This window comes from Thamnophis sirtalis, unplaced genomic scaffold, assembly GCF_051295495.1.
Source record: "Thamnophis sirtalis isolate CommonGarterSnake01/CBP01778 unplaced genomic scaffold, rThaSir2_p1.2 scaffold_13, whole genome shotgun sequence".
Lineage (NCBI taxonomy): Eukaryota > Metazoa > Chordata > Lepidosauria > Squamata > Natricidae > Thamnophis > Thamnophis sirtalis.
The window spans coordinates 31,746,291-31,818,379 of record NW_028261393.1 but is presented as its reverse complement, the minus strand read 5'-3'; the positions used below and the strand labels follow the sequence as shown (position 1 = coordinate 31,818,379).

The following is a 72,089-nucleotide window of genomic DNA, read 5'->3' as shown; positions in this document are numbered from 1 at the left end:
GCAACAGCTCTTTAGCCCCAGGCCTGCCACATCAGGGTCATGTTTGACCTGGGGGGGAAGAGTGGGTGTGGCCAGGGTTAGCATAGCCAACTCAGCGTCACTCAACACGGGAGAGCCTATGATGGCCCGAGCACGCTGCCAGCAAAAACGGGCTCCCAAGCGCCATTTTTGGCTCTGATGGCCTGCAGTCCTCTGCCAGTGAAAATGCATGTGGCCTTCCCTAGTTCTGTTTTTGCTTGCAAAGGAACCACGGGCCAGTCCTTCACTGTTTCCAAGGCGGCCCCCTGGGCCAGATCTAAGCACCCTGTGGGCCGGATGTGGCCCACAGGTCTTGAGTTTGACACCCCTGTTCTAGAGATTATATAACCTTTTTATTTATTAATCACTTTTTAAAAGAAAAATGAAGAGTGAACAAACAAGCAAAGAATGAAAAAAATTGGTATAATTCATCACAACCCAGGTTCCCTCTGTGCAGGATATGGGCAGATATCCCACCGATATATATTTGACTCACCAAGGGGCTGCTTTCATTGGGCACCTTTGATATCTCTGCCCCCTCTTTTTCTTCTTCTCCTGGAGTTGTTTAATTTTTTAGGTATCTGCAAGAGAAGATTAGGATACATTAATGAAGATTAAATGTCTAGCAGGTCTTGGGCTCTTATGACAGCAAAAGGGCTAAATACTGATCTAATTGGGATTAGACCAGAAAGTTTTCTACCTAACCAGGAAATCCTAATGATGGAAAATGGATTAGCCTGGAAGGGGTCCAAACTGTACATCCCCACAGGGTTGAGGCTGGAAGTTCTACAGAGAAGCTATGAGGCGGAACTAGGAGGCCACTTTGGATTCCTGAAAATGCTCCACCTCCCCAGGCATCAATTTTGGTGGCCAAAGATGGAATCAGAGGTGGAAGATTACGTAAAAAGCTGTGATACTTGCGCAACGATGAAACCACTGCCAGAGAAGTTCCCTGGACTCCTACAACCAGTGGGCAGCCCTAACCGACCATAGGAAGAGGTTGCAATGGACTTCATTGTCGAACTCCCAGACAGCAGTGGAAATAGAGTAATCTGGACAGTTATTGATTTGGTTTCCAAGCAGGCACACTTCATCGCTTGCTCAGAGTTGCCATCCACAAAAAAATTAGCAAAACTGTTCATGAAACATATTTATCACCTGCACGGAATGCCCAAGAGGATCATTTCAGACCACGGGGTCCAGTTCACAGCCAAGTTCTAGAGAGAGGTCCTGAGATCCATTGGGTCACACAAGAACTGAGCTCAGAGGTTCATCCCAGCATGAACTGCGCGTACTCCTTTCCAGATTACCAGTGGCATGGAATTTGTTCCCATGCCTGAGCTGCCTAGAGAACTCCCTCCTCCATGAATGGATGGATGGGACTTCCTGGGGGCGTGGCCTGTTGCCGAGGAGGGCTCCACCGAGCTCCTCAGAGATCTGGTTTGTATATCTAAATAAGATCATAGATAGCACCCCTTTTTGGCTAAGAAAGGGGCAGGGAGGATAGCTCCGTAGGCTAGGGTCTATTCGTAAGCCACAGCCTTTTTTCTTTTTTTTGGCTGTGGAAAGAGATTAGATCCAGCCGAAGCGGAGCTTCTATCTCCAGCCATTTCTTCTCAGCTGCCTTTTTTTTCTGGCAGCCCCAGACAGGCTAGCCCCCCCCAGGACAAAACAAAGTTTTTTCAAGCTAGAATTGATACGGGCGGGTCCCACCCCTGTGAGATTTATGCTTTCATTACTATCGTAAATACCAGCACCATTCGTCTTAGAGACTTCTTTGTCTAAATAGACCTCAAAATGGCGATTTCTCTCCGTGGATGATTGATGTACTTAGCCAGTTTTATCTTCCTGCAGACCGCTCCTTAACAAAATAAACTCTTCTTCTTTGGAAATAGAGGGGAGCGAAGCTCTGCTTACTTGTTTATTTATTATGGCACCCAAGTCAAAGAAGCGTCTTGCTACAAATGTGTCTAAAGAATTTAAAGAATCTTTACTGGAAACACAGCCTTTGCCTCCTATGCCCTCTGCTGGAGAACTTTTAACACAGGAATATCTCTTTAAAATGCTTAATGCTTTTAAGAAAGAAATTAGGGAATTTGTATTGGAATTATATGATGATTTAAAATCTAAAGTTAATCAAATGAAGGCGAATACGTTTGCAGCTGTGTCTGCCCTGTCAGATTACTCTGCTGAAATAGAGAACAAATTGGAAAGTCTGGAGAAGGCTACTTTTAATTTGACTACCAATATTCAAATTTTACAACAAAAAATTAGAGATAACGAAAAACAGCTTATGATGATAAATTTTAATAGGAAGGCATCTGCAATAAGAGTCAGAGGATTCCGTGAAAAGGAGCAAGAGAATTTGAAACAGACCTTTGCTGAAGCCTTCAGCCATGCGCTGGGAAGCCCGGGACTTAACTTTGATTGGCAGATTCGGAAAATCTATCACCAGAACTCATTGATAGCGGAACAGCGACAGCTCCCGAGGGACATAATTATACATTTCTCTACAAAAGAATCTAGAAACGCGATTGTGCAAAAGCTTCATAATAACAGTCTCCGAGTTGATGACCAGGACCTGATTGTCTTCAAAGATATACCTTTCCAGATGTTGAAAGCAAGAAGGGACTACACCTTTTTAACTAAGGAGCTTAGGAGTCAACAGATTCGATACAGATGGGAGGCCCCTGCCGGTATCACGGTTACATTTGAGAATCAAAGATTTCGTCTTAACTCTGTTTCGGAGGCTCAAGATTTCTATTGTAGGTTTCTGAAGGCGGGACTTCCTGACGCGCTTGGAAGAGAGGAGAGACAAGCGGAAGGAGAAGGCAAGCGGCTGGCCATGTGGCTGCAAGATGGAGGGGGTAGCCCCTCCTCCCTCGGAGAAGCAGAAAAACGGAGATCGAGAATCTAGACATTTCAAAATGCTTGCTAAAGTTGAGGACTGAATGGGGGCTTGAGACCTCTCTCCGGTAGAAAAAGCGGACTAATTTTTATCAGAAGGGAAAGCTGGGTGAAACTACTTTGAGCTAGATTTTAAATTACCGTTAGCATAAATTTGATAGTGGTAAACATCAGACAAGCAAGGGATGAGGGTAAAATTTACGTTGTTTAAAGATTATTAGAACAGAAAGCCGGTTGGGATTATCTTAAGATAAGTGTAAAAAGAATGCGGAATGATTTATGTTGTTTAAACTCTGTTAGAAGGGACTACTTTAAAATAGAAGGTTAACTGATTCTTGCTGAAAGTATTATTTGAACATGTGGAATGATCCATGCTATTTAACTTTTATATGAAGGGAAAGTTGGTTGAAAATACTCTGAGTTACATTTTAAACAAATGCTAGTATAAATTTGATAGTGGTAAATATCAGACAAGTAAGGGATGAGGGTAAAATGCATGTGGAATGAACTATGTTATTTGTGGTAAACATCAGACAAGCAAGGGATGAGGGTAAAATTTACGTTGTTTAAAGATTATTAGAACAGAAAGCCGGTTGGGATTATCTTAAGATAAGTGTAAAAAGAATGCGGAATGATTTATGTTGTTTAAACTCTGTTAGAAGGGACTACTTTAAAATAGAAGGTTAACTGATTCTTGCTGAAAGTATTATTTGAACATGTGGAATGATCCATGCTATTTAACTTTTATATGAAGGGAAAGTTGGTTGAAAATACTCTGAGTTACATTTTAAACAAATGCTAGTATAAATTTGATAGTGGTAAATATCAGACAAGTAAGGGATGAGGGTAAAATGCATGTGGAATGAACTATGTTATTTGTGGTAAACATCAGACAAGCAAGGGATGAGGGTAAAACTTATGTTGTTTAAAGTTTATTAGAACAGAAAGTCGGTTGGGATTATTTTAAGATAATGTGTAAAAAGAATGCTGAATGATTTATGTTGTTTAAACTTTGTTAGAAGGGACTACTTTAAAATAGAAGGTTAACTGACTCTTGCTGAAAGTATTATTTGAATATGTGGAATGACCCATGCTATTTAACTTTTACTTGAAGGGAAAAATATCAGACAAGTAAGGGATGAGGGTAAAATGCATGTGGAATGAATTACGTTATTTAAATCCTATTAGAAGAGGAAGTTGGTTGGAATTATCTTAAGATAGAAATTGATTTCTGTGTAAAGTAATATTTGATTTACGCTGCTTAATTTTACTAAGAAGGGGAAGCTTGGCTAGATTATTTCGAATTACTGTTTGAAAAGGGGGTAAAGAAAGATCATTCACGCTGTTTAAATTTTACTAGAAGGGAAAGTTTGATTACTTGTCTGTAAAGTTATATTTGAATATATGGCATGAACCACGTTGCTTAAATTTTATCGGAAGGGATCATGAGGTTTAGGAAGAGGAACGGGAGAACCTACAGAAGGTTGGGGTAAATAGCAAAGAAGTAAGAGACGAGAATAAAATATAGATAGAATGATTTATACTATTTAAACATAGATAAAGATGGGGGGCTGAGATCAACACAAAGAGTGGTTTCCCTTTTTTTTCTTTTCTTTTTTCTTTTTTCCCTTTTTTTTTTCTTTCTCTGTTTTTTCTTTGTTTTTTTTTTCTTTTGATATATTACTTTTATTTTTTAATCCATATGTACACAAGATATTTTAGACAGAAGGTAGCGCCAGGTGTGGGCCCTGGGAAGTCGGGAGGATTAGGGATGGGGATTTGTGGGGGGTGGGGTGGGGGGGTGTTAACATAGCCTTAATAAGAACAAGAATGTATTTATATACGGTGGTTCTTTTTTTTTTTTCTTTTTTTTTCTTTTTTTTTCCTTGGTTCATTTTACCTTTATCAGATCAAACAACACTCGAATAAAGGCATACACCAAGGAGGGAGGTAGAGGGAAGGAAGAGGGAGGAGTAAGGAAGGAGTAAGGGGAATGTAAGGAGTAAGGGGAATGTAAGGAGGGTGTCTGGGGAGTAAGGGGAGAAGGAAGGTTTGAGGGGAAAGGGAAGTAGGAGGGGAGTGTTAGAGGGAGAAAGGAAAGTTGGAGGGGGTAGATGGGGTGTATGGAGGATGGAAGGGTTAGGTGGGGTTGTGAATGATGAGTTGTGTTTCCTTTTTATTTGTTCGTTTTATTCCCTTTTTCTTTTTTTTTCTTTTCTTATAGTGAATACCCTGTATATAAATGATTGCAAATGGAATGTGAAAATTGAATAAAATATATTTAAAAAAAAAAAAAAAAGAATCATGAATGGATGGATGGACACACTAAAGAAAGGATGGGAAAATACAAAGAAGGCTCTAGCAGATGTGACAGAAGCCTACAAGAAGCAAGTTGTCAGCCTCTGCTTCGCTACTTGCTTTCGGCTGCCATTGAAACGGGGAGGGGGAGGCATCGTATTTGGGAGGGGAAGTTTTCAGTACAGGAGTGATTGTAAAGAGGGAGTTGTTCTCATCACCTACTGCGCATGCTGCAGATAGTGGATTTGCCGCCAAGGCGAACTGTCCGGCATACCAACCTGATGATGCTTTTTGAAGATGACACCCACATGACACCTGAGGGATGGGGTTACCAGGGGGAGGGAGTTGGGTCACATATTGATAAGTATGATTATGCGCGCTTTTGCCTCAGACCTTACTTTGCTTAGCTGCTATCTACTCATGACTAGTAAAAGTACTCTTAATTCTGCAAAATGGAGTTGAGTGGTTTTTTTCTTGGTTACTGAGGGAGGCTGCCTTGACATTAAGCAAGGTCACAGTTTTGCGCTCATCCCGGAGCTAACACCTTCCGAGGGGAGTGCAACAAAATCCCAAACCTCAGAACAATGTCCCACCCAGGCAGTGACCAGGAGGACGACATGGGAGCGGCTGCATCCTCGTGCCCTTTGGAAATTGAGCGAATGGTTGGACTACACTTGGAAGAACGATCCGTTCGCCCCAGATGGACATTGGGAGTGAGACAGAAGTATGACCCCGAGGAAACTCCGGCTGGAGTTACCACAAGGAGACAGAGGCGACCAGCAACTGCTTGGCAGGAGGTAGATGAGGAGAACCTTATGATGTCCCAGACTATGAAACTCTTTGAAGAGGCTTGGGAAAGGCGACGCTTATGTGGGAGCAGTCCTGAAAGAGAAGCTGATCTCCCAGAAATAGAGGAGAGAACTGCAGAGGGTCTGTTCTGCCCAGAAGAGCTGGGGGGGACAGATGGTGGAGCTGATCAGGATGAACCAGCCCCGACCCCAGCAGCAGCAACCACCAGAGTCATCCCAAGAGGGGGAGCCCCCCGCCGCAGATACCAGATGGCTAAAGTTCCTCCACTTGGTGTGAAATTTGGTGGGGAATCTAAAGATTTGGGTTTTTTTTGGTTCAAACATGAAATTACATGCAACAGTTCGGAGAGGACCTCCCAACTGAAGAGGCGAAGGTAAGAGTGGTTACCATGGCATTAGACAATGAAGCAGCTGCTTGGATGGTTGCCCTGCACAATGCTGACTCCCCCCTACTGAGAGACTATAATAGATTTATGGCCGCCCTGAGGAAACGCTTTGATGATCCGCTCACAGAGTGAAAAGCTAGAACTAGATTTAAAACCCTTACCCAGGGGAACAGGCCAGTTGCTGAATATATACAAGAATTTCCTGAATTGTCTGTTTTCATGCGGGACTGGTCCGAAGAGGCTTTGATGGACCATTTTATGGATGGTTTAAACAAAGATATATACCAGAACTGTGTAAACAGTTCCCCCCCCCCATAGATTGCAGCTCTGGTATGAATTGGCAGCGGATGTGGAAATTGATTTAGCCCGAGACAAGTACCAGCTCAACATTGTATACATTACTATCATTATCAATTTTTATTTAACTATACCTATTACCAATGGATTTAACTAAGTTTAGCTAATTTTGAATTATACTCTTCCATCTATCAACCTGTATCTCTCCAATAACAGAACAGTGTTATATCTGCTGCCATTTGTGGATCCAATTCTCCAAACATCTTTTTGAACGAGTCCATACGAAGTAGTCTTTGCACCTTCTTGTTTGTGGTATATCTCAAATAATTTGACGCCCTCCTTTTGTTTCCTTTATCAGCTTGTCTTTAATTCTCAGCAGTGGTATCAAATGTTTTGCAAATAGTATTTCATAGTCCATAAATTCTTTAGTATTTTCTTCTCCTTCTATGTCCTGTCCTTTGAAGTAAATTTTCTCTCCATTTAACTCCTCTTCAAATATTCCATTCTTTCCTCCCTCAGAAATAAACCAATTGTCACGAATATCAACAAGCTCAAATTCTTTATCTCCGTTTTCCATTTCAATTTTTTGAATTTCCATCTTCTTATTTTGTATTTGATAAACATCCTCAGTTTTTTCCTCACAATTTGTTGCCAAAAACACCAAATAATCCAATTTTCTCTGAATTCTTTCCTCTGTATCAAACACACTCTTCAAAGCTGCAACAAGAGCCGAGGTGGTGCAGTGGTTAAATGCAGCACTGCAGGCTACTTCAGCTGACTGCAGATCTGCAGTTCGGCTATTCAAATCTCACCGGCACAGGGTTAACTCAGCCTTCCATCCTTCCGAGGTGGGTAAAATGAGGACCCGGATTGTTGTTGGGGGCAATGTGCTGACTCTGTAAACCACTTAGAGAGGGCTGAAAGCCCTATGAAGCGGTATATAAGTCTAACTGCTATAGCTATTGCTATTGCTAACTATCGCTTGGAGAGACGCTTGAAGAGACGCCATGTTTATACGCAGTTGTATTTTTTCTTAAAAGCTCAGCAAGACTAAAACATTCACAAGCGAAAACAGACTACAAAGGGAACGGCTGTACAATCTTATCAGATCTTAAACCAGAACAGCCAAGCAATAAAAGTGTCAAGATGTAAACAGTCAATTTGTAGTCAATTAGCTTACAGAGAGTCAGAAGAAATGTTGGAGTAATCCATCCGTTTGAAAAGGTTTACTTAGAATCAATCCATGTAAATAACATTTAAAAAGTAAGATAACCACTGTCCAAAACCATTAGAAAGAAGGAAGACTTGCCTACAATCCAAGAATGGACATTGAAAGTCACAAACTTAGCCGAGATGGCTAAAATATCGGCATATCTTAAAGATCACTCAAATGAGAGATATAAACGAGACTGGAAAAAATGGATTGACTATATACAAAATAAATACGGGACCAAGAAATTCCAGTTAGCCTATGCTTAAGATCAGAAATGATTTAAACTGTTTAAAGTTAGTTCAGTAAGAAGAAGCTAAGGTCAATGTAGAATGTCATTAATTTCTTTATTTCTTTTTTCTAAATAGATTTTAGACTGTGTTAGTTAAAAATCCATACCATGTACGGGTTCTGAGAAGTCGGGGGGGAAGGAGGAGGGGGGTTGGGGGGTGGAGGGAGGGAGGAGCATACAAAAAATATTGTACTTCAATGTTTTAATGATTGATGAATGATGAAATGTTTGTGTTTTTTAAAAGAAATAAAATCTTTGGAACCAAGAGACAAAACCATTAGAAAGATCAAAATCGCCGCTAAGTTCTTCTATTCTTTGATTTAAATTAGTTTTAAAAAATTTTAGGCAGTCCGTTTTTCTTTAAACAATAAAAGCTTCTTACCGGCTAAAAATCTTCTCCTCCAAATTAGACCTCTCGGAAACTGACAGAGATGGAGAGAAGATGGGCTATATGGGAACAGGAAGCTTTTGCAGTCAGGTGGGCTTTGATGACCTGGCGACACTTCCTAGAAGTGGCTAAACACCCTTTTGAAGTATGGACTGATCATAAAAATTTGGAGGCATTGAAGACCCCTCGAAGGCTATCTCCTAAACAAATGCGGTAGGCGCAACATTTCAACCGGTTCAATTTCACCCTGAAGTACATCCCGGGAGGGAAGAACTTTATGGCTGATGCTTTATCCAGACTCCCACAATACAACAGCTCAAAGCTAAGCGTGGTTCACCCAGTCATTCCAGCGAAGAGTCTTGCTGCCCCGGTGGTTACCAGAAGCCAAAGCAACTCTAATTTTGAGGTCACAACAGACCTCATCTGCAAACTCAAGGAAGGCCTTGAGTCTGATGACTGGTTTAAAGAACATTCAAATGAATGCACCATGAAAGATGGACTAGCTTGGATAGGGGTAAATTGTACATTCCTGCGAGCATGAAAACTTTTGTTCTACAGCGGGCCCATGATTCGTGAATGGCAGGCCATTTTGGTTTTGTAAAGACTCTACATCTCATTAAAAGACAATTTTGGTGACCTTCGATGAAAAAAGACATTGAGTCCACATGGCCAGTTGCCCCATATGTGCTGACACAAAGCACCCACCAGGAAAACCCCAGGGCCTGCTCCAAGGTGTGGCTCATCCTGAAGCCCTGTGGAAGGAGATATCAATGGATTTCATTCTTGAATTACCAGAAAGTCAAGGAAATACCGTGATTTGGGTCATCACAGACCTGTTTTCTAAACAAGTTCATTTTGTGCCTTGTTCCAAGGTCCCGTCAGCTAAATCGTTGGCTAAATTATTTATTACATATGTAATAAATGGCATACTGGAATGCATAATTTCGGATAGGGGTTTCAGTTCACCTCCCTCTTCTGGAAGGAGTTTTTGAAGTTGATTGACTCCACCCAGGGGCTAGGCTCCGCCCACCATCCTCACCCTAATGGTGCTTGTGAATGGACTAATTCTGTTTTGGAACAGTACCTCCGGTGTTTCACTAATTATCAGCAGGATAATTGGGCTGGGTTGTTACCACATGCTGAAGTGGCCTACAACAACTCTGTGCACAGCAGCACCGGTTTCACCCCTTTTAGAATTGTGTACCTATTCCAGAATTACCCCGAGAAAAACCACAAGTTTTGTCCCTCTCCAAGTGGAGTGACCAGCTCCGACAAATCTGGCCCATGACCTGCAAAGCAATGGAAGCTGCTCATAGGGCACACAAGAAACAGGCCAACAAAAAGAGGGTGAAGCAAAGGGAGTACAAAATTGGAGATCGAGTGTTTTTGTCTACCAAGTTTCTCCAAACCAACCAAAAGTCAAAGAAATTAGGACCTAAATACGTGGGTCCGTTTCCTATTATGAAGATCATTAATCCTGTTTCTGTGCGATTGGAACTACCAAAGCATCTTAACCATATTTACCCGATGTTTCATGTAAGCCTTTTGAAGCCGGAACACACTTCCTCTTTCTGGGCACCCCTATCTACACCACCTGCCCCTTTTCTCATTGAAGGAGAGCAATATTTTGAGATTAAAGAGATTTTGGACACCAGGATACGTAGAAATCAGATTCAATATCTAGTCTCCTGGAAACATTTCCCCCCACCTCCCAACCTGAATGGGTTGACAAGTCCCATGTTAGGGCTCCTGGACTTTTGCATAAATTCTACTCTGCCTACCCCAATAAACCCTGACCCAAGTTGACTTATACATTTCTAAATTGTCTTGTTCCTGGTTTTTGTGTGTGTTTGTGTCAGGCCTGCAGCGGTTCCTTTAAGAATCTTTGGCCTGCCACACTCTTATTAAGGGGGGGATTTAGCAAAGGGTAGAATGTGTTGTTTTCAAAATAAGAAATTCTTTCCTAGAAGCTCAAGGTCATCTTTTGTCTTCCAAACCTGAACACCTGGACGGAAGCAGTTAGGCGTGGATGCCAGCATGGAAGAAATAGATTGGACCATGTGATGGACTGTGGGTATGGGGGCAAGATCATGAACTTTTAACTGGGTGGGATTCTGATGTAACTTCCAGAGTCAGAATCGCAAAGCTCTATGCCAACATGCCTGCTTTATTAAATTGGAACTTTCTTTAAGCATAGTTTTGGCTTCGACTCTGATTTAATTTTACATGGTATTTGGAAAGCTTACATTTTGTTTTGTTCCTGTTTTCTTTTTGTGTGTGTGTTTGTTTTTCTTGCAGGGATGACTTCCTTTCCTGACGGAGGGCCGGATGTCAGCCTCTGCTTCGCTACTTGCTTTCAGCTGCCATTGAAATGGGGAGGGGGAGGCATCGTATTTGGGAGGGTAAGTTTTCAGTACATGAGTGATTGTAAAGAGGGAGTTGTTCTCATCATCTACTGCGCATGCTGCAGATAGTGGATTTGCCGCCAAGGCCAACTGTCCGGCATACCAACCTGATGATGCTTTTTGAAGATGACACCCACATGACACCTGAGGGATGTGAGGATTGAACTATGGGATGGGGTTACCAGGGGGAGGGAGTTGGGTTACAAGAGGCAGTTTGCTTGGACTAGGTTTCCCCAAGGATTTAAAAATTCACCTACCTTTTTGGTGAAGATGGAGATGTGCTACTCCAATATGTAGATAATATCTCAGTAACCAGACAGACGAAGGAGATTTGTTGAAAAAAATACCAATCAATTGCTACATTTGTTAATGGTCAGGGGACCCCGTGCCCCAAGGTAAAAAGCTCAGCTGGAAAAGCCCCAAGTAAATACTTAAGGTACACCATAAGTCGGGGATAGAAGGCAATAGGATATGAGCAAAAAGAAGCTATGTGCCAAATTGCGGAACCAGGCTAGGAAAAAGTTACGGTGACTTTTGGGCATGGCAGGATATTTCAGGGTGAGGATTTCATATTTCACACTTCCAGCCAAACCTCCTTACGCATCTATGAAGGGGGGTGAAAAAGAACTTTTATTGCCCTATTTTGCTGTATTTTTATGTGGTTTTAACTATTACGTGGGGACTGTTTGAGTGAACGAATGAGTGTGTTTGATTCGGAGGGCCTGCCGGGGAATGCGGGAGCTATAGGTGTGGTTGGGGGGACCATGGACACGGGAGTGGGCCGGAGCATTATGGTCATAACGGGGAGGGGCAGATATGGCGGGGACTTTAGGGCTGGCCATTACCGGGGAAGGAGGGCTCGCTACGTCACAGAGATCCCTCCTTCAGGCCCTATGAGTCCCACTCCGAGGCCAGATGGCGCGAGTAATCAGGACCCTGGTCTCAGGCTGCTGTCGCTAAATGCCAGGTCTATAGTTCACAAGGCTCCCCTCGTCCGGGACTTAATTTTAGACGAGGGGGCAGACCTGGCATGTATTACTGAAACCTGGCTGGGCCCGGAGGGAGGAGTCCCCCTCGTAGAGATGTGCCCAGAAGGATTTCAGGTGCTTCATCAGCCGAGAGCTCAGAGAAAGGGGTGGGGGTGTGGCTATTGTTATCCGGGAGTCTTTAGCACCTCGTAGGATCCCTGCTCCGGAGCTTGTCGGGTGTGAGTCCCTGCTGGTGAAGTTGGACCTCAAGGGTCAAGTGGGTTTGCTGTTAACGTACCTGCCTCCCAACAGCGTTGCAGCAGCCCTCCCCTCGCTCCTCGAGTCAGTAGCCGAGCTGGCAATTGAGTTCCCCAGGCTTATGGTCCTGGGGGATTTCAATTTGCCTTCGCTCAGTGAACACTCTGATGGGGCGCAGGAGTTCATGGCTTCCATGACAGCCATGGGCTTGACCCAGGTAATTCGGGGCCCAACCCACTCTGCGGGTCACATGCTCGACCTCGTATTCCTCTCAGAGCAGTGGACTTGTGATCTTGGTCTGAGGGGTAACGAGATCATACCCCTGTCGTGGTCAGACCACTGCCTACTGAGGCTTGACTTCCGGAGACCAAACCCCCACTGTAGGGAGGAGGAACCGACCAGGTGGTTCCACCCCAGGCGACTTATGGACCCTTTGAGGTTCCAGACGGAGCTTGGGGTTATTCCTGATACTCTCGCCCACAGTCCGGTGGAGACTCTGGTTGCTGCCTGGCACTTGGCAGCATCGGAGTCCCTTGACCGGATTGCGCCACTACGGCCACTCTGAGGTGGCGGATCCCGGAGGCCTCCTTGGTTCACCGAGGAGCTCCGGGAGAGGAAGCGCCAGAGGAGACGCCTAGAGCACCTATGGAGGTCCGATAAATCCGAATCGAACCGAGCACTCTTAACAACTTGCACCAAGGAGTACATCAGGGCACTTAGGGCAGCAAAAAGATCGTATATTGCCACCTTGGTTGCGTCCACTGAGTCTCGTCGAGCCGCCCTGTTTAGGATAACCCGTTCCCTCCTAAATAGGAGGGATACGGGGGACCCCTTGCAGGGTAGGGCTGAAGATTATGTCCAGTTCTTAGCAGACAAAGTTGCTCGGTTTCGGTCGGATTTGGACTCCACCTTTGCAGATCCAGCCGAGGCACAGGCGGATAATTTGGCAGACCATCGCTGGGTTGAGTTTCAGGATGTTGCCCCCGGGGACGTGGACAAGGCCATGAGAGCTGTGAGTGCCTCCACTTGTGTACTGGACCTGTGTCCCTCCTGGCTGGTTGCCAACAGTGGAGAGGTGACACGGGGCTGGATCCAGGCGGTTATTACCGCCTCCCTTTGGGAGGGGCACTTCCCCGCCGCACTTAAAGCGGCGGTGGTGAGACCCCTCCTGAAGAAACCATCTTTGGATCCAGCCATCCTTAACAATTAGCGTCCAGTCTCCAACCTCCCCTTTGTTGGGAAGGTTGTTGAGAAGGTGGTAGCCTCCCAGCTTCAGCGGTCCTTGGAGGAAGCCAGTTACCTTGACCCATTCCAGTCCGGCTTCAGACCTGGTTACAGCACAGAAACCGCTTTGGTCGCATTGACCGATGATCTCTGGAGAGCCAGGGATGGAGGCCATGCCTCCATCTTGGTTCTCCTTGACCTCTCGGCGGCTTTCGATACCATCGACCATGGTATCCTTCTGCGACGACTGCGGGAGGTGGGAGTGGGAGGCACTGTTTTGCAGTGGTTATCCTCCTACCTCTCGGACAGGTCGCAGTTGGTGTTGGTTGGGGGGCAGAGATTGACCCCTAGGCCCCTAACATATGGGGTGCCGCAGGGGTCGGTCCTGTCCCCCCTACTATTTAACATCTACATGAAACCGCTGGGCGAGATCATTCGGAGGCATGGTATAAGATACCACCAATACGCGGACAATACGCAGTTGTATCTGTCCGCCCCATGCCAACTCAATGAAGCGGTGGATGTGATGAACCGGGGTCTCGAAGCCGTTAGGGACTGGATGAGGGCTAACAAGCTTGTACTCAACCCAGAAAAGACCGAGTGGCTGTTGTGTTTTCCTCCCAATAATTTGACCAGTGTTCCATCACTCAGGCTGGGGGGCCAAATATTATACCCCTCAGACAGGGTGCGCAACTTGGGAGTCCTTCTGGATCCACAGCTGACCTTTGATCACCATCTGTCGGCTGTGACCAGGGGGGCATTTGCCCAGGTTCGCCTGGTGCGCCAGTTGCGACCCTACCTGAACCGGGAGGCTCTCACAACAGTCACTCGTGCCCTTGTGACCTCTAGGCTGGAATACTGCAATGTGCTCTACATGGGGCTGCCCTTGAAGAGCATCCGGCGACTTCAGCTAGTCCAGAATGTGGCCGCGCGAGTGATTGTGGGTGCACCTCGGTTCGCCCACATAACACCTATCCTCCGCGAGCTGCGCTGGCTACCTGTTGATCTCCGGGTGCGCTTCAAGGTGCTACTTACCACCCATAAAGCCCTTCATGGTAGTGGATCTGGGTACTTGAGAGACCGCCTCCTGCCAATTACCTCCTCGCGACCTATCGGATCCCACCAATTGGGCTTCCTCCGAGTTCCATCTGCCAGTCAGTGTCGACTGACAACTACGCGGAGGAGAGCCTTTTCAGTAGTAGCTCCGACCCTTTGGAACGATCTCCCCGTGGAGATTCGTACCCTCACCACCCTCCAGACCTTCCGCACAGCCCTTAAGACCTGGCTAGCCCGTCAGGCCTGGGGTTAAAGATTGTAATCTGTCCCCACCCGAATGATGAATGTTGCTCTATTCTTTTAATTATGTATTGTGCTATATGTCATTGTATGTATCCCCCTCCTATATAAGTTGTAAGCCGCCCTGAGTCCCCTCAGGGAAAAGGGCGGCCTATAAATAAACTTATACTATACTATACTACTACTTTGTTTGGGGTTTAAAGCAGAAACAAGTGTACAAAGTCCTAAAGTCAGAATTATCTCAGGCTCTGATAAGAAAAGGGAAGTTGGCAATAACTTGTGGCTTATCTATACAAACAATTGATGCAAAAGGCTGGAGGAAGCTAACAAATTACACCAGCCACGCAATTCAAAGAATTTTAGAAACGAAGGGACATTTATGGTTAACAAACCCTAGAATTTATAAATATCAGACACTCCTGACTCAAAAGGCACTAGTGCCCAAGTAGCAGAATTATGGGCTTTAATCCGTGCATTAAAAGAGGACAAAGAATGAAAGGGTGAACTTCTGAACTGACTCTATATGCCTTCCTTACTTTGCATATCAATACTGCTGATTATGGGGAAAGAGGTCTTTTAACGGCCTCAGGAAAGAAATTAAGCAAATGTGTGAATCACACTGTTAAGGAAAAGATAAGATGTGTTTGAAACCCACCTTAAATGAGTAGATGCCTTACCCTTAGTTCTCTGGTCTGTAAGATGTACCCCACATAAAGGACTCTAAATAGCTCCTTAATCTCTCCAAACTGGATGCTCGGATCCAGCAGAAAAGGGAAAAGCAGCTGACAGAGAAGCAAGGCTGTCAGCAACCCGAGATGATCAGAGCCACCCTGACATGACAGCTTATGCAGCATTGGAAATGCGAAGGGGACTGAGCCCCAGATATTCCAAAGCAGAAGAACTCCTACTTACATTGACCGCTTACACACACTGTGTGCCCATGCAAGTGAAAGGTGTAGAATGTGTGCTCAAGTAAACCCCAAGACTTAGACTCCCTCCTGGAAGTCAACCCAAAGGATATTATCCCATGGATTCATTAGTTATTGATTTCACAGACATGCCCAAATGTGGGCTATATAAGGCAATGCTAATCATAAATGGGTGAATGCATTGCCACTGGCACTTTGGTCTGTGTGATGCACTACATAAAAGGAAATTGGGTTATCTCCTTTTGAAATGATGTTTAGGAGACCCCCAGTTATAGTTATAAGTGCTAACTTGAAAAATCATATAGGGCACCTAGGTCAAATACCAAATGGTGAGAGAATTAAACAAGCAAATACAAGAAATCCAGAAATACTGTGTGTCCCTCAGTCCACCATTTCTGACCACCTCTAGTCATAATATTCAGGTGGGAGAAAAGTATAGGTAAAACACTGGAGAGGAGAAGAATTTGAAACCTAGATGGAAGGGCCCATATACTGTGGTCATGTGTTCTCCACTTGCAGTAAAAGTGTTGGAATCCATGTTTTGGATTCACAGGACTCGAGTTAAGCCAGCTGCTGCTGATTATTGGGAGGCAGACCAGGATGAAGCCCGTCCTTAGTAATACGCTTAAAGAAACGCCTCCTATAAGCTTCCCTACTGGCAACAGGAAGCTTTTACTGGGCAGAAGAAGCCCCACTGAAACCACAACCAGAAGCTGGTTTCTTGACGTATGGCTGAAGAATTGAAGGAAGGAAAACAATGTTGCAACTTATCAGTTGCAAGATGAATTAGAGAATTTGAGCATCTGTCAGGATATGGCGGTGCAAGCTTTTATATCTGTAGCCACTATATCCTTTACTTTTGTGAGTTTGATTATCCTTATTATAATTTGTTGTGTGTTTCTAGCAAATAAGATTTGGTCTTGTGGAGAGCCAGCAGCTGATGCTGTAACCCTCCAAACTATATGTAACCCCTGCCTTCTCCCTGACATGATGATTCAGTAGGCTAAAAGAATTGTGTTAGAAGAAGTTATGCGTGAGGGACAATTATGAGCTTTTTGTGGCTCTGGCTGTTATTGGCAAAGAACTTGCTAAGTTATAACGACTTGAATAGTAGTTCCCAAAGTTGCAAAAATACCGGAGCAACCCTTGCTCTTGAAGAAAGATCCGAGGATGTCAAAAATCCCGGAGAACAGGGTGGAATCAAGTTACAGGGTGTGGAATAAGTCCGCTTCCGACAACGGCACAGTATTTATGCTTGGGGACGGAACTGTAAGCCAATCCCATCTGACTAACCCTGTAAGAAAAAGGGAAGAGCATAGGGAAAACAGACTCCTGCAACAATTGAGAAAAGGGAACTATTTGTTAAGAGTGCTGGAGTTAGGTCAAAGCTTAATTAATCAGACTGATCCTGACCTAGGCCAAAAATGCTGGTTGTGCTTGTCTGCAACCTCTTCATCTTACAATGCTGTTCCAGTACAGTCAGATTTTGGGGGAAAGACCAGAGCTATGATTGTCTTTGACAAGGGAGGTAGATGGGGAATTAAAACGGCAGAAGCCCAGCTACATGGCAATCTGTATGACACATTTAAAAGACTGGGGATGAGCTGTCTCCCCATCATTGGCCCCATAGCAGTTGGTGTAGAAATTATAGGGTCACCCTCCTTGTGCATCAAATGATATCAGGAGCCTGGCATTCCTGTGGGGTCACTATCAGAGGAACAATGCCCATCTGAAATGTATCTTGCCCCCAGGGAAACCCTTGTAGACATAAAATTGACTCGCAGCATGTCTCCGTCTACTCACAAGATCTTCCAACAGAAAGTCACTTTCTCGCTCCCACCTCCACTTGTTTTTAACCGATGGGAGGGGATTCTGACCACTGGAAGAGGCCCAAGGCCATTCCAACCACCCCGACTTCCCGTTTGGCTTTCAATACAATCCACTATGGGAGTTTGTGTTTACTTTTGCAATATCTCTTTGACGGACCAGACCTCAGGAATAAGTTAATGGATCCTAATCAAGAAGTTCCATTACAGCCCCTGACTGGTATGTTCCTAGCAGGAACCTTATAAGTCTGGATTAATGAAAGGAACCTCCAAGTCCATGCCTTCTCCATGAACATCGGCGTATGTGTAGAAGAAAATGGAGTTTTCTTTCTATGTGGGAGAAATGCATATCTATGTTTACCCGCCAATTGGACTGGCACATGCACTCTAATACACCTCCCTCCCTAAAATGGGTGGTAAGTGGGGAACAGACCCTTCCTGTACACCTCATGGGACATGTCCAGAAAAGAGTGCTGCTCCTAATTCCGCTATTAGTAATCTTGAGAATAGGGACTGCAGTTAGAACGGGTGTAGGTGGAATGACCCACTCCATTACACAGTTCAGGCAGCTGTCGGAAGAATTCCAAGAAAGCCTGAACCAAATTGCTGAACCGCCATGCCATAGATCTTTTAACTGCTGAAAAAGGTGGGCTATGTGTATTCCTGGGAGAAGATTGCTGTTTCTATGTGAATAAATCAGAAGCAGTCGGGGGGGGGGGGTAGTTAAAGAACTACGAAACCCAGCTTCCTCAATTGGTTAAAGAATGCAAGGGACAGATGAATGGTTCTCTTGACTACCGGGAACAGGTTGGATTAAACAAATGTTATTGCTTCTATTATGTGGAATCACAAGTTTCCTACCTTGCATAATACCCTTGCTTAAACAGCTCGTTACGAAGTCTGTAAAAGAAATACGCACTGAAAAGGAGTTGATGTAAATGGAAAGCCTAATCCCACATACCCTCAAGGAAGATGAAGTTTCAGATACTAGCTCGTATATTCAAACTGCACTCTTAGAAGTGGAGAAAGTGATTCTGGAAGAAAAGCCCAAAGATGTGTATTGCTGGTATCCTTGCTTTTTTGCTATTCTGTATTCTGCATGCTTATATTGTTAATCTAACAGGCTAGACTCAATTGTGGGTATTAATAGAGTCTAGAATGGGGGAAATAAAATAGAATAAAATATGGATTAAAATATAAGAATGAAGATATGGCATAAAAAGGATAGTTAGAAACTTGCTTAAAAGAAATGTCATCATTCTCTAACCACAAGATGTTCTAGCCAACGTCCCTATGTCAAAAGTCCAAACCACAAGGTTCAGATAAAGTTCATTAATGACACATAGTCCATACCTGTAACAAAAGGAGAAGTAAGACCCCATCTACTTATAAGGCTTTCTCCTCAAGGTAACCAATAAGAAATGAGTTAAGTGTTTCTGTGTTACGCTGCCTATGAGAATGTATAAGAACGCGTGCTTCGATAATGAAGGTTGTTCAGAACTTGCAATACTAGCCATGGGCTAGCTTTCTGAACCTGGCTGCCAAAGAAGTATAAAGCCTGTCATTTTCTGCAACAAGACTGTTTTGCTATTGGAAAGATACAGGTTGATAGATGGAAGAATATAATTTAAAACTAGTTAAACAGTGAAATTTAGTGACAATGGATATAGTTTAAATAAATAGATAATGTTACTAATGTATACAATGTGTAGTGTTATGATGAGTATAATTGGATATGAATATTGAATGGTACCCATGTAAGGAAGATTAGAAATCCCTTTGGATTATATATAAAGGTTAATAATAATAAAAAAGAAGCAAGTTAGGTACACTTAAAGTTTTGATTATTAAGGGGGAAATGTTATGATACAGGATATAGTTAAATAAAGGAGGGACAAGAATAACAACGTGTATGTGTGTGTGTGTGTGTGTGTGTGTATGTGTGTTTTGTATTTGTGCTGATAAATAAATAAAGGGAGACTAGTATAGATCTATTTCAAGGTATTTAGCTCTCATCAGCTAGCCATACCCTTACTGGGATTGGAACCTGTGCTGTATTGCATCTTAGGCAGATGTGTTAACCATTAAGCCACAGAGTTCCTCTCCTTATCAGCTGAGCCAGGGAGAAAGGTATATATTTAAAGTCACAACCCCTGGTATGCCCAAATATGGGAGGAAGTTCACTGCTTCCATTCTCTGTCCATCGGCTCGTCATAAGAGACCATCCAGACAGAAACCCAATATTTTTTACTGTTGCCTTTGTTACATTTTTGTTGTATTTGTGCTGATAAATAAATAAAGGGAGACTAGTATAGATCTATTTCAAGCTATTTAGCTCTCATCAGCTAGCCATACCCTTACTGGGAATCGAACCTGTGCTGTATTGCCTCTTAGGCAGATGTGTTAACCACTGAGCTACAGAGCTCAACTCCTTATCAGCCAAGCCAGGGTGAAAGGTATATATTTAAAGTCACAACCCCTGGTATGCCCAAATATGGGAGGAAGATCACTACTTCTATTCTCTGTCCTTTGGCTCGTCACAAGAGACCTGGCTTGGCTGATAAGGAGTCGAGCTCTGTAGCTCAGTAAGGGTATGGCTAGCTGATGAGAGCTAAATAGCTTGAAATAGATTTATCAGCACAAATACAACACAAATATATATATGGGTATAACATAAGGAAACTGGATGTAAATTTTAAACAGTGATTTGGAAAAGAGGATTAGAAAATTTTGTTATTAAATATTATGGATGTTTAGCTAGAATAGGACATAAGGATTTAGTGGAGGATTTTAGAAATAGTAAATGAAAGGCCAGTATGTGGTTATGTATTAAATATTGGTATATTTTATGATGAAGGATGTTTAAACAATTATAGTCAAATGAAAATGGAGATATGATGATGGTAACATGTATAAATATTTGAGTTAAAATACTTGAGTTAATATGAATTATGTTTGTTGACTGTGGAAGAGATGCACAAAAGTCTTTTTGTAACCAACTGATACACTTCCTACAGTGTGTAAAGAAGTATGTGGTTTTTTAAAAACTAAAAATAAAAAAAATATTTAAAAAAACAGCACAACATGGAAATACTTAACCCATTTCTAGTTGGTTACTGTCTTGCTTCCCCTTTTGTCTGGGCCGCAGGTATTGGAGCATGGAGCTCTAGTCTCATAATGGCTATGTGGCTTTGTAAGAACTTTAGTTGAACTTTGTGGTTTTGTGAGAACTTTAGCTGAACTCTGCGGTTTTGGCATTCACACTTCCTGTTCTTCCACAAGCTTCAAACTCCGTCTTTTATTTTATAATAACAAGATGAAAGGTACCCCAAGAGGCTATCCAGCCTGACCCCGTATATTCACTCTTAATGTCCAAATCTCACTTTATGTCCTACTTTATTTCAGTGCTATATTTTATCACATGCTTAAGTTTCTCCTCATAGTAATTGTTAATGTTAATGGGATATAAATCAGTCATATGCTTTGACGCATATCCAATGGAAGGAGGGGGGAAACATCTGTTCTGTTGGCGTTGCTTCTTGTTGCTTTGCTCCTGTGAGTGATCCCAACTTTGCCCACATCATTCTATTATTGCAATCTTCTCTCTGTGTAGCAAGACCATGGAAGTGAAAAATGAGATGGATGCAATTATTAGATTGCACAACTTCCACAAGAGGCAGATTTCTCCAGCAAGCCAAATGACCAATTAACTTTTGTTCTCATTTTCATTCCTAAATGTCTTTCCTTGAATCCATTTTAAAATGTTGTTTAGTGACACTTTTTAAATTGTACCACTTTTTACTTGGTATTCCTCCATTGTTAAAATATCCCCTAGTTAGCTTAATTTTATTTTAATTTTTTAAGCTAACTTTATAATTAATATAAATGTGTGTGTGTATCTTACTCTTGGTTTTGTGCCTCTATATAAAATTTATAACATCCCCTTTTCATCATATTGTGTTTGTGTCATCAGTTTAACTGAGGATGAGGAGAACAGAGGCAGGACTTGGTCCAACAGTGATGCAGGCTTCATCCTCTCCCAGTGGTATATGTTGACCTACATGTAGCCAGTGCTCCTGTTTTGAAAGTATAAGAAGCTTAGAACACACCAACAGTCTTTTTTGCCTTCAAATCTGAAATGCCACATAGAAGTTTTATGGAGGGATAGATTCAATGCACAGTTGTTGCTGAAACTCATGGCACTTACTCTGGGGTGAAGAGCATAACTAGATCAGGCCACGGTTTCTCATGGGTAGATGCAGCAAAAGACTACAGGCTGCATAGAGAGAAACCTAGTGAATACAGTGGAGTTTTGATTTGAGAATATCTCATCGGTTGCCAGTTATTTTCACTGTATGTGCGGTGTTTTTCTTATTTATTTCAAGGTCAACTTCTTTGCTTTCTTACCCACAGACCAAATATTTGGACTCATCTCAATTGCTTGTGATTTTCCAAGTGTACCAATGTGTCTCTACTCACCCCAAATATACAAACGCATACATACAGACACATGCACAACACTGTTCCCTCTAAGGTGCGCGCGTGCGCGGCCGCGCACGTCGCTAGAAACCTCCGCGCAGAGATTTCTAACTGCCGCGCAGAGCTTTCTACCAAAGCAAATGTGGGGAAGTCCTTTGCAGGCAGCTAGAACTGGCCGCCTGCAAAGGACCTCCCCAGACTTGTTTTGATGAGCCGCCAGTCCTCTTGCTTCTTCTCCTTCACCAGCAAAGCTCCCGCAGTGGTGCCTCTCTCTCCACGCGGAGCACCTGAGCTGGCCCCCGTGTTATCCCTCCCCCTTCCTCCTCTGCCGTGCTTTTGAGGCCGCGGGAGCTACTAGGAAAGCGGCGGAGGTGGAGGCGATGGCAGGGATAACCCAGAGCCCAGCTGAGGTGCTCCGAGCGGAGGGGGAGGCACCACCGCCGCTGCTTTGCCGGTGAAGGAGAAGGAGCAAGAGGACTGGCGGCTTTGAAATGGTCCCGCCGGCTGCAGATTTGATTCAGCGTAAGCAGGGGCCGAACACATGCTGAGCCGACTTTGCACAGTGAGGCGGAGTAATTCAACCCCCCCCAAAGAACACGTGTCTGTGTGTGTGTGTGTGTGTGTGTGTGTGTGTGTGTGTGTGAGAGAGAGAGAGAGAGAGAGAGAGAGAGAGAGAGAGAGAGAGAGAGAGAGAGAGAGAGAGAGAGAGAGAGAGAGAGAGAGAGAGAGAGAGAGAGAGAGAGAGAGAGAGAGAGAGATGGATCAAAATTGGTGGCCAAAGGAGTGGAGGGAAGGAAGGAAGGAAGGAAGGAAGCCCTGCCCCCTGTGAAAAAAACTGAAGATGGAGCAGTGAATGAATAAGCCATAAAAGCAACAAACAGTTAATGCGTAAGTAAGCTGAGGAGGAAGTTCTCAACTAAGGAAGCAATATTAGAAAGAAATATAAAAAGCTCAATATGCCAAAACACTTATTTTAGTCTTCATTTAATTACTTGTATTGTAGTCTGATGTAACATCTTTTTAAAGTTAACGTTAGTTAGAAAAGATAGGGTACAAAACTTAAATAATAATAAAAATTCTACATTCATTTTGAAAAATAAATGCAATACTTGATTAATTTCATATCTTTATTTAAAATAGTTTTGGCATGGCATATCATTTTATTGACTCAGTTGGAAATGATGTGGATGTTGTATCTGATTCTGAGGCATATATATTCTTAAGTAACATAACATATAGCATATTGTCCAAACTTGCTAGACTATTTAATTGATCTTATTACTTTAAAGGGGGAGAGTTTCATGATAAATTATTTTATTACATTTATGTTGTATTTATATATTATATTTATTACATTTATATTCCACATTATATATTTGTATTGTTATTTTAGTGTTTATTGTCAATTTTGATAGATATATTGATATATCAATACTGATTTTAATCATACTAAATAACAATTACTGTTATTATTTATCAGCATTAAATATTTACATTTTTAATATCGAGTTAGTCATATTTTAGAATAATAGGATTATCTTTTAATAGGATAATTGGCAAAATCTAATTCAAATGTGATGGGTTGCATTCCAAAGGAATGTGAGAGGACAGGTTGCCTGCAAAATGCCAGGACCCAGGACCTGTTGGTGCCATGTCTCTCTCTAGCCAGTCTAATGATCTAAAAGCTGAGCAGAAGTCTTTTTTTTTTCAGGGTGAGCGGAAAAGTATAGTGTTTGAGTAGCACATTTTCATGCCTGGCATTCATCAGGCTGAAACCTCGCTCACAATTGGTGCTTGGCGCTTGGAATGTTGCGCAAATGTCCAGCAGACGAGACAGAAGTTCAAACTGTGGCTCTCTTAGGTGCTCAGGCATGAAACTGTGCCGCTCAAACACTATACTTTTCCGCTCACCCTGAAAAAAAATTAGAGGGAACATTGATGCACAAACATATACACTGACAGAGGATTAAAACAAAGCCTTCCAAGAGTTATGGTGGGAGAAAAGGGGATATTTTACTCTCACGGGATTCTGAATAAGAAATAAGAAACCAGAATGACCAAAAGAGCCATTTAGGTCACTGAGACCAACCCTTTGCCAAGTTCAGGGATGTGGATTAAAGCAGCTCAGAGGCTACCCAGCCTTCCCTTGAAGACATCCAGTGTTGAGGAACCGACCATTTCACAATTGTGATAACACAACTATCTAATAACATTTGAACCTGGGTGTCTCCTGTCTCTGATGAATAGTTTTATGACTACCATAGTTTTTTACATGAAACTTGTTAAGATTTTTGGGGATACAAGGATGATGTTTTACCAGCATCACAATATTACAATATGATTTCCCAACCAGATTACCTCTAGCGGATGATTGAAATGGACAAGAAATACTTTTGTTCCTCCCTTCCTCCAAATGATAATCTAAATAAGCCCTAATTAAACCAGGGTCACCAGTGATTGCCATTTTCATACCATCCAAGAGGAAGTTACTTTTAATGACTAAATTGCATACCTGGTAATGATGAGTTAAGTACATAGGAAAAATGATGAATTATTTATCAAATACAATATGTCTTTTCATGCTGATGAATCATTCACAAAACATGAAAACTAGGTAATCTCCGTGTATGTCTATGCAATTATGGGGTATTTGTGTGCTAATACCTGAAACAGAAGTCTGCAAGAACATCTCCAGAGTATATTATAACCCATGGGAACCGTCTTCCAATTAAGGAAGCACTGGCTTTCTTGTTATTTCTTTCTGATTAATGCCATGTGCCCCATTCCAGAAGAATTTGTGGCACTAATGATCCACATCACACAATCATGATGCACACACATACACACACACACACACCAGGAAGGATGTGTGATTTGTATTCTGCCTTGAATTCCTTGAAGAATGGCAAGATATAAAATAATAAATCTACTTTTCAGAGTCGGTGCAGCTGCAGTTTCATGGTATACACTACTGGCTTGAACACACACACACACCCAACATCCTGGACACATCTCATCTTGGGCCCAGGTTGGGGAAATTCAAGGCAATGGCCTTCCTACTTGCTTTTCTTGCCCCTCCAATTTGGATCAGATGTTGAACTGGCTGGCCCCCCAGTAATTGCTGTTGACATATTTTGGACTTTTGCCTCATTGCTGGAGACAAGGCTCTCATTCATGAAGAACTATAGCTCATTAGGCAAGCTCTGAACTCCAAAACTGTTTAATTAACTTGTGGAAAGCAGTTTCACTCTGCTGGGAAATTTGCACACAAAGGCCTGGTGTCTGGCTCTTTCCCCTCCACCATTGTGTCTCACAAACAGTTTTCCAGCCAAACAAAGCCCTCTCCCACCCTCGTGCAGACATGCTCTTGCACTAGGTACATGCTGAAAGCCAAGGGTGGTCCTCATTAAGACACCCCCCTTGCCACAGGATGCTTTCCCATGATTCATTCTCGGGCCTTTCTCTTCCTTATAAGCAAGGGAGTGTGAGTGTTGCAAAGGGTCCTCTGAAGTTTACTTACTGGAGAAAACACAAAAGGAAAATACATCAACAGAGGACAAAAAGCCCTCTTGGAACGATAATACAAACATTTGAAGTTGACGGGATGGGTTGTTTTGTCCCATTATGTTCACAGACACTTTGCTGCATCCTCTTGCTAAGGATCAATACAAAGCCCAGGATGGGAAATGTTTCCAATGAGAGGAAACCCTTTTTGGCTACTGTGATTTTAAGCTGAATCCTAACTTTCTGGACTATTGTCAGCCTACATTTAGCAGTGGAGTTTGGCTTTGCTGGAATTAAGAGTTCCTGGAGCTATGCTGCATTGAGTTCATCATCCACAGCTACCATGATCAACCTTTATCCTCAGGATCAATCCAACATCTCCTGTGCCTGCTTTGAAAAGATCTTGGTAGAACACAAATATGAAGCACATAACCCAGCTTGAGCCCATGTCCTGCAAAGCAACACACTGCACCCAGAGCAGAGACAGTTCACAGGTGGAAGTGATGCCTCTCACCACCATCACCATGCATGGCCCAAAGGCAAGAACAGTGAAGTACAGGAAAGGAAGAACAGCTCTGGATCTTCTCCAAAAGAAAATGGTCAGAGGGCTTTGCTAGGGAGCTGTTGCTGGACCAAATGAATGCAGACTCCCACAGGGCTTATTCAGAGAACTTCATGGGAATTTTCTCCTAGGATTTGAGAGACAGTGAAGTCTTTGGAAGTACTTGACACTTTTGACCATATAAATATTTTCCAGCTTCCATTTGAAATTTGTTATTTGTGTGGCTCTTGTGTTATATGAAGCTGAGACTTTCTCAAAGGGATGAGCTGCATACATAGAACTATGCTTATGAAGACATCTCTGTATCTATTCAAATGTTTCTATAAGCAAGAATAGAGAAACTACTTTCCCAATATTCTATATCCCGGCACTGCTAGAATGTAAAGGTCCCTTGGCAAAGAAAACAAAATGGATCCCTCATATTGAGCATTTACAAGAGCATGCATAGTCCAATAATAACAACATAGTTGATTATTATTAAGACCAACTAGAAAGCCAAACCAATCAAAGCAATTGCTTTGTCCACATTTAAATGAAACATTGAGATAGATATCACAGAAGTCATAAAAATACAGAATTGGAAGGGGCCTCTGAAGTCTTCTAGTCCAATCTCTGTTGAAGCAGGAGATTCTATATCATTTTAGACATGTGGCTGTCCAGTCTTTTCATAAAAACCTGAAGTGATGGGGCACCCCCAGCTTCTGAAGGCAAGCTGTACCACTGATTAATTGTTCTCACTGTCAGGAAGTTTTTCCTTAGTTCTAGGTTGGATTTCTCTTTGATAAATCTCCATCTATTACTTCTTTTCCTGCCCTCAGGTGCCTTGGAGAATAAGACAATCATCTCTTCTCTCATACATGGATTCATTCTTTGTCTTTCTGCATTAGGTTTTGCTTTTTTGATCATTCCACTCCCGGTTTCTTCATCCAAGATCACATCTGTTGTCATTCCTTTGTTTGATACAAATAAAGCAGTAGGCAAAGTATTACTAAATCCCAAGTCCCCTCTGAAAATCAAGTAGTTCCATCAGAAACCTGGAGTGATCCAACAAGCACAACTTTCTTGGGGCTAAAGCAGAACCATAATCTCCAAAGCAATGAGAAATGGATGTGACTACAATAATGGACAAGTGGTACTGTTCCTTGTGTTCAGATCAGTGTATAAGACAAATCCTCCCTCACCAAGAGAAAGCAAGTTGTAGTCCTCCAGAACTGTTAGCAAGAGAATTCTATCGTGAACCTAGCAATGAGTAGCTTGGGCAGGGAAGCCACCATGCAGCAAATAAGTAAGTTCTGAAAAATATTACTAAGCTACAGGAATGGATGAAATAGTAACAGAATTGTGCAAAATCTTGCCGCCTGATGCCCTCAAATTGCTATTTGTCATTTATAAGCAGGCATGGGAAACAGCAGAGGCCAAGGGACCAGAAAATATTTCTATTTCAATACCAAAATGGAAACACAGAAGACTGCTGAAACTACAAAGCAATCACACTCACCTCACCTTCTAGAAAAGGAACACTCTACACATTTCAGGGCAGACTTCAACAATACATGGAAAGAGAACTGCCAGAGATAAACCTGGATTCAGAAGAGACAACAGCTCATGACACATGTTGCTAATCGATAAGAAAAAGATACAGACATTTCCAAAAAAGATGTCTACTTTTACTCTGTTGATGGCTTCAGCTTTGGTGAGTCACAAGATATTCTAAATAATACTTGAAAACATGAGTCCACTGGGCCATCCTATCTCAGAATTCATATACAGACCAGGAAGAAACAGTTAGGATGGACTATATAGCAACTAATTAGTTCAAAATTGAGAAAAAGTGTGTCAGAGTTTAGAAATTGAGGAATCAGTGTGTCACCTGATTTATGTAACTTATATGCAGAATGATGATAAATTGGGACTATAATGAATAGAAAGAGGAAAGTTCTTCGGAGAAGCATCAAGCCATCAGATACGTTGCTAGTGATATGTTTATAGTTGGAAGCAAGGAGGAATTAAGGTCACTTTTATTGAAGGTGAAAGAAAAGAGTGCAAAACTACCATACTACTCAATATTCACATACACACACACACACACACACACAAAATTATGGCAACAGGCAATGCAAACTCAGAGAAAGCGTATCGAGAAGTTTAAGTAGTAAGAGATTTTTCCCTTAGGCTCAGAAATTTACAAAGATGTAGGCATTGGTCATGAAATTAAAAAGCTATGAGAAAGTTGGACAAAATATTAAAGTGCAGAAAAAAACTGACAACAATAACGATGACAAAATGTGATACTTTAGCCAGGCCTGTGCAACGTACAGCCCACCAGACAGCCTGCTATGACTTGCCAACATTTCTTTCAAAAGATTTCTTCTCTCTGCCTGCTCTTTCTGTAAGACGTGATTCCGAATCTGATTCCTGCACTAATCCTCTGCTTTTCTTCCCAGCCCCTGCTCTTGCTCTGGATACCTGGATGATGGGTTAAATATAAATATGTTTTTCTGTCATAATTATAAGACCTGCTTCACCAATCCTGGTGCCAGTTAGATTCTTGCCATCAGAACACTCAAACATAGAATAGTTGAACCTCCAAGGAAGATAGCTTAGACTTCCAGAATAAATTATTCAGTACTAGATGAAGTATAAAGAGATTGCTCATTGGGAGCCCCAAGAAGTAAAAACAAATAAACAACAAACGAACAAAACTAGACCCAGAATGAAAAATCAAATATTATTGGAAAAGACCCTGGTGCCTGTATTTTTTTTTTGTAGCATTTTATTGAGATTTATAGGCCGCCCTTCTCCCTGAGGGGACTCATGGCGGCTTACAATCACAAGGGGAGGGGGTGCAGTACCGAGAGACAAACAATAGTGAACAAAATAAAATGGTAAACCACAACATGCATTCAACAGTCAACACTCGGGCGGATAAATTGGAAACCTATCCCCAGGCCTGCTGGGAGAGCCAGGTCTTGAGGGCTGTGCGGAAGGTCTGGATGGTGGTGAGGGTACGAATCTCAACGGGGAGCTCGTTCCACAGGGTCGGAGCTGCAACAGAAAAGGCTCTCCTCCGTGTAGTCGCCAGTCGACATTGACTGGCGGATGGAATTCGGAGGAGGCCCAGCCTGTGCGATCTAATCGGTCGGAGGGAGGTGATCGGCAGAAGGCGGTCTCTCAAATATCCAGATCCACTACCATGGAGTGCTTTAAAGGTGGTCATCAATACCCTGAAGCGCACCCGGAGACCGACAGGTAGCCAGTGCAGCTCGCGGAGGATGGGTGTAATGTGGGCGAACCGCGGTGCGCCCACTATCACTCGCGCGGCTGCATTCTGGACTAACTGCAGTCGCCGGATGCTCTTCAAGGGCAACCCCATGTAGAGCCCATTGCAGTATTCCAGCAATTCTGTATAAATGAATGGACTTTATGAAAGGAGCAATGAAGCAATTGGGGATCATTGTTCATTCAAGGAGCAACAACAAAAGGGAGTCAAATATTAGGGGGGGTAAAGAGCACCTGTGACCCCTCACCTTGGTGATCCTGAAAGCTCAAGTTTTACTATTTCACATTTAGCCCTGTAATCCTTGATTAATACTGCAATTGGGACCAGGAGTGCCATTATTAAGTGACTGAGTTGTAAAGTGCAACTTCATGTGACCGCACTGCACAGCAACAGCAATTCCAGCATTTCCTGTTGCCATTGTTAAGCAAATCATGGTTGGTTGTTAAGTGGGCGGTGTCACATGTCACCATTTGTGACCTCCTGCTGGCTTCTCCATTTACTTTGCTTGTAAGAAGCTGGCAAAGAAAGTTGCAAATCGTAACCACAGGATGCTCTGCTCCACCAATTGTGAGGCAGGCACCAGGTATTCCAAACACAATCATGTCATTGAAACATTTAGAACTTCATAGACCCATCATAAGTACCACATGGTTATAAGTTTGAATGGTTGCTGGGTATCATTAAGCAAGGACTGCCTGTATTGCATGTTTGTGATCTTGGTACAAATTAAGCAGAAAACAAGAGCTCTGGAAACATTTTTCTTGACAAAATAAATATTGAAAGGAAAATGTGTTCACCAACCTCTATACTGAACCTTCTGATTTGTAAGAAGCTAAAACATAGGCTAGGAAATCAGCCCTGGCTGTTCTTTGGAAAGACAGATGCTGAAGCTGAAGCTCAAATACTTTGGCCACCTAATGAGGAGAGAGGACTCCTTGGAAAAATCCCTCATGTTGGGAAAGATTGAAGGCAAAAAGGAGGAGAGGATGGCAAAGGATGAGATGATTAGATAGCATCATCAATGCAATGAACATGAATTTGGACAGACTTTGTGAGACAGTGGAGAACAGGAGAACCTGTGTGCTATGGTCCATGGGGTCATGAAGAACCAGACATGACATAGCAATTGAACTACAACAACAACTACAACAACAAACACAGCCTATGTATAGCCCTAAAACATAACATGCAGGAAAATGAAGTTTGACTTCAGTGGGAACTCCTCCCAAATCAAGATGTCCCTTGGATGCAGCACATGGAGTTTGCCGAGAAGGAACCGCTGTCCCCCCAAAGCAGCTCTTTCCTTGGTGGGCAGCTTCTTCCTGATCAGCCAGGTGATCTGGGCCCACCTGTCTGCTCCAACTGGAAAAATCTCATCCGCCAGCTTCTTCCCTGTTCAACAGATCTCAGGAAGTGGAATCCAGGTAGGCATGAAATTGCTTCCTCCTCACCTCCCAGATTTCTGCCCACATTTGTCTTTCCACAGCTGAAATTCCAGCTTCACTGGACCAAGTCTTGCTTGGCTGTGTGTTTGGATGTGGATTATGTCAGGAAACTATGTATCGTGAGGACTCAGCAGTGGCACAAAATGGCTCTTTGGCAAGGACGTCCAACAACATGGTAATTTATTTAAAGCAGATACAACCCTGAAAGTGACCCAATTAAAAATATTAAAGACGCATGGTGTTTTTTCCCTGTTCATAAAGCAAGCAGGGCTGATGAATATGCAAATGTCAGGTTACAATTAGCATGATTAGCTCCTGCTCTACTACTAGCTTATGTGTTTAGATGCTGAAACTAATGAGGTCATATTAATAGGATCATCAGCGCTTAGGACAACTGATGACAGTGTCTGAAATACTGGGAACCTTTTTCTCACAAGGAAGGGGAAAATGTGAAGCGAGCAAAGTTCTCCCTTAATTAAGAAAGCATCAGCAAAGATGGGGACCAATGTCGGAACAGGCAGTTCCTTTGTGGTCAGGCCAGGACAGAATGAAGTGTGACAATTGAGAGTGGACATTATGCCCTTATAGCTTCTGTTACTCTCACTGCCTCTGATTCAAAATCTTTTATTTTTAATTCTCTTTCAGTTAATTTCTTTATCCAACTTTCCATTCCTCTTGTTTCTGATGACCTCCCTTTTGTATTTTCACAATATATTATATAGTAATATTTATTTTGTTTAAAGGCAATAGCTTTTCAATTGCATGATGAATTATCTACAGATCATTTGCTAATTAGGTACATTTTTTACTGTATAGTGTGTCCTACAATAAGCAAGTCTAATCTGGTTCTTGTCTTCTGCCCAACATTATGACGCTTTCAATAGCAGCTGAAATCTTGGTTGGCTTTGCAACAAACTATCTTCCCTGGAAAGTATAGAAGTGATGTAGATTTATACACAATCTAACATCCAAGTTCGACAGAGATTGCTGTTTGCAATCCTGTCAGTAATCCAACTCCAAAGGTTTCTAATGTTGGCAGTTAAACAAGGTACGGGTGAATCCAATTCTCAACTCCTGTTCTGTTCCTGACAAATTGAGAAAAAAAATGGAGAACAGAGCTTTAACGGAACTAAATTCAGCCCATTTTATATATTAGGGAATATTTTTTAAAGAATTACAGTAGAGTTCACTAAACACTTTTTATATATACATCAAAACAATATGTCAAATTATATTATATTATTCACAAGACATTATTAAACAAAATTTAACAATAAATGAGCATTTTCACACAAACTCTGGGCAGCTTAGGTGTTAAGAAACAGAGGTTTAACTTTGCTGTTGATTTACATATAGTAGATAAATGACAGGCTAAGCTGGTTGTAAATAGAGAAACTAACATTGTTGTGGTCAACCAGGGGAAATAATATATGTATATATGTGTGTTTTTTTCTTTTGCCCTTTTCAATGCATACCTTTTTAAAAAAAATATTGTCTATTTTTGTTTTGGTTTCTTGCTTGTTATTTTATGTATTTGTTTGATTGTTTGTTTATTTTGGAATTTGTATTTTAACTTTCTGAATAAAATAAAAAAAACTTTAAAAAAAAATGCTTAATGCTGTTTGTAATCCTGTCACAATAATCCTGGAACAATATAACAAATTAAATCAGAAATAAAAACAGCTAAACCAGGGGAAGCAACTGTCTCATTTTTTAAAGACAACTCAAAATGGGTGGATAAACCTAACAGTCTGGCCCAGTCTTTGCAGAAAAAGCCAGGTTTCAGTCATCTTTTGCAGGTAAGCATGGTCAGGGCTGAATGGCTCTGGGGAAGAATGCCATTCCAGGGGTTAAGAAGCTCCCAAAAGCCTGGTACCCCTTTCCTGCTGGTTCTGCCTAATTCATATAAAACAAGGGAAACTAAGAGACGCTCATATCTGGATATGGAATCTGAAGGAAGAGGAGGAATTCCTTTCTTACTGTTCATATGCATTGAATAGCAAATTAGATCAATCCTTTGAAAGAGAAAATGACAGTTGCAAAAGAAACAACAAAGGGAAGTTGGCATGGAAGGCAGAAAATGTCAGGCTCCATTGAAAAGGTTAAAGAACTACCTCCAAGAGTGGGCTGCTATGGCTTCACCTGGGTTCAGGAGAACCCGTAGCTAACGTTAGGGCCACTTCAGAGAACCTCCAAATCCCACCCCCTCTGGAGCCTGGGAAAGGCAAAAATAGCCCCCTCACCGTGGTGTAGGAGGCTGACTAGACCACACCCACCATGGCCATGCCCACCCAGGAACCGGGCAGAGAACCCATTGCTGACATTTTTGAAGCCCACCCCTGAAAACAGAGTTTGTTTTCCTATGATCAGGACTCAAATCCACAGAAGAAAAATATGAAGAAGTACATGGACTTCCAAAAGCTGAAAAGGAAAAAGACAGGTTGCATTCATGCAAGACTTTGCGCTAAAATGAAATCCATCAAGATATTAATGTAAGAATCACATTAGGGAAATTTGAAACTAAATATTTCTTGGGGATCTACATTGAAAGAAACTGAATATAAACTTCTACATGTTAGAAAAATGCACAAATTTACTCTTTATAAAAATAGACCATTAAAAACAGTTCAAAATTATCCTGCTAATACAGACAGTAAAACCAGATTTATACCGGTCACTCTATCTCTCAGACGATATCTAGCCAAAAGGGTGCATCTCAGGATTCCTCCCGTCCAAAGACCTTGGCCATCTGTTAGAGAAACATAAGCTAAATCCATAGGTCATCTAAGTAAACTCCAAGAAGGTGCTTCATTTGTCTCACCCTGTGTTCAATGGGCTTTCAATGACCTGAAATGCCATGAAAATCTATTTTTTGTTTACTTACACTACAACACCCCACCATGATGATGTCTTAATTTTTTTTTCATTGGGGCAAAAAATAATCACCTTCATTGCCAAAATGCAAAGCCTCAATTAGTTGCTTTAGGACTTTGGTTTCCTTCTGCCCTTCTGTCTTGTCCCTCCCTTCTGTCTTGTGCTGACTGGGCAGAGCCAGGCCGTAAATAATTCTCCCTCCCAGCACATTGATTAAACATCCCAAGAACATTTAATACACTTTGCATAAATCATGTAAATGGAATGATATCTACTAGAGATTTTCTCATCAGTGTAGCCAAGATAAATGGAAATGCTCTGGAAAGGAGTCATCAGTCTCTCTGGTGATGAAGGAGGTAGTTCATGGCAAGGCCCGCCTGCAGAAGAAACAGTCACCCCTCACATGGGGGACCCAAGGCAGAACCCCTTGACAAGCTGACTTCACCTCTGTCGCATAGATGCTGCTGAGGGTGGATTGTGTGAGCAGCATTTGCAAAGCTGCAAAAAATCAATTCAAGTTCAGGCCATCAAAGGAAACCATTTTTTGCTTTTAAGGTGAAAACCCTCACAATGCAAAGTTCTTAATGTTGCTCAAATTGCGTAAGAAAAGCTAATTTGGGGAGCTAATGAAATGGAGAGCTCCACCAGGTTTCCTCCCATTCATGCTAGTCAAGTCCTGGGTCTTAGGGAAACCTTTAAAAGGATTGGTGCCCCTTGATGGACAGCAACTATTTTTCGGCCTGTGGGATTTGTCCAAGATGATCCATTTAAATTGTATCACTCTATTATTCTTTAAAAAAACAAAGCTCATTGTAAGTGTTGTTACAGGGCACATATTGCCCTCCATCTAGGATTCATTGCATCTCCCAGTGGAGCATCTAGGAGGAAATCCTTTGGCATTGTACGTTTTATTACAATGTTGCACCAAAACAGTCACCTGTCTCCTGCACTTATTTTTTGCTTGCTGATCACGTTTTTCATACAACACTAAGGTGACCAGATGTCCTGATTTCAGCGGGATGGTCACGCTTTATAACAATTTGTCTCGTGTCCCAGGCCGTTTTTAAAAAGTCCTGATTTTCTGGCTTCATGTTGAAAGCCCAGTGGATTTGCTTAAGAAATCCTAACCAGGGCAAGACAAAAGACACCCTGTCTAACCTCTCTCTCTCTCTGTCTCAGTACTTTCATTGAAGATATTAAAACTTTAAAGCAAGAAAACGGACACACACCCCCGCCCCTTTTACCTCATTTTATAAGAAAAAATGACCAAGTACCATAGAGCTCCAGGAAATGCTTGGCTAGAGGGGCCGTGAGTTTTACTTCCTGGATTTTCCAGAGGGGAGGGGCACGGAGATTGGAGGTCAGCTCGTGTGGAAGAAAAAATGGTGGCCAAGTTTCTTTGAAAAATATTTCCCTGACTAATTTCACCATTTTAATTTGATCAGTTCTTTGTATTAACATCTACATCATTCTGGATTGACTTGTGCCTGCTGGTAAATGAGCTGGGTTTTTTTCTTTTATTTTTTTAATGTATTTTAAAATAATATTTTATTTATTGTGCATAAGATTTTTTTAAATAGTTTTATTCTGTGTGGATACTTTTTTTAAATTGTCTTAGACTATTTAAAAAAAGATTCTATCCAAAATACAAAATACCAGCTGCAGCTATTCACTTAAGAACTGTGGCAAGAAAGGTGGTATAGTGACCAAAGTTACAATGGCATTGAAAAAAGTGACTGATGACCATTTTTCATTCTTAGCAACCATTTTCACACTTAGCAACCGTTGCAGCATCCTCATGGTCACGCAATCAAAATTTTGATGTTTGGCAACAGATTCGTATTTATGATGGTTTCAGTGTCCTGGGGTCATTTTAATTGCCTTTTGACAAAGTCAAATGGGGAAATCAGATTCACTTATGTTACTAACTTATCAGCTGCAGTTATTCACTTAAGAACTGTGGCAAGAAAGGTGGTATAGTGACCAAAGTTACAATGGCACTGAAAAAAGTTACTGATGACCATTTTTTACACTTAGTGACCATTTTCACACTTAGCATCCATTGCAGCATCCTCATGGACACGTGATCAAAATTTTGATGTTTGGCAACAGATTCGTATTTATGATGGTTTCAGTGTCCTGGGGTCATTTTAATTGCCTTTTGACAAAGTCAAATGGGGAAATCAGATTCACTTATGTTACTAACTTATCAGCTGCAGTTATTCACTTAAGAACTGTGGCAAGAAAGGTGGTATAGTGACCAAAGTTACAATGGCACTGAAAAAAGTTACTGATGACCATTTTTTACACTTAGTGACCATTTTCACACTTAGCATCCATTGCAGCATCCTCATGGTCACGCAATCAAAATTTTGATGTTTGGCAACAGATTCGTATTTATGATGGTTTCAGTGTCCTGGGGTCATTTTAATTGCCTTTTGACAAAGTCAAATGGGGAAATCAGATTCACTTATGTTACTAACTTATCAGCTGCAGTTATTCACTTAAGAACTGTGGCAAGAAAGGTGGTATAGTGACCAAAGTTACAATGGCACTGAAAAAAGTTACTGATGACCATTTTTTACACTTAGTGACCATTTTCACACTTAGCATCCATTGCAGCATCCTCATGGACACGTGATCAAAATTTTGATGTTTGGCAACAGTTACAATTTATATTTGTAAATTGTAGTTATGTTGAAATAAAAAAAAATATTACAATACTATTTTTGCATTGTATGAAATTTTTTGTTGCTCCGTATAAAATTTTTAATCAAGCCCCCCCCTCTCACCCAGCCTGGTCAATGATGTCCCTCTTTACCAATCTGAAAATCTGGTCACCTTAGATTTGATGTTTCTATATGAAGTTATCTGGTTGTGATTTGTAGAGTCTGCATGAAGCACATATTAAGAATGCGACAGAATTACTTCCAAGGTTTATCAAGACCACTAGTAATTGCCCTTTCCTGCTAAACCATTGTGGGAAAATAATATTGACAACAGCTTTATAACTGTTATTATTAAAATAATCTAGGAAGAAAAGGCTAAAAGCTGGAGGCTCATGTGGTGTTTTCCTCTCTCTTCTGCTCTGTAGTAAAGGCCTGAGAGAGAAAGAGGAACAGTGACAGATGACTTATTAGAAACAATGATGTAGACAAGAGACATTTGATTTCTTGGACCATCATCTAAATTATTGGGATGAGCAATCTCTTGAAGGCCGCAAGAGTGTGTTTGGGCCAAGCAAGGCTATGGAAGAGTTATTGAGGATGACTGCTCAACATTGCTTAGTAGTGAGATGGACATGATAGAAATTTAATAAATAAAAAAATAAGAACTAAGCAGCTGCAGCCTTAGGATGAAGTTATTATCTATTGATGTATTTATGCTGTTTCCCAGATTTTCATCTAGGAGTTCCAAGTGTCTCCTCCCTTGAGACCCACTCCACGTTTCCCCACAACTATTCCCCATCCTCTGAGGTAAGTTGCGCTAAGTCGTCTAGTCACTTTCTATGGCTGATTTGAACCTGGGATTCTGATGCTCCACCCTTGCTCTCAAGGTTATGGCAGAGTTTTTCATTTTATTCATATGTTTTTCTATTTAAAAGAAGTGGGTTTTATCAAATTCAGAGTAATGTTATATAGAAAATCACTGGAAGCGTTCAAGAAGAAACTGGACTGCCATTTGTCAGAAATGGTATAGGGCTTGGATGTGGGGTTGGACTAGATGACATATAAGGTCCCTTCCAACTCTGTTATTCTATTCTATTCTATTCTCTAATTCTATGGAAAGAGAACCTAAGTGGAAAAGGAGCTAGCTCAGAAAAATCTGTTACAGCCCCCACATAGCTTTCTGGCTGTCTGAAAAATACTTCAAGGACACAGAAAGAAGTTAGAAAACTTAGAGAAACCTGGCATCAGATGAAAGCCCAGAATGAGCTTAGGTAGGTAAAGAATGCTAAAAAGAAGCAAAAGGGCAACTTTGAATATATTCACAATGAGAGGAGCAGAGGGAACCTACCAGTGAAGCTGGCAAGATGTAACTGGAAAGCAAGCAGAGCTACTAAACTCCCTCCCTCCCCCAAGAAATGCATTCCATCCTAAACAGCAGAATATCTGGGAAGAATATACTAGATCAGAGGTCTCCAAACCTGGCAACTTTAAGACTTGTTGATTTCAACTCCCAGATGTTTGGAGACCCTTCTCCTTGATCCAAGAGTCAATTAGACTGAGAAGGGCAGCTGTAGAAATTGTGTATGTACATAAGTAAGGCCTCAAGCTTGAGGAGGTTTCCATGAGTTTAAATCTCCAGGAGTTGTCAAATTGCATTTTGTGGTACTAAGGATGCTACAGCATATTATAAAACTATCGTACCTCACCTGAAAAACAAAGCAGAGATTACTAAAAATAAAAACCCAGCATGGGTTTGTCAAGAACCTGGAGATTAATCTCCATTTTTGATCAGTTACTTCCTAATAAATTGTGAAAATGGTGTAAACCTAATAAATATATCCTGATTTAAGCAATAGATTTGTCAGAATATTCAAATGCTTCTCAGCCAGTTTGTTAAATGTAGGCTGGATGACACAATCTATTGGGGAGGCAGAGCCGGGTTAAAAACTGAAAGGGGAGATTGGACTGGAGGACCTCTGAGGTCTCTTGAAGCTCTGTTATTCTATTTTGTTGTTCTTTCTATAATCATCCCTCCCCATCAAACCCAAAGAAAGCCTGGAATGATATAGGATCTCCTACCACAGGCAGGAGGTTGGATTAGAAGACTTCCAAAGTTCCTTCCAACCCTACATTCTATGTTATCCCAATGAGCGTCCCCACCTCATGCAAATTGTGAAGAGAACAAGTCCCCAGGACAGCCTCCAGGGTGGCAGCCTCCATGCCAGGGAATTTCTATCCCTGAGATGCAGGGAGAAATCCACCCATACCCATCTCGTCTCTGCCCTTGCTTTTCTGAAAACAATTAAAGCTATTATATTTCAACTATTATATTATGAGCCATGGGGGCGCAGTGGTTAGAATGTAGTATTGCAGGTTACTTCTGCTGGCTGCTGGCTGCTGGCTGCTGGCTGCTGGCTGCTGGCTGCTGGCTGCTGGCTGCTGGCTGCTGGCTGCTGGCTGCAGTTCGGCAGTTCAATTCTCACCGGCTCAGCCTTCCATCCTTCTGAGATGGGTAAGCCTTCCATCCTTCCAAGGACCCAGATTGTTGGGGGCAAGAGGCTGACTCTGTAAACTGCTTAGAGGGGGCTTTAAAGCACAGTGAAGAGTATATGTCTAAGTGCTATTGTGATTGCTAGTTCTGAGCCAGTGACGTGCGGTGAGGTTTATGGCTGGTGAGGCACTGATGTTATCACAATCAGATTTACAAACATTAAAACCCTACAAATTATCTTAACCAATATTTGATTGGCAGCAATTAAATGGTTATCTTTGAGGTGTCATATCAGCATTTTTTACACATACTGTAGTACACAAAAAAGCACATTTAATTGAAAAAAAATGAAGTTATTATGGGTCTTACCATTATTTATAAATGAAGTCCATCCGCCGCTCCTTCTGAAGAAAGGCATCTGTGACTTGCTCGTAGAATTTTTCGTTATCTTTTAATTTTAAAAGTCTCTCTGTCTCAATGGCGATCATGGCCAGGGAAGACAGTCGTCCTTGATTGGTCTTGTTCCGACTATATGTTTTTAGTCTCTTCAGTGCTGAGAATGACCGCTCCACCGATACTGTCGTAGCTGGAACAGTGAGCACAAGCTGGAGCAACTTTGTGGCCTGAGGAACAGTTTGAATGAGATCTTTCTGGGCCAAAAAGCTAAGAAGCTGTGCAGGAGATTTACATGTATCCCTGATCACTTGTGAGCTGTACAGTCCAATGAGATCCGTCTTCAGTTTCACAAAGTCAAAAAATCTGGCATATTTTGAAAGGCTCTGCAGTTTCATGTCATCAAAACGTTGGGACATTTCACTAAATTTTGTGCAATCCACCAAACCAAGGAAAGTCAACTCACCAAAATGATCAAACCTAGCCTGCATTTGATGGTTTATGTTCTCCAAAATATTACAAAAGACTCGTTTTTGTTCAGATATAATCGACTCTCTACGTCCAGTCCCTGTCAGGCCAAGTGAGCTGCATTTCTTCTCAAATCGGTCATATAAACTGTTGAACTCCAGTTTCATGCGCTCAAGAGCTGTAAAGGTGTCACGGATGCGTGCAAGATAATATTCAATGTCCATCACTTTGTTTTGCAGTACTTTAAAAAGTGTGTCAGTTTCACTGAAAATGTCCTCATATGCCACAAGGAGAAAGCATGTTGATGGTTTTGACAGCCACCGATCGTATCCTGTTGCCATCATTAGTGTGTCATTGTCCCAGTTGTCAGGATTTTCTACAATGACATGAAATAACGCGCGCAGATCATTGTGGTGCATGCTTATTGTTTGCACCAGCCTAGAGTTAGAACTCCATCTTGTGGGCGCTGCTCTGGGTAAACGGCGCTTAACAACTTCATCCAGCAAGTGAGTGCACTTTGTGGACTTGCTGAAAAATGACGCTAGTCCCTCAACTGTTTTAAAAAATGTGCGACACTCCGGCATGCACTTTGCTGAATGCAAAAGCACCAAGTTCAGCTTGTGTGCATAACAGTGTGTAAACATGGCTTCGGGCACTTTTTCTTTTATTTTAGCTTGCACGCCATTAAGTTCTGATGCCATTACAGCGGCCCCATCGTAGGTCTGAGCTACAAGCTTTCCAACACAGTCATACGTCTCCAACACTCTCAGGATATACTCAGCAATTGCGGGAGCACGTCTGTCCTCACTCACATCATCAAATCCCAAAAACGCCTCCTTCACCTCACATTTGGCATCAGTCATAGCCACATACCGCAGTATGACAGAAATCTGAGCTCGGTTTGTGACATCTGTGGTCTTGTCTACTTCTACAGCAACAAATGGAGTTGCACTGATCTCTTTTTTAATGTCATTTCTAATGACATCACTGACTGCTGCAATTAAATCATTCTGTATTCCATTTGACAAGCCGGAAAATACAGTGGATGTTTTCAAATGTTTAGCTAGCCTGTCATCTTTCCTAGCATAAGAATGTAAGAGTTCAACATAGTTTCCACGATTGGTAGAGTCTGTACTTTCATCATTTCCACGAAATGCCAGCTGCTGTTTGGCGAGGAAGCAGGTGGCTTTGATGAGATCTTTTAAAATCTCTCGGTTTTCCTTTACCTTAGCATTGTGGATGCTGATATTGAGTCTGTGTTGTTCATCTAAAGCTATGTCTATCCTGGATATGCCGAATGTTTTTAGTGTGATCTGACTATGTATGTGGTTGGTCGACTGCTCATGTTTGCTGAGGCTTCTCTGCAAATTCTTCAGGTCACAATATCCCTTCTGAGTCCAGACATTGTCGCAAGTTGAGAAAAGAAGGCAGGGAAAGCAGAAAAGGCGGTTTCTTACTGAACATCCACACAACCAGCCTTTTCGTGTGTACCACACCGTTTGGAAAGAGCGGGTATTCTGTCTATTCCTTTGAAGCAGGCCGTTTAGCTCCGGTGTTGGTCTTCCTTTAATTATTATCTCCTGCTTTGATTGAAAGTCCAGTTTAGAAAAATCTTTTAGTTTAGAAATGTAATCCTCCATTTCTGAAAGTGGAAAAGGTAAGGGGGGGGGGAAATGAATGACTGCACTTGACTTTTTAACTCTCATACAGAACCACCAAAGAGATTAGTTTCTGGCATTGTCTGCATGGATGGAGAATTGGAGATCTACATGGATCTTCAAAAAGTCAGAACTTTCCCTGGTCACCTGGTGGAATCACAAGGCGACTGCAGGTAACACAAAGATTCCACAATTGTGCAAGCATTACCCAAGATGCCGAGGAACAGAAACATTTCACATTTTATATAAAAAGATATTCATGAAAAACTTTATGAAATAGTTGCTTCTGCAACTTAGCATATTGCTGTTTTTCTTTCATCTATAGCATTTCAAAGAACAAAGTTACTGTCACCGCTGGAGGACGGTAACAGAAGGGGCTCCAGCTGCCTGCCCCATCTGCCGCCCGTCTTCGGGGACTCGCCCAGCCCATGCACTTTAAAGTGCCGGCATGGCTTGGCCGCCATTCAGCGAAAAATGTTTGTCAAATAGATAAGCTAAAATATATTTTTCTAGAGCCTGACCTTTTAAGTTTCCCTTCCCACTCTCTCAACCTAAATTAAGGATTCCTTGCTAGAATATATACAAGCCTTAACTTCCAGATGCACCTAACCCCCAGAGAAGAGTAACTATTTTTAATGTGTTCAATATCATGTTATGGGAAATGTTTCCTGGCTAGGCACACTGTGGGATTGATCTGTAGGATATTTTAATATGCCCCTAAAGTGAGTCCTTTCTTTGTTTCCTCCCCTTTCATGGGACGAGGAAAGAAGACACAAAGTATATTGAGCACTCTGCCTGTTTTCTGATGCACTCAGTGGATGAAGAGGGAAAGTACACAGTAATGAAAAGGTAAAACTGCATAGGGCTGAAATGTTAAACCTGAACAACACTATTACAAAGTGTTCAGCTTTACGCTTGTTCATGCTTTCCCCTAAAAGTACCACTGCCACCCACTTGCCCCTGTGGAGTGTATTGTAATGTAGACTGCCTAGTTATTACACTGGACTTGAACCACATCTTCCTCCCTGGTAGAGACTATCCACCCAGCATAATCTCCTCTTGTTAATTTATTCCTGTAGCAGAGAAGGATACCACAAACCCACCTTTAGGGATTTATATGCATACCCTTCTAAGGTTTAGAATAATAGGGAGGAAGTCTCACTTAGCACCTGCAATTTGCAATGTTTGACATTGCTTTATTATACTCTTGCTTTTGGAAAAGAAGTCTACATGCACAAGGAAGAAAGGGGGAGGGACCAACTTCTATTTCCTAAAGAAACACATAATGAACACACAGCTGTGCTTCAGAAGCATTTCCAGTGCTGACAACAATGAAACTCACAGCCTCTTTTTCGGTCTTGTCTGAAGAGTTAAATGTTTGGCTTCAATTTTATTTTTAAGACCTGTACTAATTTACCTGGTTTCATAGGAAGAAAAAAGAATTTTTTTAACTTTTATTTTTATGGGTTTGTGTTAATTTTTTGTTGTCTGTTTATATTGAATAATTTGCTACATTTGTAAAATGTAAGAGGTATATATAATATATGTATATTTCTAACGTACAAAATGAAACTTTTCTTTTCAAAAATTTTTCTTAGAGGAGAGAAAAATATTTTTTCAGGAAAATTTTTAAAAAGCAGCAGTGAAAGCCCCCTTTTCCCTTGTTTCCCTCCTTCCCTTTTTGAAGAGTAAATCAACAACATGTGATCTAAAGCAGTGTTTTTCAATCACTGTGCCGCGGCACACTAGTGTGCCGTGACATAGTGTAAGGTGTGCCGTGGGAAAAACACTTTATATATAGTCAATATAGGCACAGAGTTAAATTTTTTTAACATTTTCTAATGGTGGTGTGCCTCGTGATTTTTTTTCATGAAAAAAGTGTGCCTTTGCACAAAAAGGTTGAAAAACACTGATCTAAAGTGAAGGGATGAACACAAAGAGGACATAATTATGTATGTGTTTTTAATGCAGAGGTCCATGCTGTTCTTGTCTCTTTGGTTTTCTTGTTTTTGTTTTGTTTTTTACAGGCAGAGGGCCATTGAGTAGGGATTCAGAGGGGGTGGGGTTCTGGTTTCTTTTTTGCTCTAGCAAAGGAGGAATTACAATCAACGTTTTAGCGTGCCAGCAGGACTCCCCCCCCCCCCATTCAGCGAAACTGCCGGCATGCCTTTAAATGCCTGCTTGTCTTCCGCACGGGCCAGCGCAGAAGCCAAACCGGCACTTCAAAGTCATGCCGGCACTTTAGCTTGCCCCTCGGCCGTCATTCAGCGAGACATGTTTCGCTGAATAGCGGCCGAGGTCTAAATTGCCGGCATGCCTTTAAATGCCTGCTTGTCTTCCGGGCGGGCCAGCACAGAAGGCAAGCAGGCTCTCATGCCGGCACTTTAGCTTGCCCCTCGGCCGTCATTCAGCGAGACATGTTTCGCTGAATAGCGGCCGAGGTCTAAACTGCCGGCATGCCTTTAAATGGCTGCTTGTTTTCCGCGCGGGCCAGCACAGAAGGCAAGCAGGCTCTCATGCCGGCACTTTAGCTTGCCCCTTGGCCATCATTCAGCGAGACATGTTTCGCTGAATAGCGGCCGAGGTCTAAACTGCCGGCATGCCTTTAAATGCCTGCTTGTCTTCCGGGCGGGCCAGCGCAGAAGGCAAGCACGGAAATATTGCTGGGACCATTAGCTGCACCTCCTGGGGGCTTCGTTTGGCTACCATCGCCCCGGAGAGAGAGTAAACGGACGGAAATATTGCTGGAACTATTAGCTGCACTTCCTGGGGGCCTCGTTTGGCTACCATCGCCTTGGAGAGAGAGTAAACGGACGGAAATATTGCTGGGACTGAGAAAATTGGGCGGCTGGTTTTGCCTAGTGCCGCAGCAGTCCCTCCGGATGGCTCTCCTCCGTATCTGGCCCCGTTGTCGTTCCGCCATTGTCCCCTCCCTCCTCCGCTCTTGTTTAGTCAGGTGGCCCTTCAGATGTGACTCCTTCTCTGCCTGTCCCCACTGCTGTGAGGTTTCCTCTTGTGTTTTCTGCCTGGCACTTGACTATCCCCTATTGTGACATCTTAACATCTGGCCTCCTCCTGCCGCGGCCTCTGGATTTCTAGGCTCGCTGGCACGCCTCCATCTGGCTCTGATTATTGCCACCATTACCATCTGCCAGTACCCTTGGAGCATTACTCTGGATAATGCCTGCGCAAGAAAACCCTCTGCCATCTTTGACTGTTCCGGACTTTTTGGACCTTTTCAGATCCACAGAAGAGGGGGATACGAGACACTCCCCTACACACCTTATTTGGACTACAGCTGGACTCCAGCTATTCTAACCATCCCGAATGCTGAGAGCCAGTTACGTTATCTGAACTTGCATTTTTAACAACTGCGCAATCTATCTTTTCTCCTCTTTTCTTTCTTCTTTTCTTCTTTCTTTTGTATGGGATATGCATGGGATATGTATGTGATTGAGTGAATGTTCCCACTTTTATTACTTATCATTGTTGTATTTTTTGTGTTTTTAATTACTACGTGGGGATTGCCTGGGTGAGTGAATGAGTATGTATGATTCGGAGGACCTGACGAGGAATGCGGGGGGCACTGGGGTGGCTGGGGGGACCAGAGACACAGGAGAGGGCCGGAGCATTACGGTCGTAACAGGGAGGGGCAGATATGGCGGGGACTTTAGGGCTAGCCATTACCGGGGAAGGAGGGTTCGCTACGTTACAGAGATCCCTCCTTCCGGCCCTACGAGTCCCACTCCGAGGCCAGATGGCGCGAGCAATCAGGACCCTGGTCTCAGGCTGCTGTCGCTAAATGCCAGGTCTGTGGTTCACAAGGCTCCCCTCGTCCGGGACTTAATTTTAGACGAGAGGGCAGACCTGGCATGTATTACTGAAACCTGGCTGGGCCCGGAGGGAGGAGCCCCCCTCGTAGAGATGTGCCCAGAAGGATTTCAGGTGCTGCACCAACCGAGAGCCTAGGGAAGGGGTGAGGGTGTGGCTATCGTTATCCGGGAGTCGTTAGCACCTCGTAGGATCCCTGCTCCGGAGCTTGTCGGGTGTGAGTCTCTGCTGGTAAAGTTGGACCTCAAGGGTCAAGTGGGTCTGCTGTTAACGTACCTGCCTCCCAACAGCGTTGCAGCAGCCCTCCCCTCGCTCCTTGAGTCGGTAGCCGAGCTAGCAATTGAGTTCCCTAGACTTATGGTCTTGGGGGACTTCAATTTGCCTTCGCTCGGTGAACACTCTGATGGGGCGCAGGAGTTCATGGCTTCCATGATGGCCATAGGCTTGACCCAGGTAATCCGGGGCCCAACCCACTCAGCGGGTCACATGCTCGACCTCGTATTTCTCTCGGAGCAGTGGACTTGTGATCTTGGTCTGAGGGGTAATGAGATCATACCCCTGTCGTGGTCAGACCACTGCCTACTGAGGCTCGACTTTCGGAGACCAAACCCCCACTGTAGGGAGAAGGAACCGACTAAGTGGTTCCGCCCCAGGTGACTTATGGAGCCTTTGAGGTTCCAGACGGAGCTTGGGGTTATTCCTGATACTCTCGCCCACAGTCCGGTGGAGACTCTGGTTGCTGCCTGGCACTCGGCAGCATCGGAGACCCTTGATCGGATTGCGCCACTACGGGACCTCCGAGGCGGCGGATCCCGGAGGCCTCCTTGGTTCACTGAGGAGCTCCGGGAGATGAAGCGCCGGAGGAGACGCCTAGAGCACCTATGGGGTCTGATAAATCCGTATCGAACCGAGCAATCCTAACAACCAGCACCAAGGAGTACATCAGGGCACTTAGGGCAGCAAAAAGATCTCATATTGCCACCTTGGTTGCGTCCGCTGAGTCCCGCCCAGCCGCCCTGTTTAGGATAACCCGCTCCCTCCTAAATAGGAGGGATACGGGGGAACCCTTGCAGGGTAGAGCTGAGGATTATGCCCAATTCTTAGCGGACAAAATTGCTCGGTTTCGGTCGGATTTGGACTCCATCCCTGCAGTTCCAGCCGAGGCACAAGAGGATGAATTGGTAGACCACCTCTGGGTTGAGTTTCAGGATGTCGCCCCTGGGGATGTGGACAAGGCCATGAGAGCTGTGAGTGCCTCCACCTGTGTACTGGACCCATGTCCCTCATGGCTGGTTGCCAACAGCAGTGAGGTGACACGAGGCTGGATCCAGGCGGTTGTTACCGCCTCTCTTCGGGAGGGGCACTTCCCCGCCGCACTTAAAGCGGCAGTGGTGAGACCCCTCCTGAAGAAGCCATCTCTGGATCCAGCTGCCCTTAACAACTAACGTCCAGTCTCCAACCTCCCTTTTGTTGGGAAGGTTGTCGAGAAGGTGGTGGCCTTCCAGCTTCAACGGTCCTTGGAGGAAGCAAGCTATCTCGACCCCTTCCAGTCGGGCTTCAGACCCGGCTACAGCACAGAAACCGCTTTGGTTGCATTGACTGATGATCTTTGGAGAGCCAGAGACGGAGGCCATGCCTCCATCCTGGTTCTCCTCGACCTCTCAGCGGCTTTCGATACCATCGACCATGGTATCCTTCTGCGACGACTGCGGGAGGTGGGGGTGGGAGGCACTGTGTTACGGTGGTTCTCCTCCTACCTCTCGGACAGGTCGCGGTCGGTGTTAGTGGGGGGGCAGAGATCGACCCCTAGGCTCCTAACATATGGGGTGCCACAGGGTTCGGTCTTATCCCCCCTACTATTTAACATCTACATGAAACCGCTGGGTGAGATCATTCGGAGGCACGGGATAAGATACCATCAATACGCGGACGATACTCAGTTGTATCTGTCCGCCCCATGCCAACTCAATGAAGCGGTGGACGTGATGAACCGGGGTCTTGAGGCCGTTATGGACTGGATGAGGGCTAACAAGCTTGTACTCAACCCGGAGAAAACCGAGTGGCTGTTGTGTTTTCCTCCCAATAATTCGATCAGTCTTCCATCGCTCAGGCTGGGGGGTCAAATTTTATACCCCTCAGAGAGGGTTCGCAACTTGGGAGTCCTCCTGGATCCACAGCTGACTTTTGACCATCATCTGATGGCTGTGACCAGCGGGGCATTTGCCCAGGTTCACCTGGTGCGCCAGTTGCGACCCTACCTGAACCGGGAGGCCCTCACAACAGTCACTCGGGCCCTTGTGACCTCTAGGCTGGAATACTGCAATGTGCTCTACATGGGGCTGCCCTTGAAGAGCATCCGGCGACTTCAGCTAGTCCAGAACACGGCCGCGCGAGTGATTGTGGGTGCACCTCGGTTCGCCCACATAACACCTATCCTCCGCGAGCTACGCTGGCTACCTGTTGATCTCTGGGTGCGCTTCAAGGTGCTACTTGTCACTCATAAAGCCCTCCATGGTAGTGGATCTGCGTACTTGAGAGACCGCCTCCTGCCAATTACCTCCCTGCGACCAATTAGATCACATAGATTAGGCCTCCTCCGAGTTCCATCTGCCAGTCAGTGCCGACTGGCAACTACACGGAGGAGAGCCTTTTCAGTAGTAGCTCCGACCCTTTGGAACGATCTCCCCGTGGAGATTCGTACCTCACCACCGTCCAGACCTTCCGCACAGCCCTTAAGACCTGGCTAGCCCGTCAGGCCTGGGGATAAAGATAACTTGTCCCCACCCGAATGATGAATGAATGTTGCTTACTATTTTACTTCTATGTATTGTTGTGTCTATTGTCTGTATCCTCCCCTCCTTATTTTATGTAAGCCGCCCTGAGTCCCCTCAGGGAAAAGGGCAGCCTATAAATTCTAATCAAATCAAATCAAATCAAGCAGGCTCTTCAAAGTCATGTCGGCACTTTAGCTTGCCCCTTGGCCGTCATTCAGCGAGACATGTTTCGCTGAATAGCGGCCGAGGTCTAAACTGCCAGCATGCCTTTAAATGCCTGCTTGTGTTCCGCGCGGGCCAGCGCAGAAAGCAAGCAGGCTCTCATGCCGGCACTTTAGCTTGCCCCTCGGCCGTCATTCAGTGAGACATGTTTCGCTGAATAGCAGCCGAGGTCTAAACTGCCAGCATGCCTTTAAATGCCTGCTTGTCTTCCGCGCGGGCCAGCGCAGAAGGCAAGCAGGCTCTTCAAAGTCATGCCGGCACTTTAGCTTGCCCTTCGGCCGTCATTCAGCGAGACATGTTTCGCTGAATGGCGGCCGAGCTCTAAACTGCCGGCTTCCCTTTGCGCCGGCCGGCCATTCAGTGAAACATGTCCTGGTTTGTGGCCGGGCTGCACGCTTGCACTTTAAAACCAGGACAAACCAGGACATGTTTCGCTCTATGGCGCACCGAGGCGGCATGGCTTTAAAAAATAAAAAAATAAAAAAAAAATAAAAAATAATAAATGAAAAATGAAAAATAAAAATAGATGTGCCAGCCCACACGCCAGCAGAGGGGGGTAAAAAAAAAACCACACATACACGCACATACACATAATAAAAACAAATTATATTTATTTACATTACAAATAAACTGAATTCCTCCCCCCCCCCCCCCTCGCTCTGACCCACATACCTTCCAGCTCCATTGAAAATGCTAGATTTGGTCTAGCCAGGGCCAGGCAGGCTAGGCTAGTTGCTGCTAGAGTCACCACGTGGATAACTCTGCTTAAACATTTTAAAATAGGCTCTAAACAAAGTGGCCTCTGCAGGAGGAGGCGGGAGTATCATGTGCCTCATTTGCATACGCAATTTTCAGGTTTTAACCCTTGGTTGACACTTAAAAGGCGAAAAAATCCTTAAGCAAAGGAGGCCGATAGTTCTCTAGCCTCCTCCTATTAACTGCACTAAGGAGACTCAGAGTCACTGTGACTTAGAGTCTGGGAGCAACTACCTTGGCCTTTTTAATTATTTTGAAAATAGTTTCCTTTCCCTCAGGAGACTGGTGAGGCCTCGCCTCCCCTGCCTCTAGTGACTGCACGTCACTGTTCTGAGCACAGTTGGTAGACCCAGGTTGCCTTGGCAGTTTGGTTTCTGTGAATTTTGGTTGTGTTGGTGATTTTTCAGTGTTCTGGAGCTTTTGAAATAGATGTAGCAGGAAATGATCAGGCTGAGCCCGAGGGAGGGATCAAACACATCATGTGTCTAAAGTTCCTTTGCCCTCATAAATTCAACCCTCCTTGAATTCCATTCATTCTTACCTACTGCCAGTTTGCTTTGACCGTTAGTTCAGATTCTTGTAGACAGCATTAATGTACAAAAATACCTATATTCTTTTCAATTGCCTGGACTCTCAATTTCCTGCATTTGATAAGGCAATGTAGAAATGTTTGCACAACTAGCCAGCCTTTGGGATAGTCACGTATACCCTGCTGATCTCAGGACTGGATTATGCAATGTGCCTGGAAGTTACAAAATTCAGTGGCCCAAGCTGTATAACAGGCACCTCCTGGATGCCTGTGTCACCACTGCTAAGCAAGCTACATTGGAGCCAATTGGATTTGAGTGCAATTTAAGGTGCTGTATGGCAGAAGGCTTGGAGAGGCTGCTTGTCTCCAGTCATTTTTGCCTGCCTAATACCTTCTGGCAAAGAGGGTGTCCTTCAGGTCTCTTTGAAGCTACAAGACGTGGCCCTCTTGTGAAACCTAGAAAGCCTCCCCCCCCCTTCTCCTGAGGTTCTCAAAAGTTTTGAAAATCTGGCTTTGATTCCTTTGAACCCTTTGATTGATGTTTGTTCAATGGCCCCCGTTTTGTTTTGTCAATTTTGTTGTCTATTAGATTATTTTAGTCTCAGCTGTTCAGTTTAATGGGTTTCTTTTAAAGACATTTTTATGTTTTCTCTAGTTTTGTATGCTGCCCAGAGTCCACTGGAGTTGGGCAACCAGTGAGTTTAAATAAATAATTAAATTAATAGCAGGAGGAAACAAATTAATTGGATTAGAAGGAATGCTCAGCAGATTTTTAGCCAACACAAAATTGGGTGGTGAACCAACCAATAACTTCGGAGGAAATCCTCGAGATAATTAAACAGTTAAAAGTTGGGAAAGCACCTGATACAGATGGTTTGACAGTGGTTTATTAGAAAAAAATACAATTAGAAATGGTAGAACCCCTTAAGGGGGTTAGAAGACTTATTTAAGGAATTATTTAACAGAATCCAAATGGAAGGAAAGGTCTTGGAGAACAGCTTTTATATCCCTGATCCCCAAAGAAGATCAAGATCTCAGCCAGCCAAAAATTATAGGCCTATATCATTACTTAATGCAGATTACAAAATTTTTGCCAAAATATTAGCAAACAGGTTGATGTTAGTTATACAGCAACTGATTCACAATGATCAAACTGGTTTTACACAAGGGAGACAAATGAGAAGTAATGTAAGACAAATTGTTAATATATTGGAGTATCTGGGAAAGAATAACCAAGTCCCTGCAGCGCTTATATTTCTGGACGCGGAGAAAGCATTTGATCGAGTGAATTGGCAATTTCTAATAAAAATAATGCAAAAGATGCAAATTGGAGAGTACTTTATACAACCTATCAAGGCAATATACCAGGAACAAACAACACAAATTATAGTTAATGGTAGCTTAACAGAACCTTTTAAAATTGCAAAAAAAAAAGTACAAGACAGGGTTGCCCCCTATCGCCATTATTGTTCATTTTAACCTTGGAATTATTGCTGAATAAAATACGGGGGTCAGATGACTTACAGGGAATTAAGATTAGACATCATGAATACAGATTACAAGGATTTGCAGACTACTTGGTTGTAACTTTAACCCAACCAGGGAAATCTACTAAGGTCTTAATGAATATGATTAATCAATATGGTCAAGTATCTGGGTTTAAAATAAATTTAGGCAAAACAAAGATGTTAGTTAAAAATATGAACACAAATCAAAGAGAAGAATTAGAAAGAATAACAGGATGTGAGATAGTAAAAAAGGTTAAATATTTAGGAGTTTATATTACAACCTCAAAGGGGAAATTATATAAGTATAATTACGAACCATTATGGCACAGAATTCAGGTAGAAATGAAAAAAATAGGGAAAATTACAACTGTCTTTGTTGGGAAGGATAGCAGCAGTAAAAATGAATATTTTGCCCAAGTTTTTATTTCTTTTTCAAATGATACCAATACTTTAAAAAGATGCAAATTTGGTAGATTGGCAGAAGGGTATTAACAAATTTGTCTGGGCAGGGAAGAAACAAAGAATAAAACTTAAAATAATGCAAGACGTATGTGAGAGAGGAAGCTTGAAAACACCAAATTTAAAATTATAGTATGAAGCAGTAGTTTTATCAATAATTAGTGACTGGATCAACTCAACGGAAGATAGAATACTGAACATTGAAGGGTATGATTTGGTATATGGTTGGCATGATTATTTGATATATGATAAGAAGGTGGATAAGACTTTTAAAAGTCATATTTTAAGGAATGCTCTACTGTGTGTCTGGAAAAAATATCAATATAAGTTAAATGACAAGATTCCCATGTGGGCAATTCCCAGACACGCAATAGAGAATATAAGCATACAACAAAAACAGGATGTAACCACATATAGACAGCTTCTTACTACAGAAAGAGGTATATTACAGTTAAAATCTCTGAATGTATTAAAAGAGGAAAGGGTAATTTAAACATGGTTTCAGTATGGTCAGTTACAGGACAGATGAAAAAAGACCAGAAAATCGGCATCACACAGAATGAAGACAATCTAATAAAACAGATTAGGGATCAAAGCCTAATGCATATAAAAAGGTTATGTAATATATTGATAGAAATAGATTCTGAAACTGAATTAGTTAAAGACTGTATGATAAAGTGGGCACAAAATTTTGAAGAACCAATAATAATGGAGACATGGGAAAAGATATGGGTAAGGAACGTAAAATTTATGCAAGCCCAAAACCTGAGACAGAACTTCTATAAGATGTTTTATAGATGGCACTTAGATCCTAAAAAAATTGGCTTGTATGTATCCGAATTTACAACCTAAATGCTGGAGATGTGATTGTGTTGATGCTATGTATTACCATATATGGTGGACTTGTAAAAAGGTTAAAGCATTCTGGATAAAAATATGGTGGATTATGCAAAATATTCTTTAAAAGAGGATAAAGTTTACTCCTCAGTTATTCCTATTAGGTATAATTACAGACTGTACAGTCATAGAGACTAATATGATTTTGAATCTTACAACGGCAGCAAGATTATTGATGGCGCAGTACTGGAAGAAGGAAGAACTACCTACTATTCAAGAATGGACACTAAAAGTAACAAACTTAGCAGAGATGGCTAAAATATCAGCATATTTTAAGGACCATTCAGATGAGAAATACAAGCTGGAATGGAGAAGATGGATTGATTATATTCAGAATAAATATGGGACTAAGAAATTCCAGATAGCTTATGAATGAATGCACAAGCAAGGATACAATATGCTTAAAGTTGGCTTTACAAAAGGGGAGTTAAAGTACAAGTGAGGGATGATGCTAAAGTCTGTTAGCTTATCTTAGAATATGGATGTTAATGTTCATACCCTGTATTTGATCTGGGAGGTTGGGGGGGGGGGGTTGGGGGGGAGTGGAGGTATATATTTGTAAAATATAATTTTTTAAAAAAATTTCAATTAAAAAAAAACAAAATTGGGTGGGATTAAAAACAGCCCAGAAGACAAAAATAAAAGTCAAAATAGTGATATGCTTGATGTTTCAATTAGCAATCATCATGCCTCTGGTTAATCTCATTGGTTAGACAAGCAATTTGAAAAAAATATGATGAAATTTAACAGCGATGTATCCAAAGTTGGCTACTGGGACAGAGCGGGGGAGGGGTATTAAATAGCCAGCTATAAATATCTGAATGCCTGTCTGGCAGCAGACCGTACATTGGGAGGAGACCCCGAATTGCAGCTCAGCCATTGGTATTTGCAATCCATGTAGCCCCCTTGACCCTGCTGTGGAAGTGGGAGTGACTCTTATCCCAGTCCTGGAAGACTTGCCTGTCTGTTCTATTCTTAGCCACAGTTAACCCTGTTCAGCTCCTGTCCTCGGCCAAAGTTAGCTGTGTGCTGCCCTCTGCTGAGGTCTTTTAAACAGTTGCTCTTATTTATTTATTTCTCTCTCCTAATTAATATAGGTTCCCACCTCACCAAAAGCATCTCCAAGCTTTTTGTTTGTAAGGTGAATCTGAATCAAGAATGCCATGTGGCTGCAAAAATGGCAAATACAATATTAGATTTCCTCAACAGAAGTAGAGTTTCCAAAGTCACGGGAAGGAATCAGTTCACTTAATTCACCTCTCTTCAAGACCAGGTCCAGTTGTGGGAGCGGGATTTTAAGAGGGATGTGTGAATACCAAAACAGGTCCAGAGAAGTCAGTGGGGATGATCAGGCATAAGCACTAGGTTTTGTACAGAGAAATATAAGCAATTGGAATGTTTTCCCTTCAGAAAGAAAGACTATGTTGTGTGTCCTTGTTTATGGATGTGTTTATGTGTATGTGTGGTGTATGCACATGTGAATATAACACTCTTTAGATATCTGAAAATATGTAACAATTAAGAGCAAGATCATAACACAGTGGAAGACAGAAAGCCAGTTTATTTGTTTTCAGTTTTCTATATCCTGTATGCTGCCAGAATTGCTCATTTATGGAATGGAATGGAATGGAATGGAATGGAATGGAATGGAATGGAATGGAATGGAATAGAATAGAATAGAATAGAATAGAATAGAATAGAATAGAATAGAATAGAATAGAATAGAACAGACAGAACAGAAATCTTTATTGGCTAAGTGTGATTGGATTGACACAAGGAATTTGCGTTTGGTGCATATGCTCTCAGTGTACATAAAGAAAAATAAATAAAATACATTCATCAAGAATCATAAAATACAACACTTAGTGATAGGCGTAGGTTACTAATAAGCAATCCAATTATACTAATGTCAGTGTTCCAAATATCATGCAGAATTAAATCAGAGTCCAAGGCAGAGCTATCCTTAAAGTCCCAATTTAATAAGACAGACATGTTGGGGAATCCCAATTCTGGAAGTTACATCGGATTCCCACCCAGTTGAAAGTTCATGATCTTGTCCCCACTCCCACAGTTCATTATATGGTCCAATCTTCTTCTTCCACGCTGGCAACTCCACTCAGCTGGTTCCGGTCAGGTGCAGAGAGGCGGAGACAAAAGATGACCTTGGGTTTCTAGAAAAGAATGACAACAACACTTTCCACCATTCTATTCCTTTCTATTCCCCTCTCCCAACTACTACACTAATGAAACAGCACAGTGAAATAAAAGAGAGTGTGGCAGGCCAAAGATGCTAAAAGGGAAATAATTGCAGGCCTGAAAGGCGGCCTCTCCTCAGAAGAAAAACGTTTCCTGAAAAGAGAATAACATAAAAGTTAACATAACACAATTAACCACCTCCCCCCCCCCTCAGGGGGACCCTTTGGCTTATCAGGAAACTTCTTGTGGAATTGTTCTACTAATTTCTCCACTTTTAAGTTCCAGCTTTTCACCTAAGTGGCTTCAGACAAAGGGTAACCCTTCCATTGAACTAAATACTGTAAGCGACCCCTATTCAGCCTGGAGTCTACAATCTTTTCCACCTCAGATTATTTTTCCCCTTCTATCACTACAGGAGAAGAGAAAGCTTGGGTGGATGCTCTTATGCTAGACCCAATTACTGGTTTCAACAAGCTACAATGAAATTCTGGGCCAATTTTCCCTAGACTTCTGGGTAGACTGAGTTGAACTGTAAATGGGTTAACTATCTTCACTAGTTAGTGTGGGAATGGACCTAGAAATTTTGGACCAAATTCCTTGCTAGGCATTCTTAATCTTATGTATTTGGTAAACACAAAAACTTTGCCCCCCACACGGAAGGGGGTTTTGAGCGAGCAGTGTTTATCAGCTTGCTTCTTGTAGGCTTCTGCCACATCTGCTAGAGCCTTCTTCGTATTCTCCCATCCTTTCTTTAGCGTGTCCATCCATTCATTCAAAGACATGGAGAAGGGAGGTTCTCTAGACAGCTCAGGCATGGCAACAAATTCCATGTCACTGGTAATCTGAAAAACCGTTAATCCGATGCTGCTGTGGACCGCATCGTTGTACGCCATTTCAGCAAAGGGTAGCAAGTCTGACCAGTTGTCTTGCTGATAGTCCACATAACACCGGATGTATTGTTCCACCACCGCATTGGCACTCTCTGCTGCGCAGTTCATGCTGGGATGAATCTCTGAGCTCAGTTCTTGTGTGGACCCAATGGATCTCAGGAGCTCTCTCCAGAACTTGGCTGTGAACTGGACTCCGCGGTCTGAAATGATCCTCTTGGGCAAGTCATGCAGGCGATAAATGTGTTTCACAAACATTTTCGCTAATTTCTTTGCAGATGGCAACCCTGAGCAAGCAGCCTGCTTGGAAACCAAATCAATAACTGTCCAGATTACTCTGTTCCCACTGCTGTCTGGGAGTTCCACAATGAAGTCCATTGCAACCTCTTCCCATGGTCAGTTAGGGCTGGCCACTCGTAGCAGTCCAGGGGACTTCTCCGGTAGTGGTTTCATCATTGCGCAAGTAGCACAGCTTTTTACATAATCTTCCATCTCTGATTCCATCTTTGGCCACCAAAATTGACACCTGGCGAGGTGGAGCGTTTTTAGGAATCCAAAGTGGCCTCCTAGTTCCACCTCATGGCTTCACTGTATAACTTTCAGCCTCAACCCCGTGGGAACATACAGTTTGGACCCCTTCCAGGTTAATCCATTTTCCATCGTTAGGATTTCCTGGTTATTGTTGAGCCACTGGTCTGTTGGGAGCGCCAATTTAATAGCTGTGATCAGCTTATCCTGGCTTCCATTACTGTCATACTGACAAAACATCCCCCAACAAGTTTTTTGGTACTTGTTGGACCCCTGGGGGCCCAGGATATGGGCTCTTGGATTCAATCATCCCTGGATGGCCCTTTTCCTCCACTGGTGGTAGTGGCTCAAACACAATAATCAATTTCCTACCACCGTCTTCCCACTTTATCGTAGGCTTCCACTTGTCAAGCCATGCAAGCCCCAAGATTATTTTTTCTGGCATCTCTGGAGCCACAATGAATCTGAGAAGCTCATAGTGGCGGCACACTTGTAACTTCACCAGTAGTTATTAGCGTGGCTTGGGCCCCTCCAATTAGTGTTCCATCTACCTGCTCAACCCGAATGGGATAGGCTAGAGGTCTTGTGCTTATGCCTAGTTCTTGACAATCAACATGCTGATTAGCATTGAGTGCAACCGGTGTCTACAACTGCTTCAACTTCCCCTTCCACCCCCATCTCAGGTACTTGGAGGTTGACTTGGAAGGCGAAGGGGAGGATGGGTGCATTCACCATTGGGTCATCTTCAGTATTTTCCTCCTCCGAGACTTTTCCATTGTTAGGACTCTTCGTCACTTTAGGTTGGGGATCCTCTTCCAGAGGTTGTTTGCTCTTTTCCTCCTCCGAGGCCTCCCCCTTGGTAGGACTCGTCGTCACCTTAAGTTGGGGATCCTTTTCCAGAGGTTGTTGGCCCAGATGACTCTTCTGTGGTGGCATCTGGGGCCTTCTCGTTACCGCCATGGTGATTGGTACACACGTTTGTTCTTCAGCATTTTTCTCCTCCGAGGCCTCCCCATTGGTAGGACACTTCGTCACCTTAGGTTGGGGATCCTCTTCCAGAGGTTGTTTGCCCTTTTCCTCCTCCGAGGCCTCCCCCTTGGTAGAATGCTTCACCACCTTGGGGATCCTCTTCCAGAGGTTGTTGGTCCAGATGACTCTTTTCTGGTGCCATCTGAGGCCTTCTCTTTACTGCCATGGCGGTTGATGCGCACGTTTGTGGCATTGGGGCTGGAGCCAAGCACTCTGACACTTTGTGGCCAAGTTGAGAGCAATGGTGGCATTTTATTGGCCCCCACGAGGGAAGGGACCTAGTTACATCTCTAAACTTAGGAACCGCCTCATCACATTGTTCCGCTATCCATTCTGTAGCTTCCCCCTTGGCAATCCCTTCTTCCATTGTTGAGAACCTTTCTCTGTAGGAAGGTGGGGTAAGAACCTGTGGGGCATTGCAGGGGAGACTGGTGGAGAGGTCAATCCCTCGGTTGGCCACTGCCCAGTTATCTGCCATGGTGCCATCTGCTGAGGGAGGGCAGTTGCCCACTGGCATCCCTTCCATCCATGACCTGGGATTAAGACCCATCCCGGGGTTGCCTGATTCACAGGTTGCAGTTCAACCAACGATGGCTGGCTAGGGGGGTTTATGTGTCAAGGCCCCCTCTGCTGGCTTGGAGGATTTTCCCATGTTGATGGCCAAGGAGGTGCCCACTGGCATCTTATCCATCCATACTCTGGGAAGAAAGCCCAATTTGGTGGTGCTTCATTCACAAGCTGCAGCCCAATTTCCAGTGGCTGGCAAGTGAAAGATGCTGGCCAAATCCCTTCTTTCTGGCTGGATTGAATTTCCCATTTTGATAGGGAATCTGTCTTCAACTCAGTTGCAGGGTATTGGTTCATTTCATTTATCACTGTTTGGAAGGAGTCAAAATCTCCACTCTAGTTTTTTTTTCCAAGCCTTGGCTTGGGGGAAGGAGGGGGAGCATTTAGTTGCTCAAGTTGATCTAGGACTTTCAAACATCTTGTCACTTCCAGCTGTGTGCAGAATCTTTCCCCCACGGCATTCCTCCAGATGCTATAAATCTTCAAACAGCAATAGCAATAGCAGTTAGACTTATAGCTTTCAGCCCTCTCTAAGCGGTTTACAGAGTCAGTATATCGCCCCCACAGTCTGGGTCCTCATTTCACCCACCTAGGAAGGATGGAAGGCTGAGTCAACCTTGAGCCGGTGAGATTAGAACTGCTGAACTGCAGATAACAGTCACCTGAAGTGGCCTGCAGTACTGTACCCTAACCACTGCGCCATCTCGGCTCTTCTACAGAAACTCCTACGCACTCTGAGGCTTCGCAAAGAAGCTTCAAACAGAAATTCCTTTGCACTCTGAAGTTTTGCAGAAAAGCATCTTGTCCAGCTCATTTTCTTTGCTGATATTTTATGCTGACCGGGTCAGTCAGCATTGGGAATCAGCACCCCTCACCAGTCCCCATTCCAGGATGCTGGTGATTTATTTTGAAGTGAGAATTGGGATAATGTCAGCGTTCCAAATATCATGCAGAATTAAATCAGAGTCCCAGAGCTATCCTTAAAGTTCCAATTTAATAAGGCAGACGTGTTGGCATCGTACTGTGGAATCCCAATTCTGGAAGTTACATCGGATTCCCACACAGTTGAAAGTTCATGATCTTGTCCCCACACCCACAAATCCATCACATGGTCCAATCTTCTTCTTCCACGCTGGCAACGCCACCCAGCTGGTTCCGGTCAGGTGCAGAGACTGTCAGCGTTCCAAATATCATGCAGAATTAAATCAGAGTTGAAGGCACCATCCTCCCACTTGATCGTAGGTGCCCACTTGTCCAACCATGCAAGTCCCAAGATAATTGACTCCTGCATTTTGGGGGCTACAATGAATCCAATGAACTCATAGTGTCGGCCTATCTTCAACTTTACTAATTCAGTGATCTTTATGGCCAGGGCGCCCCCAATTAGGGTTCCATCTCCTTGCTTGAACCGAATAGGGTGGGTTAGCGTATACCTAGCTGCTCCACTATTGACATGCTGATTAAGCATCTGGTGCAGCCGGTGTCTATGATCGCCCCAACTTCCCCAACTTCCCCGTTCTGGGCACTTGGAATTGGGATTTTATGGTAAAGGAGGGAATAGGTGCACTCACGATTGGGTCGTCTTCAGCATTTTCATCCTCCTCCTCCGAGGCCCCAGGGACTTCTTCAATAGCAGGGTTCTCTATCTCCATTGGCTGCTGTAGTAAACGGCTCTTTTTGGGTGGCTTTTTGGGGGGTTTCTTCATTGCGCTGGCAGGTGGTTGCCACTGTTGTGGAACAGGAGCTGGAGCCAGGCATTCTGTTGCTCTGTGCCCCATCTAACCGCATCGGTAGCACTTTATGAAGGCCTCATGGGGGGTTGGTGGAGGCCTCTCAGCTCGCTGCTTCTGCGTACATTGGCCCAAAGGCTTTTTGGCAGGGGTTCCGGTACCAGGCTTTCGATAGGTGTTAATCTCGTGGTCTAGTATGATTGCAGTGGTATACCAATCTTGGAGACGTTACGGGATCCCCCTTACGGCACAAGCTTCTTTCAGTTTGAGATCTAAGGCTTTTTTGAATATGTAGACCGAGAGTCTTTCTGGCCAATAGCACAGCCTCTCAGCTATTCTCTGGAACTCCCAAACTAATTCCTTCACGGGACGACCAGCCTGTCGCAATTTGTGGATCTGGTCTTCAGCATCCACATTTTGGGCCACATCGCTAAACCTGGTGAGCATCAGTTGGATGAACCCATTTATATCATCTAGCTCAGGAGCCACTGCCTCGTGGAGCTCCGCTATCCACGGCGCAGCCTCCTTTTCATTCATCCCCTCTGCTATCTCTTGGATCAACTCTCGATCAGATGGGTATTGAGGCCCCACTTGATCAACGTAAGCCCACACTCAATTCAGGAAATAAGCCAGCTTATCTGGGGACCCATCGAATGTTGCACAGAACCGTGGGGGTGTGGGAGGAGGGGGCGCTGGTGGTTGAACGGGGCAGCTTGTTGGTTTGCTGCTGGGGGTGGTAAGTCCCTCCGCTGACCCACAACCATCGGTTGGGCAAAAGCCTGTGGAGGCATTGCTGGGGGGGGGGGCTGGACCTGGTGGCGGTCCCATTCTCTGGGTTTGTCCAGGAGAAGTTATCTGGGAAGGCGCCATCTGCTGGAAGAGGGCAGGCATCCATTGACATTGAGCCCATCCATGACCCGGGATGAATGCCCACTCTTGGTTTGCTTGATTCATGGGTTCGGAGTCACCCCTTTCAGCTGTGGGCAGGTGCATGTGTTCCAGGCCTCTTTCTGCCAGCTGGATTGACCTCGCCTAATTGGAGGGGGGTCTGGTTGCACTCCAGTAGGAGGGAGGGGTGCTGATGTGACTGCTCTAGGCATCAATCCAGCAGCAAGGGTGTGGGTTGATTCATTAGCTACTCTATGGAAGGAGCCCACATCTCCACTCCACTTGGCAGAAATTTCCCTGCAAGGAAAGGAGAATGTGGGGGGTGCCAGGTTCCACTGAGGGGTCTCTGAAGAGGCGAGGGTTTTTATTTCACTCATGTTTAACCATGGGAAATGGTCTGGGAGGCCCATTAGAGAAGGGCTGCAGGAGGGCGGCTGAGTTCTCCATTCATCAGATCTTCTGGTAATCATCCAGTCGTCTGTCGAAGTTTCCCTGACAACCCCCTCTTCTTCTAGCAGGCATTCCTTAGAAGTCATAAATCTTGATGCCTCCTCACAGAATTCCTTTCGCTGGGCCTTCAATTCCCTAATCTCTGCAGCTTCTATTAATTCTTTAAGAGGCACCTCTTGAGCCTCGGCCAAATTAATTGAGCTGTCAAAATTAGCTTTCTCAGCACCATGTTTTTCTTCCTCCATCTTCACTGAATTTTCGTACTGCCCAGGGTTGGGTCAGAACTGGGATTCAGTACCCCCTGACAGCTCCACAGCTTGGGATGCTGATAACGTATCTTAGTGGAGAGTTGGAATGATGTCAGCGTTCCAAATATCATGCAGAATTAAATCAGAGTCGAAGGCAAAACTATGCTTAAAGTTCCAATTTAATAAGGCAGGCATGTTGGCATCAAGCTGTGGGATTCCAACTCTGGAAGTTACATCAGAATCCCACCCAGTTAAAAGTTCATGATCTTGTCCCCACACCCACAATCCATCACATGGTCCAATCTTCTTCTTCCACGCTGGCGTCTCCGCCTAACTGCTTCCAGTCAGGTGTAAAGGTTTGGGACACAAAAGATGACCTTGAGCTTCTAGGAAGGATTTTTTTATTTTGAAAACAACACATTCTACCCCTTGCTAAATCCCCCCCTTAATAAGAGTGTGGCAGGCCAAAGATTCTTAAAGGAACTGCTGCAGGCCTGACAGAGACGCAGATACAAAAGATGACCATGGGCTTCTAGAAAAGAATGACAACAACACATTCCACCATTCTACTCCTTTCTATTCCCCTCTCCCAACTACTTTACTAATGAAACAGCACAGTGAAATAACAAAAAGTGTGGCAGGCCAAAGATCCTAAAAGGGATATAATTGCAGGCCTAACAACTAGGAAACAAATAAAACTATAAATTTTAAAAATACAAGCATCATGGTTATAGTCATAAGTGGGAAGAGGAACTAGGAACTAGGTTGGAAGTGAATAATAATAATAATAATAATAATAATAATAATAATAATAATAATATTGATGTGATAAATAAATAATAAAGATGTGATAAAATCAAGAATAGAGAGTTGGCAGAACAAAGCACTAAATGGCCAATTTCTGGAAAAAATAAAAGATAAAGTGGACAGTGAACAAACTTGGTTATGGTTAACAACAGGTACATTAAAGAAAGAAACAGAGTCACTAATCCTGGCTGGGCAAGAACAAGCTATCCGCACAAATGCCATTAAGGCCAAAATCGAAAAATCCTCTGATGATGCCAAATGCAGACTTTGCAAAGAAGCTGATGAAACTGTTGATCACATACTCAGCTGCTGTAAAAAAATTGCGCAGACTGATTATAAATTGCAGCACAATTCAGTAGCACAAATGATCCATTGGAATTTGTGCAAAAATTATAATATTAAAACAGCAACAAACTGGTGGGAACATCAGCCTGAAAAAGTCACCGAAAATCAGATGGTCAAGATCTTGTGGGATTTCCGTATACAAACCGACAAAATACTGGCGCATAATACACCAGACATCACACTGGTTGAGAAAAATAAGGTCACAATCATAGACATCGCAATACCAGGTGATAGCAGGGTCGCCGAGAAGGAACATGAAAAAATCGCAAGATACCAGGACTTAAAAATCGAAATTCAACGACTATGGCACAAACCAGCAGTGGTAATTCCAGTGGTAATTGGCACACTGGGTGCTATTCCAAAAGCACTGGAATTACATTTAAAACAGTTAAAAATTGACAAAATCACCATCAGTCAAATGCAAAAAGCCGCACTGCTTGGATCTGCACGCATATTACGAAAATACGTTACGACGTCCTAGGCCCCTGGGTGGGGCCCGACTAGTAACCAATGCCAAATCCGGCGAAACAACTGGCCACTGTGATACAATTGTACAATAATAATAATAATAATAATAATAATAATAATAATAATAATAATAACAACAACAACAACAACAACAACAACAACAACTCCGCCGTTGCCGGTCCCAAGCCCGGATGAGAAAGGAGGAAGGTTGGGGTCAGGTTGGCATCTGGTCCCGTAAAAAAAACCCGCCAACCCATACAATATGGTGAAAAAAACAAATAAGAATTCCATACCGCATTGGTCGTCGCGCGGGTTAACAAGGGCCGCGGCGGATGTTGGGGTCCCTGGACATCCGTCGACAAGTGGGCTACAAGTGGACCAGCCAACAAAACGACAAAAATATAGTGCAGATGAAAACCGTGCCATAATGGCCTGTTACTACAACTCAGAGCCAGAAAAAAGAGGCTATTTAAAGCGAATGTATGAATTATGGAAACAACAATATCCAGATTCAAATGTTAGTGAACAACGACTAGCAGATCAAAGGCGATTTATTATACGGAATAAAGTGTTTAGTGAAGTTGAACATGAGGAAATTCAGGCAAATTGCAAAACCCAAAAAACAATATCACAAGCGGAAATAACTGATATTCAAGACACAACTAAAGACATTATAGTAGAACTCCCAGAAGAAGCTCTTGGGAAGGAAATAACATCACCACCACTAGAACCAGTTATCACTGAACCAACTGATGAACTAACTCAAAAAGAATTGAAGGATAAGATCATGGAGCATTTTCTGCTTAATGAGGAAAGGCAACGTTTACCATCACTAAAAACTGTGCCGAAGAAAATTTTGGCCCCTATCATGAAAATGGTTAATGCAGTGTTTTCAACAATTGAACCGGGATCCATCTTGGAAACAAACCAGTTAATGTACAGCGCAGCTGTAATAGTCACTAATGAACTAGGCATCAAAATTAAAGTACCTAGTCATACAACAGAAAAAGCATCAAAGCCAAAGTGGAAAATCCGTTTAGAACAAAAAATAAAAAAATTAAGGGCAGATGCTAGTAACTTAAAGAACATGTATGAGCAACGGCTTAAAAACAACAAAATCATAGATCGGCTAATCAGGAGATATAGATTGGATACAAGAAACATCAATGAAGCTGTAGAGATTGTAAAACAGCAGATAACAGCAACAGCTAGAAAAATTGAAAGATATGAGGCACGAATCATCCAATATAAACAAAATCAGCAATTTCGATCAGACCAATGGCGTTTTTATCAAAGTCTTAATGTAAATGGTGACACCAAAAGTGAAAAACCAGAAAAACAGGCCACAGTTGAATTCTGGAAAGAATTGTGGGAAAATGCAAAGGACTACAACAAGGAAGCAAAGTGGATACATGACTTTGAGAAAAGCATTGGCAACAAACAAATGCAAGTATTAGAAATAACAACTGAGATGGTCAAAAATCGAGTTAAAAAGGTAAAGAATTGGACATCACCTGGAAAGGACCAATTACATGGTTTCTGACTCAAATATCTGACCAGTTTACATGCAATATTGGCCAGGCAACTGAATGAAATTTTACAAAAGGGCCAAATTGATGAATGGATGACAACTGGAAAAACATACATGATTCAGAAAGATCCAACTAAAGGAACAACACCTGAAAACTATAGACCAATAACATGCTTGCCAACAACCTTCAAATTACTCACAGGCATTATTGCAGATAACATGATGGATTATTTGGAAACAAACAACATCTTGCCAGTAGAGCAAAAAGGCAACAAAAGAAGGAGCAGGGGCACAAAAGATCAGCTTATAATTGATAAAATGATATTAGAAAATTGTAAGAACAGAAAAACGAACTTGAATATGGTCTGGATTGATTACAAAAAGGCATTTGACTCACTGCCACATAGTTGGATCATAAAATGCTTAGAAACAACTGGCATTAGCAAAAATATTACATCCTTTACTGAAAAGGCAATGAAACAATGGAGAACTGAGTTGGCAGTAGGGAAGGAGAGCTACGGAATGGTTAATATCAAGCGAGGAATTTTCCAGGGTGATTCACTTTCACCTCTTCTCTTCATCATCGCAATGATCCCACTATCAGTAATCTTTAAAAAAATGAAATTAGGCTACCATACAGCCAAAAAAGCTGAAAAAATTTCGCATTTACTATATATGGATGATTTGAAACTCTATGGAAAGTCAGAAATAGAAATCCAATCATTGACAAATACAGTCCGAGTATTCAGCACCGATATTTCAATGCAGTTTGGCATGGAAAAATGCGCCACTGTATCCATAAAAAGGGGCAAAATCACTGCATCTGAGGGAATTGAAATGCCCAATGGCCAACTAATTAAATGCAAAGAAAATGAAGCCTACAAATACTTAGGCATTCTGCAGTTGGATAACATCAAGCATGGAGAAGTAAAAACTATTGTCAGACGAGAGTACACCAACAGAGTTAGGAAAATTTTGAAATCTAAATTGAATGGTGGAAATACAATCAAGGCCATAAATACCTGGGCAATACCAGTTATAAGATACACAGCTGGCATAGTTAACTGGACACAAACTGATTTGGACCTTTTGGACCGAAAAACCAGGAAACTAATGACAATGCACTACAGTTTACATCCACGTGGTGATACTGATAGACTATATCTGCCCCGAAAATCAGGTGGCAGAGGATTATTACAAGTGAAGCAAACAGTTGAAGAAGAAAAACATGCACTGGCTGATTATTTAAAAGAAAGTCAAGAACATCTATTAATCGAAGTAAAGAACAAAAATCTACTGAAGGCCCAACAGACAAAACAAGAATACAGAAAAGATGTGATAAAATCAAGAATGGAGAGTTGGCAGAACAAAGCACTGCATGGTCAATTTCTGGAAAAAATAAAAGATAAAGTGGACAGGGAACAAACTTGGTTATGGTTAAAAACAGGTACATTAAAGAAAGAAACAGAGTCACTAATCCTGGCTGCGCAAGAACAAGCTATCCGCACAAATGCCATTAAGGCCAAAATCGAAAAATCCTCTGATGATGCCAAATGCAGACTTTGCAAAGAAGCTGACGAAACTGTTGATCACATACTCAGCTGCTGTAAAAAAATCGCGCAGACTGATTATAAATTGCGGCACAATTCAGTAGCACAAATGATCCATTGGAATTTGTGCAAAAATTATAATATTAAAACAGCAACAAACTGGTGGGAACATCAGCCTGAAAAAGTCACCGAAAATCAGATGGTCAAGATCTTGTGGGATTTCCGTATACAAACCGACAAAATACTGGCGCATAATACACCAGACATCACACTGGTTGAGAAAAATAAGGTCACAATCATAGACATCGCAATACCAGGTGATAGCAGGGTCGCCGAGAAGGAACATGAAAAAATCGCAAGATACCAGGACTTAAAAATCGAAATTCAACGACTATGGCACAAACCAGCAGTGGTAATTCCAGTGGTAATTGGCACACTGGGTGCTATTCCAAAAGCACTGGAATTACATTTAAAACAGTTAAAAATTGACAAAATCACCATCAGTCAAATGCAAAAAGCCACACTGCTTGGATCTGCACGCATATTACGAAAATACGTTATGACGTCCTAGGCCCCTGGGTGGGGCCCGACTAGTAACCAATGCCAAATCCGGCGAAACAACTGGCCGCTGTGATACAATTGCATAATAATAATAATAATAACTCCGCCGTTGCCGGTCCCAAGCCCGGATGAGAAAGGAGGAAGGTTGGGGTCAGGTTGGCATCTGGTCCCGTAAAAAAAACCCGCCAACCCATACAATATGGTGAAAAAAACAAATAAGAATTCCATACCGCATCGGTCGTCGCGCTGGTTAACAAGGGCCGCGGCGGATGTTGGGGTCCCTGGACATCCGTCGACAAGTGGGCTACAAGTGGACCAGCCAACAAAACGACAAAAATATAGTGCAGATGAAAACCGTGCCATAATGGCCTGTTACTACAACTCAGAGCCAGAAAAAAGAGGCTATTTAAAGCGAATGTATGAATTATGGAAACAACAATATCCAGATTCAAATGTTAGTGAACAACGACTAGCAGATCAAAGGCGATTTATTATACGGAATAAAGTGTTTAGTGAAGTTGAACATGAGGAAATTCAGGCAAATTGCAAAACCCAAAAAACAATATCACAAGCGGAAATAACTGATATTCAAGACACAACTAAAGACATTATAGTAGAACTCCCAGAAGAAGCTCTCGGGGAGGAAATAACATCACCACCACTAGAACCAGTTATCACTGAACCAACTGATGAACTAACTCAAAAACAAAAAGAATTGAAGGATAAGATCATGGAGCATTTTCTGCTTAATGAGGAAAGGCAACGTTTACCATCACTAAAAACTGTGCCGAAGAAAATTTTGGCCCCTATCATGAAAATGGTTAATGCAGTGTTTTCAACAATTGAACCGGAATCCATCTTGGAAACAAACCAGTTAATGTACAGCGCAGCTGTAATAGTCACTAATGAACTAGGCATTAAAATTAAAGTACCTAGTCATACAACAGAAAAAGCATCAAAGCCAAAGTGGAAAATCCGTTTAGAACAAAAAATAAAAAAATTAAGGGCAGATGCTAGTAACTTAAAGAACATGCATGAGCAACGGCTTAAAAACAACAAAATCATAGATCGGCTAATCAGAAGATATAGATTGGATACAAGAAACATCAATGAAGCTGTAGAGATTGTAAAACAGCAGATAACAGCAACAGCTAGAAAAATTGAAAGATATGAGGCACGAATCATCCAATATAAACAAAATCAGCAATTTCGATCAGACCAATGGCGTTTTTATCAAAGTCTTAATGTAAATGGTGACACCAAAAGTGAAAAACCAGAAAAACAGGCCACAGTTGAATTCTGGAAAGAATTGTGGGAAAATGCAAAGGACTACAACAAGGAAGCAAAGTGGATACATGACTTTGAGAAAAGCATTGGCAACAAACAAATGCAAGTATTAGAAATAACAACTGAGATGATCAAAAATCGAGTTAAAAAGGTAAAGAATTGGACATCACCTGGAAAGGACCAATTACATGGTTTCTGGCTCAAATATCTGACCAGTTTACATGCAATATTGGCCAGACAACTGAATGAAATTTTACAAAAGGGCCAAATTGATGAATGGTTGACAACTGGAAAAACATACTTGATTCAGAAAGATCCAACTAAAGGAACAACACCTGAAAACTACAGACCAATAACATGCTTGCCAACAACCTTCAAATTACTCACAGGCATTATTGCAGATAACATGATGGATTATTTGGAAACAAACAACATCTTGCCAGTAGAGCAAAAAGGCAACAAAAGAAGGAGCAGGGGCACAAAAGATCAGCTCCTAATTGATAAAATGGTATTAGAAAATTGTAAGAACAGAAAAACGAACTTGAATATGGTCTGGATTGATTACAAAAAGGCATTTGACTCACTGCCACATAGTTGGATCATAAAATGCTTAAAAACAACTGGCATTAGCAAAAATATTACATCCTTTACTGAAAAGGCGATGAAACAATGGAGAACTGAGTTGGCAGTAGGGAATGAGAGCTACGGAATGGTTAATATCAAGCGAGGAATTTTCCAGGGTGATTCACTTTCACCTCTTCTCTTCATCATCGCAATGATCCCACTATCAGTAATCTTAAAAAAAATGAAATTAGGCTACCAAACAGCCAAAAAAGCTGAAAAAATTTCGCATTTACTATATATGGATGATTTGAAACTCTATGGAAAGTCAGAAATAGAAATCCAATCACTGACAAACACAGTCCGAGTATTCAGCACCGATATTTCAATGCAGTTTGGCATGGAAAAATGCGCCACTGTATCCATAAAAAGGGGCAAAATCACTGCATCTGAGGGAATTGAAATGCCCAATGGCCAACTAATTAAATGCAAAGAAAATGAAGCCTACAAATACTTAGGCATTCTGCAGTTGGATAACATCAAGCATGGAGAAGTAAAAACTATTGTCAGGCGAGAGTACACCAACAGAGTTAGGAAAATTTTGAAATCTAAATTGAATGGTGGAAATACAATCAAGGCCATAAATACCTGGGAAATACCAGTTATAAGATACACAGCTGGCATAGTTAACTGGACACAAGCTGATTTGGACCTTTTGGACCGAAAAACCAGAAAACTAATGACAATGCACTACAGTTTACATCCACGTGGTGATACTGATAGACTTTACCTGCCACGATAATCAGGTGGCAGAGGATTATTACAAGTGAAGCAAACAGTTGAAGAAGAAAAACATGCACTGGCTGATTATTTAAAAGAAAGTCAAGAACATCTATTAATCGAAGTAAAGAACAAAAATCTACTGAAGGCCCAACAGACAAAACAAGAATACAGAAAAGATGTGATTAAATCAAGAATGGAGAGTTGGCAGAACAAAGCACTGCATGGTCAATTTCTGGAAAAAATAAAAGATAAAGTGGACAGTGAACAAACTTGGTTATGGTTAAAAACAGGTACATTAAAGAAAGAAACAGAGTCACTAATCCTGGCTGCGCAAGAACAAGCTATCCGCACAAATGCCATTAAGGCCAAAATCGAAAAATCCTCTGATGATGCCAAATGCAGACTTTGCAAAGAAGCTGACGAAACTGTTGATCACATACTCAGCTGCTGTAAAAAAATCGCGCAGACTGATTATAAATTACGGCACAATTCAGTAGCACAAATAATCCATTGGAATTTGTGTAAAAATTATAATATTAAAACAGCAACAAACTGGTGGGAACATCAGCCTGAAAAAGTCACCGAAAATCAGATGGTCAAGATCTTGTGGGATTTCCGTATACAAACCGACAAAATACTGGCGCATAATACACCAGACATCACACTGGTTGAGAAAAATAAGGTCACAATCATAGACATCGCAATACCAGGTGATAGCAGGGTCGCCGAGAAGGAACATGAAAAAATCGCAAGATACCAGGACTTAAAAATCGAAATTCAACGACTATGGCACAAACCAGCAGTGGTAATTCCAGTGGTAATTGGCGCACTGGGTGCTATTCCAAAAGCACTGGAATTACATTTAAAACAGTTAAAAATTGACAAAATCACCATCAGTCAAATGCAAAAAGCCGCACTGCTTAGATCTGCACGCATATTACGAAAATACGTTACGACGTCCTAGGCCCCTGGGTGGGGCCCGACTAGTAACCAATGCCAAATCCGGCGAAACAACTGGCCGCTGTGATACAGTTGAATAATAATAATAATAATTTGAAATCTAAATTGAATGGTGGAAATACAATCAAGGCCATAAATACCTGGGCAATACCAGTTATAAGATACACAGCTGGTATAGTTAATTGGACACAAGCTGATTTGGACATTTTGGACCGAAAAACCAGGAAACTAATGACAATGCACTACAGTTTACATCCACGTGGTGATACTGATAGACTTTACCTGCCACGATAATCAGGTGGCAGAGGATTATTACAAGTGAAGCAAACAGTTGAAGAAGAAAAACATGCACTGGCTGATTATTTAAAAGAAAGTCAAGAACATCTATTAATTGAAGTAAAGAACAAAAATCTACTGAAGGCCCAACAGACGAAACAAGAATACAGAAAACATGTGAAAAATCAAGAATGGAGAGTTGGCAGAACAAAGCACTGCATGACCAATTTCTGGAAAAAATAAAAAATAAAGTGGACAGTGAACAAACTTGGTTATGGTTAACAACAGGTACATTAAAAAAAGAAACGGAGTCACTAATCCTGGCTGTGCAAGAACAAGCTATCCGCACAAATGCCATTAAGGCCAAAATCGAAAAATCCTCTGATGATGCAAAATGCAGACTTTGCAAAGAAGCTGATGAAACTGTTGATCACATACTCACAGGGGAGTTTCAAAAATTGTTCGAACCTACTCTGTGGGCGTGGCCTCCTTTGTGGGAGTGGCTTGCTGCCCATGTGACCGGATGGGAGTGGCTTGCCACCCATGTGACCGGATGGGAGTGGCCAAGACGATGTTATTACTAGATATTACTAATTACTAGATATTATTAATATTACTAGATCATTATTAATGCATAGATAACTGTGGGACATTACACACCCACCCACACCCACAAACTATGACAGTGCTAGGAAAACACCAAAAAAATAAAAATCCCCCCCTCCCCCCAAAAAAGACTGCCAATGAAACCAGTTTTTTTTTCCTAAGCCTAAGAACAGGAAAGACAAAGTCACTGGAATAAAAACCATCAAGGCAATGTGGAAAATTATAAAGGACAGGCACTCACAGAACCATCAACCACCTCAGAATTACCTAAACAAGGAGGGTGAAACACACTGCCTTGCAACAAACCTGGCCTGCCCCTAGAAAAGCAGCCACTTTGAGACACATAAACCTGGTCTAAACACTTAAAAGCAACATATTGCATCACAAATAAAACATTTGCAAAAAGGAATAACATGTCTTGTAATAAACATTCTATAAACAATAAATAAATAAAAATTCCCTAAACTAATTAAAAACTACCACGTTCAGAGAACACCAAAGGACCCCAGTCCTCTCCCTCCTTATCTTTTTCTTTTTTGTCCTAACTTTCTCCTCCTCCCCCCCCAACCCCACTACCTTCTAGCACTGATGATGTTACCAAACTAGGAGTGCTGGAGAGGAGCTCTCACAGGGCGAAGAGCTTCCCGCTACAGGCACAATCTATCTGCAGTCGTAAATGACTGCAAGCAGCAGCTTCAGTCACCTGCTCGCAGCTGACAGTTGCGTTTGGGAGCGGAGGTGGTGGCAGCAGAAGTGGGCACAGACGGGATGTCCCCGCTTGCTGAGTAGAACAAGGTGGCGGGGATGCATTGTTTCAGGGTGCCCCAAGCGCCGGCTCCTCTGAGTGTAGCCCATTCCCCCTCCCAAGAAGACCGTTTTCTTTTTAAAAACGCCTCTGCAGATGATCTTGAAAACCTGCGAGGTTGCTTTGGGAGGAGGAAGACAGGCAACAGTCACCCACCCCATCTCTGGTTGCCTGCAGCCTCGGAAGCTTCCGAAACTTCACAGTAAAAGCAATTAAGAACTTCTCTCGCTCGTGAGATTTTCTTTATTGTGCAAACGCTTGCTTTAAGGCTGCAGGCACCCAGGGAGGGGGGCAGGGGGAAATGCTGCCCATCTGTCCCCTTCCAAAGCAACCTTGCAGGTTTTCAAGATCATCCGGAGAGGCTTTTTTTAAAAAGAAAATCCTGAAAAGCCACAAGATTTGGAGAGATGGGAAGCTGGTCTTTTTTGGGGGGGGAATCCCTAGAACCAGGAGCGCAACCCATTCCCCCTCCCAAGAAGACCGTTTTCTTTTTAAAAACGCCTCTGCAGACGATCTTGAAAACCTGCGAGGCATTCCCCCACCCCATTCCTGGTTGCCTGTAGCCTTGGAAGCTTCCACAGAGAAGCTTCTGCAGAGGCGTTTTTAAAAAGAAAACGGTCTTCTTGGGAGGGGGAATGGGCTGCGCTCCTGGTTTTGGGGATTTCCCCCCCCCCAAAAGACCAGCTGCCCATCTCTCCAAATCCTTTTCAGGATTT

General features: G+C 42.7%; 1 protein-coding gene across 1 annotated transcript; it reads right to left on the bottom strand.

The window, feature by feature from the left end:
* Positions 1-39,107: 39,107 nt before the first annotated feature.
* LOC148043124 (zinc finger MYM-type protein 1-like) lies at positions 39,108-59,784 on the bottom strand. Its single transcript, XM_087728059.1, has 3 exons — positions 59,494-59,784; positions 59,089-59,244; positions 39,108-41,067 (listed from the first exon to the last, which is right to left on the bottom strand). The coding sequence occupies exons 1-3, from the start codon at positions 59,782-59,784 to the stop codon at positions 39,187-39,189; spliced, it is 2,328 nt and encodes a 775-aa protein (XP_087584185.1). The 3' UTR covers positions 39,108-39,186.
* Between the last annotated feature and the right edge of the window lie 12,305 nt (positions 59,785-72,089).

Bases quoted from the DNA above. Each gene is read 5' to 3' on its own strand.
- LOC148043124 (XM_087728059.1), bottom strand. From the start codon at position 59,784: ATGAATGAAAAGGAGGCTGCGCCGTGGATAGCGGAGCTCCACGAGGCA. The intron at 59,245-59,493 runs GTAAGGGGGATC...GTTCCACAACAG, and splicing joins AACTGAAAGAAGCTTGTGCC to TGGCAACCACCTGCCAGCGC. The intron at 41,068-59,088 runs GTGAGTGCACCT...GTCTGGACTCAG, and splicing joins ATGCTGAAGACGACCCAATC to AAGGGATATTGTGACCTGAA.